This window comes from Silene latifolia, chromosome 11 (genome assembly GCF_048544455.1).
Source record: "Silene latifolia isolate original U9 population chromosome 11, ASM4854445v1, whole genome shotgun sequence".
Lineage (NCBI taxonomy): Eukaryota > Viridiplantae > Streptophyta > Magnoliopsida > Caryophyllales > Caryophyllaceae > Silene > Silene latifolia.
This window is the reverse complement of record NC_133536.1, coordinates 53482137-53554225: the sequence shown is the minus strand read 5'-3', so window position 1 is coordinate 53554225 and position 72089 is coordinate 53482137. Positions and strand designations below refer to the sequence as shown.

Genomic DNA, 72089 nt, shown 5'->3' with positions numbered 1-72089 from the left:
ATATAAATATAAATATGAATTAAGGTTCATGACTTTTGAGTTTTGAGCATCATTTTTTTCATTATTATGAAATTTAATATAAACATAAATAAGGACTAAGGAGAAATGGAATGTATAAGGTTTGCTTGATTACTAATAATTATAATTTTTATTTTCTTTACAAAATCTACTTTATACAAGAGTGGTTTAAGATATTATCGTATGTAATTAAATATGACATATAGATTATGGTAGATAGTTTGGCTTGCCTTTTAATTAGATTTATAGATTATAGATTTTTTATTTATATTATAGAGTTATAGATTATTCTCAGTATTATGAAGTCTAATATAGACATAAATATGGTGTAAGGATAAATGGAATATGAAAGGTTTGCTTTATTATTATTATTATTATTATTATTATTATTATTATTATTATTATTATTATTATTATTATTATTATTATTATTATTATTATTATTATTATTATTATTATTATTATTATTATTATTATTATTATTTATTTATTTATTTATTTGTTTTTATTTATTTATTTTATTAATATTATTATGCGCACAGCTTTCATTAACATAAAAAATAAAAGATTACATGAAATTGGTGGGGAGCCGAGAGACAATCTGGGCTCCCACACCCTTAGCAATAGTAAAGCTAAGACGAGTAAAAATGTAAGCGGCTACCCGAGCCCCAGCATCCTGAGATACCGAGAATTTCTGGATCCGCTTGAGCAAGGCAACAACATCCGAACTCAGCTCCCCAAGTGAAGAGAAAGAGAAAGGTAGGAAACCATAATCTACTTTGCATAATCTACTTTGCATGAGAATGGTTTAGAAATTATCTTCCGAAATTAAAATATGACATGCAGAATAATAATGGTAGATAGTATTGCTTGCTTTTTAATTATCTTATGGAATTAAAGTTAAATAAATAGGTAGATTAATAACCAAATTTATGAGACGAAAATAAAGAGTTTATATTAGTTTTTTAGTGATTGCAACTACTATTTTCTTTAATTTTTTTGGTATTTAAAAGCATGTGACAATTTTGGAGATAATTAACTTTTTAATACATAGTTTTGCCTTTTTATAATATCGTATAAAAATAAATAATTAAGTAATTAGTATAGATGAATTAGTATTAACCTCTATAAAAATGCCATGTGAATTAAAATTAAATGTTTTAAGTATCCTTTTAATTATATTGTATAGATCATGAAATGACATATGAGTATAAAGGGCTTTTAGAATACAGCAAAATAATTCGAGGAAGGAGCTAACTTCTAGAATACAGCAAGAATTCACAAATTCTTGTTTCAGACGCAACTATCCGTGATCCGTCTTAAACCTTCAGACAGGCCAAGTTGGTGACCCATATTGCTAATAAATGAGTTGATTGCTACTAAGTGGTTCTAACATGCATTAAATTTTTGGAAATACCTTGTGAATAGATTTTATTTATGGAAATACCACATTGCTAATAAATGAGTCTTAAACCTCCATTGTTTCTTCATTTATTTTATTTAAATCAACATTTTAAAAATCATACTCTAATAATGGCATCAGAGAACGAAAAAATAGTTGAGATCATGAACATAGAGATTTAAGCTGAGGATGTTGTTGAAGAGAACACTCATAGTGGAAGAAATAGTGACGATACCCTCCATATATGTAACGATGAAGGTGAGTAACATGGTTAAACTCTATCGATGTACATTTAATGTGGGTTTACAAACGAAGTTGTTTGTTATGTTTAAGTTTAGTTTCATGAATGATGAATTTGAAATGATTAACTTTTTGGAAATACCTTGTGAATATAAGTTTTTTATTAATTGTCAAGAAAATACTCATTTAATTCATCTTCGTATATAGATGTTGATGAGTCATAATTATATACATATTTATGTCTCCCCTTAATTACTTTTGATACGGTTTTCGTGCTAGTTTATATCATTTACATGCCTTTTATGTTAGAATGTTGATACTTCCGCCTTTTGATGTTTAATGCAGGAATGATGCATTTGAGGAGCAAATGAATGAAATGGGCATCGCGGAGTGAGCATGAAGGGATACACGAAGCATAGAACAAGAATCCATAAGAATGGAGGAAGAGAAGTTAAGAAGAAAACACGAAAAAAAGAGCTTCTTATTACAAGTGCCTACTTTGAAGAGTCATATCTCGAGTTCTACAACAGATTTTTAAGTGATTCCAATTGGAAGTGAAATCTTATCTTCTTAGCTTTCCAACGCCGCAAAAATCTCTTGTTTCTGACAAGTAACGAAGAAATAGCGGCCGTTTGAAATTCAGTGCGCGAAGCAGGAAATTGGTGCCTCGATCGAGTCAACCTTGGCTCGACCGAGGAACTTCATGCTCGATCGAGTCACCTCTCGACTCGATCGAGGAACCAACCTAATCAATAAACTTTGCAATGTCGAGAGTTGGGGTATCTGGGAATTGGTGCCTCGATCGAGTGCACCTTGGCTCGATCGAGGAACCACTAGTTTCCGCAATATTCCGCAAATTTCCTTAAGTCGGTTATGGCTACTATAAATACCAAAACTCGTACTCTAGGTTAGAGGATGCCTTATTTTACATAGGTTTAGTATAGTTACCTTAGAAAACTCTCTCAAATACTTAGTTTAGTTTAATTATTGTTCGGATCTATTGCCTTTAATTACGGTATTGTTCTAATCTTTCTTCAATTATTATTTCAATTACTTGTTTATCTTTATTATTGTTCATCATGTTTTCCATTACTATTATTGTTATTCTTTCTATTATGCGTAGCTAATTTCCTCATCTAGGATGAAGGGGATCTAGGTTAATTAAAAGGGGAAAATTGATTAATTGCTAGGGAAATCATATAAGTTGTCGTTTGATTATTGTTCTTATTCTAGTTAATTAACTTAGGCCTGAGTTGTTAATTAGTGTAGCGAATTAATCCTTTCTCCGACCGGGTTAGAATTAATACAGGCTGCGATAATCAAATAGATTGTATCTAATTATAACGACCGCATGTTAGAATCGATCTAAAGGGCATAATAGAGTCGACCGATCTTATGGTCTTAGACAGCTTGACAGATCTAGCAATTGATTAATAGACCCCATATAATTGATCTAGTGAACCGGAAATCCTAGACCTTTAATATTATTGTTATTTGCCCTTTAAATTACTTGCAAATTGCAATTAGTTGGTTAGAATACAAACAAAACAAACCCCCCAATTGGTTACTTTAAGACAGATTTAAATATAAACAAACTAGATAATCACCGCCTCCCTGTGGATTCGACCCTGACTTACCGCTAGCTATTTTGTTAGTAGTAGTTTAGGTTTACTTTGATTAAGGTGATACGACTTTAGCCTTATCAAATTTGGCGCCGTTGCCGGGGAGGCAACAATTGTTCTGTTTGTTTCTGTCTTTTTTTTGTCTTTTGTTTCAGGGAACTTCAGTTCCTTGAGACAGTTTTATCTTTTCTTGTTGTTTTCGTGTATGCCCAGGTCTAACAGGTTAGAGATCCTACCGTTTGATCCCGAGCCAGAAAAGACTTTTCGCTACAGACGAAAATTTCAAAGAGAGGTAAGTCAAGTGGAAGACTTGAGTACACTTGACTACGAGCGGTATACTTTCGCAGAAGACTCGTCCTTAGAAGAGGACACACTTATTTCTGTAGCTGTGACTTCTACAACACCAAAGATGCCTACATTAACAAGTCACTCCGAACCCACGGTTCATTCTTGGAGTTTACCTGACGCCCCTGCTGCTGCGTCATATCCATGGAGTAAGGAAGTGGATGAGATAGAGAAGCTGATTTATGGAGATGATCCTCCTCCTGAGATGGTTTACAGCTGTGATAAGAATGTTGACATAGAAGCTGAATTGGATGTTTTGGATGCTGAAATTTTCAGAGAAGAGCGAGTTAGAGTTTTTGATGCAGCTTCTATGACGGACGAAGTGCCTTATCTCCTTCCTCAAGAGGATGACCTGAAGAACAATGACCATTGCTCTTATTTTATATTAGATTTTGAGTTTGATGAGCAAGAATTTTATTTGTCATCTATTTTCTCTTGGACTTTTTATTGGTGCTACTTATGTTTGTGTGTAGCACATGCGCTACTTTTTGATTTACTGTTACGAGCTTTAACTTGTATTGATTATGACTTGTATGCGCATTTATTTTAAATGCGGAAATCGCTGACAGGGAAGGTTCCTCGATCGAGTGTCATGGGGCTCGATCGAGTCACCTCGTCTTTTGGGTCAATAACGTAGCCAGACGATGATAGGATTTGCGAGGATGATTATTTACCCCTGTTTTGCAGCTGGTTTAGGGGAATCATAAGCTCTTACCTTGTATTCTCTTCCCTTGTACCTTCTTTTATTGTATTATCTAGTTATTTCCCATTCTTTTTGTTAGTTGTGTCCTTTAGGTTGCTGGATTTGTGTGTGATTGCTATGTTGTAGGCGTCACAATGAGGACACTGTGACATTTAGGTTTGGGGGAGGGTCTTTTATTATGTTGTGTGCTTTTTATTTATGTTGTGTGCATTTATATAAAAAATCCATAAAAATTAAAATTTTTATAAAATACAAAAACATGTTTTTCCTTTGTTTTAGGACGAGTCTTGGTGAATTGAATAACAATGATGTTAAATTGCATTGTTTTTGCATTTGAATCTCAAATAGTTGTCCATGCGTACATTGTTTTGACTCGTTAGCCATGAAAATAAAGCTCATAATTCAAGTCTTTGCCATATTGACATGCCTTATATTGATTATATTTGACATAATTACGTTGGTAAACTACTTCAATTCTGAGGTCTATAGAGCTTCCAAGGCCAGAAACATCAATAAACTGGTCTCATTGTCAATTAGGCTTGAGTGTGGTTTCTCCTTGTCAAATGTGTAATATCAAATTGCATAAGTGTGACATTGATTTCTTGATACATTTATTGCTTTCATTTGACTAAGTACATGTCACTACTACAGATACAGGCTATAACAACGGTCAAAAACCGTTGTTATATAAAAAAGCGGACGTTGTTAAAGCGTCCGTTGTAAAAGATTTTAACAACGGTTGGTTTTCTTAAGGAAACCGTTGTTAAAAATATTAACAGCGGTTTTAAGTATAAAAACCCGTTGTGGAAAGTGTGACTCAATTTTGGGGGAAAAGTTATAACAACGGGTTTTAATATACAAAACCGTTGTTATAACTAAAGACAACGGGTTGTTTGTAAATAACCGTTGTTGTTTGTTCTTAAAAAATAAAAAAAAAAATTAAATTAAATATTATTAGATGCATGCATAATTACGGCTCGTTAGAATTCTGATGCATGCATTATTACTGACATCACTGTGCATATGAACGGACAATATGGAATGAGAAGGGTTAGTAATAAGATTTGAAGCAGCATTGAGAGAAATGATGATGATTATGGCACAACTTCCTAACATATATATTAATTAAAAAACAACCCAACCCACACATTGCTTAGTATAAATACATTGCATTATCTCAACTAACATTTCCATTATCTCAATATATACATCTCCAAACCCTAACTGCTAAAACAAACTCTACTTAATCTTTCAAAACAAACTCCAAAAAACTCCAACAAAATGAATGATTTCATCATTAAGACTCTTACCATGATCGAGAACAACAACAGCTTCATCCGCCGGTTCCTCCATATTGAGGAAAGTTTCAGGAGCTACCTTGCGGATGCTCGATCCGCATCAAGCACGCCAAAGAAGATGGCTTGACGGAGCGGCGGCGATTGCGGCTATATGACGATATAGCAATCTGAACGAACGGAACCTCCAAATAGCCAAGGAGGAGAGGACGGATACGATAGAGCAGAATAAGATCCTCTATGAAAATATAAGAATTGCATTTTTATATATGTATTTTTTTTTAATTTATGTATTTATAAATATATATATATATATATATATATATATATATATATATATTAATTATGTTTATCTTGCTTCTTCATCTTGCTTCTTCATTGTTTTACTAACTAATTATGCGAACAATACTTAAACAAATAACATAATGGTCGATAAAAACACATACATGCAAAAGAAATAAATAGAAAAAGAAAATAATGACGATGAAACTAACAGTGACGGCGAGATTTACCTGATAAATACAGAACGTAAGAGACGATGAAATCAACAGTGACGGCGAGAAGATAAAGCGACGATGAGAAAGAGAGAAAGAGAAAGTGTGTGTTTTGTGTTTGTTTGTCTGCTGTGTTTGTGTTTGTGTATTAAGGGTTGTGTTTTGTGGCTGCAACAGACTTCTGTTTGTGTGGTTTATAGTATGGAAGGTATTGACAACGGTTATTAAATAACAACCGTTGTGAAATATGTTTTAACAACGGTTGTAAAAAACACCCGTTGTGAAATATGTTTTAACGACGGGTTAAAAAAGTAACCGTTGTGATTACTTTTCACTAACTTTGCGCCAATTTTGCGCCAAATTATTAACAACGGTTGTGCATGTGTGACCCGTTGTTAAAACTAATAACAACAGTTTTTATAACCATACCCATTGTAATTGATTTTAGTAAAATTCGCGCCATACATTCTACAACGTCTATTGTGATTTTCGTGAATAATCGTTGTTAAAGGGGCGTTGTAGTTGCCTGGATTTGTAGTAGTGTGTGGATAGGCGATTCTTATCGTTCAAATAAGCCTTACATTACCTTTTGTTAGCCCGTTTGAACCCTTGTATCCAATATTAATTACATCCTATGAGCTACAATCCAAGAATTTGCCTACCTTTTTGGGACAGTCGCAGTTGCTTGTTTATCATGTTTATTTTGCTATTATGGTTGGGTTGGAACTTATTGTTGTCATGTGGGTATAGCAAAATACTTTTAGCGATTGTGTTGTATCCTTGTGTTGGAAAAGGAAAAATATGAAAAAAAAAAAAATCGAAAAAGAGGAAAAGAGGAAAGAAAAGAAAAGAGATTGCTTCATTTGGTTTTGTCAAGGATAAAAAAGATGGTTGTTAGAGTCTAATGTATAATTGGAGAGTAGTTTGTTAGCTCTCATATGTTGTAAAGTTGAGATCATTTCTCTAAGTTGGGTTCATTTGTTATTTTAAGATTTAGAATTGGTTTGGGTTAGCGCTGTGACTACCGTCTTAGCTCCACATATCCATAACGTGCTTTGGCACAAACCACTTCTATTCCTTTAACCCATTTGCCACCCTTATTGTCCTTGATACATGTACTTTTGTCTACATATGATGATTGCATATTAGTTGGGGAAATCCTTATCACATTAGACTGCATGCATGTTTCATAATTTGAGTGAGTGTTTCTACTTCTTTCTATCTTCACATATAACTCACCCTATATACTTATGAGTGCATGAGTGAATCCGCGAGAATCCGACTAATTTGTCTTGCAAGATCGAAAGGTATTTGGCATTTGTATCTAGTATGGTGACTTGAGACTTGAGCTACGTTTTCTATTTCCCGTACCTTTGAATTTGTTTTATTGGTACACTTTAGTCATTACTTTGTTACAAATATGGATAGCTTGGGATTTGTATGTGCATTAAACATTAGCTCTGAGTCGTTTATTCACCATTTGTATGATTGCCTTTTGTATTGTGTGTTGCTTTACTTGAGGACAAGCAAAGAGATGGTTTGGGGGAGTTTGATGAGTCATAATTATATACATATTTATGCCTCCCCTTAATTACTTTTGATACGGTTTTCGTGCTAGTTTATATCATTTACATGTCTTTTATGTTAAAATGTTGATACTTCCGCCTTTTGATGTTTAATACAGGAATGATACATTTGAGGAGCAAAGGAATGAAATGGGCATCGCGGAGTGAGCATGAAGGGATACACGAAGCATGGCACGAGAATCCATAAGAATGAAAGAAGAGAAGTTAAGAAGAAAAAAAGAAAAAAAGAGCTTCTTATTACAAGTGCCTACTTTGAAGAGCCATATCTCGAGTTCTACAATAGATTTTTAAGTGATTCCAATTGGAAGTGAAATATTATCTTCTTAGCTTTCCAACGCCGCAAAAATCTCTTGTTTATGACAAGTAACGAAGAAATGGAGGCCGTTTGAAGTTCAGTGCGCGAAGTAGGAAATTGGTGCCTCGATCGAGTCAACCTTGACTCGATCGAGGAACTTCATGCTCGATCGAGTCACCTCTCGACTCGATCGAGGAACCAACCTAATCAATAAACCTTGCAATGTCGAGAGTTGGGGTATCTGGGAATTGGTACCTCGATCGAGTGCACCTTGGCTCGATCGAGGAACCACTAGTTTCCGCAATATTTCGCAAATTTCCTTAAGTCGGTTATGGCTACTATAAATACCAAAACTCGTACTCTAGGTTAGAGGATGCCTTATTTTACATAAGTTTAGTATAGCTACCTTAGAAAACTCTCTCAAATACTTAGTTTAGTTTAATTATTGTTCAGATCTATTGCCTTTAATTACGGTATTGTTCTAATCTTTCTTCAATTATTATTTCAATTACTTGTTTATCTTTATTATTGTTCATCATGTTTTCCATTACTATTATTGTTATTCTTTCTATTATGCGTAGCTAATTTCCTCATCTAGGATGAAGGGGATCTAGGTTAATTAAAAGGGGAAAATTGATTAATTGCTAGGGAAATCATATAAGTTGTCGTTTGATTATTGTTCTTATTCTAGTTAATTAACTTAGGCCTGAGTTGTTAATTAGTGTAGTGAATTAATCCTTTCACCGACCGGGTTAGAATTAATATAGGCTGCGATAATCAAATAGATTATATCTAATTATAGCGACCACATGTTAGAATCGATCTAAAGGGCATAATATAGTCGACCGATCTTATGACCTTAGACAGCTTGACAGATCTAGCAATTGATTAATAGACCCCATATAATTGTGAACCGGAAATCCTAGACCTTTAATATTATTGTTATTTGCCCTTTAAATTACTTGCGATTAGTTGGTTAGCATACAAACAAAACAAACCCCCACAATTGGTTACTTTAAGACAGATTTAAATATAAACAAACTAGATAATCACCGCCTCCCTGTGGATTCGACCCTGACTTACCGCTAGCTATTTTGTTAGTAGTAGTTTAGGTTTACTTTGATTAAGGTGATACGACTTTTGCCTTATCAGATGTTACCAATTTTGTTGTTTTTGTATACACTTGTAGTTAGTGGTTATTCAATGGTTTATATTTGATGTTCTTCATTAATTGCATTTAATGGTTGTGGACGACCTTTTTCTATGATGCTCTCTTGATTGGAGCATTAATTTCTTTTCTTCCATTTTAAATGTTTTTCTTTCACGTGTTAAATGTCATTTAATACATCGTTATAGACATGTCACCACATTTGGATTTATTGTCTACACTTATATGCAATATGTTACCATACATATTTCTGTTGATATGTGATGTTTTTCAATGTTAGGTGCTGTAAAAAATTGAGTGTTAAGAATAGCAAAAAATAATTAATTGATAAGGGAATGTTCAAGATGTATGTGAAAATGTATATTGTTTAATTATATATAAATGTCTATATTTTTTCATTATATCGTGACCATTACAATTTACACAGGTATTGAAGCTTCAAAGTCTATAGTTAAGAGCAAGACTCGTAAATAAGAGCTCTTCTACGATATGTATATATACAATCTCAAGCACATATATTCTTTTAAGTTCTTCAAAGTGAACTTTGAAGACTTTGTAACCAGAATAATATAATTTGTGGCTAGTTTTTGTTTTCAATTCTATTATAATTTCACCTACAAAATAAGAATCTTGTGTGGTAATTAAGTAAATTACAATGGTCACATTTTTATACTGCATAGTGACAGAATATAGTTCTCATGATCACATAAATGTTAATGATAACATTTTTATGTAAAATTGATAACATAATTGAAGAGTCTATCGATCCGAAATATTCAAAGGAGGGGGGGGGGGGGGGATGAATTGAGGATTAAAACTTTTTCGATTGTAGATGTATAATTAATTATTTAAAGCTTATTGATTAAACTTTAACTAATTAATGAAGAAGAACGAAATAAACAAACGAACAAAAGAGAGAGACGCACGGTTTTTGAAGTGGTTCAGTTTCACAAATCGAAACCTACGTCCCACTATTCTCGATTAATAAATTTAGTACCTTTCTACGGATTACAAATTTATTAACCCAACTCGTATAACTAACCCTAGTTGTAGCTCAAGTGAGTACCGTTAAATACTCGAGTGACTAACTTACGCTAATAAGAAAGCACTTAATGATTCTACTAAAAGTTCACGTTAATGAACGAGTAAGAAATCGATTGAGCACTATTATCTTATAACGATAACCAATGAATGTATACGAGTTTATAAACACACGACCTTTTTCGAAAATAGCAAAACGGTTTTCTTGTTTTGAAACACACGGTTTTTTGCTCTTAAAAATTAAAATCAATTTATGCTTAAAGGTCTTACCTTCAAATGTTGCAAAAGCAAAGTATTTATAGGAACGGAAAGAACATGGCTCACGGTTTTCTCGAAACCCTAATAGCCGAAATATAGATATGTAAACAAATCATATCTCTTATTATTTCTTTCCTTAAAACTCTTAGAGATAATAGAGAATATTCCAAAAGATAAAATATAAATTATTCTTCTATTATCTTTTCCATAAATCTAAAGATATGATAAGATTTTCCATAACAAAAATATCCTTATCATAAATAACCATATCAAGTTAAATATAAAAGATATGCTAAGATTGTTCTAGAGAATAAAATCTTTACAATAACAATCTTTTATTCCTTAAGGCAACACGAGATAACACGGCACATATGCCTCGTGATCCGTGAAAATCCTAGCTTGATATTTAGGTTAGATTTAGGGTTTAGGAGTATGCCATGTTAAAACCCTAATTAGTAATATGACTCAACTCATAAGTTGATCCAACATGATTACTAATTACAAGTTTAAAATAAGTCCAAACTCCATATTAAAACGGGCTTCCTTAATAAATACTTTTGCTAGAACATTTAAAAGAAACAAAAATATTTTTCAAAAATAATTTTGAAAACATTTTAAGTCGTGTAGTATAAACTCAGCATCTCAATGTTATAGTAGAAGAGCTATAACATTGAGCCCTTTCACAAGTAATGTTATAGCTGTCAAGCTATAACTTTACCTGTATAAGAAATTCATTTTTATGTTATCATTACGAGATAATCACCTACACTATTCTAATCTTCTTAGGAGATCTTCGAGTGTAGATTACTTCATCATCCAAGCTTGAATAATCTTCAGACGAGCTTCGTCTTCTCATGATGCTTGAATAATTCTTTTACAATCTTGATTCATAATTGAGAGCTTGATCATAACATAGTCTTGTATACGTTTATCACAACTTTCTAAGCTTGACAAATAGTAAGTCTAATCTGAAGAGACTAAACAAACAATTACGCACAACGAGTATATAAAATATAAAGCACTCTTGACATCATCAAAACATAAACATATATACTATATGGTTCAACAAATTCCCCCTTTTTGATGATGGCAAGTCTCCTAAAGTTGTGACTAAGTATATAGTTCCCCCTCAATATAATATCGTCATCTTGATAATAACGATCAACGTAAGATCAAGACTGTAGATACCCGTATCCGTCGATATTGGAATTTATAGAGAACCCGACAAACACCCGATGATGATAGGACACATGTATTCTTTAGTTGTCACTGTCATTATTTGGAGCTCGTTTTACGATGTAGAATGGGCGTCGTCGATGAAGTATTTTATTAATTTAAATGATATTTAAATTAATGTTTTTGTTAAATGAATTCATTCTATTATTTAAATTATATTTAAATTAATGTTTTTTTAGTGAGTTCATTTTGTTAATTTAAATGATATTTAAATTATGTTTTTTTTTAGGTAAATTCAATTTATTTTATTTTATTTTGAATTTATTTTCCCAAGTTTATTTTATTGAAAATAAAATAAATAATTGATTTGAAAGATCATTTTATGAGTATATTTGATTTGAAAAGTCATTTATTTTAATGGGTTAATTGATTTGAAAAATCGTTTTGAAAATCGAAAAGAACTCGTTTTGAACACTTGTTTTGAGCTCGATTTTAGCTCGGTTTTTGAGCCCGTTTCCTTTACGAATTGGCACGAATCTCGAGTACACTAACCCACCTAAGCCTCTACCCATCCACCCTTGTTCGAACCCCCCAAACCATGGCCCAAATTCTCGTCCCAAACAACCCCAACCAGCCCACGCATAAACCGAAACGGCCCTGTTTTGGCAGCTCAATCCCGAGCCCAAAACCCGCTCCAAACACTACCAAGACCCGTACCCATTAACCCTAACCCATACCCTAGTATCCTACCCATATTATCCTAGCTTAATCACCAAGAAAACCCCCCTCAAACCCTCACAAAAACCGATGGACAGCAGCCATACGGGATTGAGCCCGATTGCCTCTCCCTCTCTTTTAACCTACTTTAACTCCTTATAAATACCACCCCTTCACCATACATTCATTCCTCTAAGTTCTCCATACATCCAAGCATCACACACAAGCTTTAAACCTCAGAAACAAACCCTAAACATCCTTCAAAAACCCTAAACCAAACCGACACACAAACTGAAACTGTTTGTGTGTCCTCTTCGAAAACTCATTCGTTCCTCCATCAAACCTCCATCAAAACTCGAGTTTCTTGTTCCTAATTAACCACATAACATCCATCCACACATTAGACAAATATTTACGAGCCAAATTGCCCTTGAGAGTACACGAAATCCCTCGAAAAACAGAGTGAAATAACACTCTGTTTTCACGGTTTATTCTTGTCTGTCCAGTTCTGTTTGTGCTCGTTTTTCGTGCCCAATAACCCAAAACGAGCAGGGGTTGCTTTAAGATCCCTGTTCTACTCTCTTTCTAGTTTTCAAAACATCTTTTAAATCGAATTTTCGTCGTGAAACGAGGGAGATATCGTCGTTTGAAAATCGCTGTCCAGAAAGTTTCCAAAACGCGTGTTTGCTTTATTCTTCGTCGATGACGGCCTCTCGAGATAAAATCTACCATCGATTACGACCCAAGACGGTGTCAACGATACATGTAGGTTGATGGTGCATCAAATCCTCCTCTTTTCCCTTTTATTTCGTTTGTTTTATGTTTGTTTTTATTGTTTGTTTTTGTTTGTTTTTTCGTTTTGTTTATCGTTTGTTTTAAATTAACTATGAAACTAGTTAGTCTGAGTATGAGTTAAAGTACCGCCATGAACACCCGCGTTGACTTGAGATGGGAAAATAAACCGCTACTTCAGTCGGTCGTACACCCCCGTCTCATTTACATATCCTCGTGTTCAAGGTAGGGCATAAATAAAACGAGTTTCTAACTTCGCTCTTCGCTTTTGACCCCTTTGTTATTTCGGCCAATTCGACATACCTAGGACCCGTTGTATGTTAGTTTAACCTCTGATTGTTAATCTATGGCGTATTTAGATGACTTTAAATTAATTTAATAACCTAATTAGACACATTAGGGTACATCGACATAGCTTTAAAAACCGATCTAACAATTCTGTAAATAATTGAACGCATCTTTCTTATCACTTGATTTCTCGCTAGCATAGGAGTGCGTGATTAGCACCTTCCTATTAACACTCGACGAGTAAGCGTTAATCTTATGATATCTGACCTAATTGGACCCTTAGTCCGTGTAGAATAACACACTTTGCGCGACAATCAATCAACTTTGTTTCTAACTCGTTTTCTAACTTGTTTCCTATCCCTTTTCGCAAACATTCGATCTAACCAATGAATTTAACTTAGGAACTAGGTTGACCTTATCTTGGCCGTTGGTTTGGGCCGTGGCTTTAGGCCGTGGGGTTGGCCACGTCTTTCTTTGTCTCGTTTGCTTCTTACCTTTTGTTCTTTGTCGTTTGTTAGCTTGTAATTTATCGTTTGTTTATCAAGTTGTAATTTTCGAGTTTGTTTTACTTCTTTTGAGTCAAAACCTTTTCAAAAACCTTGGTCTTGTTTGGTTAGACGATTATTCCCCAATGCTTGTAGGAGCGTAGTAAACCGCATGTTGTCTAAAGCAACATGGCCCGGTTTATGCTAATGCATGCTTTGGTGCGTAGCCCTATGTCTAATTCGATGAGATTAAGCGCGAGCACGCATTACGAGGAGTGACCCAAGGCCGTGGGTCATGTGAGCCGTGGGCCACCCCTCATGTGCACGGTTTTCTAGGCCAAACGGCCGTGTGTGTTGTCGTGTATTGTTTTGTATGAAGAAATTGTATTTAGATCGAGTTGTATCTTTAATTCGTTGTTGTGTCGGCATGAAATGCCCGGTTTGTAATAGGTAGATCCCAACGGCTCCCCCATTCCCCTTTAAGCCTTGTTTGCTTTGTTTTGTATGTTGTTAGATCAATCAACCCACATGCTAAATTACAACTTTGACAAAGTTAGTTTAGTTGCATCTAAATCGACATAGAAACTTCACATGATAGGGTTAAAACAACGTTTGCATATCATACATCGTAGTAGCTATGACCTTGTTTGAAATCCAACACTTGACTTAGTAGAGGCCGTTATCGACGGGCGGGGTTGGGTGTCCTTATGGGCTTCCCAACACGTACCCTCACCCCTTACTCAAGATCTATGGTTTGTGGATCCGTCTAAATACCATTGGATTACGAGAGTCATTCAAATCGAGTGATATAGGGTACAAGTCTTTATCTTTAATCACTCGTAGTCGATTGGCTTTATGCTTTTCGATGAAAGGTGTAAAGTTGACTTGAACGGTTCCAAGTTCCCAAAAAACTTGGTGGCGACTCTAATTTGTCTTAATTCGATTCGAAAGAACCTCGAGTCGATTATGCGGGTGTGGATCCCTCGGACGCAGTCCCGAGGGCCTTGTCCACGATTTGGCGACTCATGGGAAAAGAGGACTAGTTACACTTTGTTTCTAGGGTCTTTTCCTCCGAGGTGAAACTTGAAAAGAAAGTGTTGGAAAGTAAAACATTACTCATAGTGCTGCGATTCATGCATAAACCCTTAAGGACTTGCCCGGGCCGTCCCAGCGTTTCTTCGTGATGCGTGGGGGGCGACGTCCCACTATGCCAGGAAGCTGCACATTGCTCGCTTCCACTCCGCCTCGCGTGGTTCTTGATGGTGGGGACGATCTTCTAGGTACTTTACCTTAAGACACCTTGCTCTATAAGACCGCAAAAGGATGGAGGGCATAGACCTTCTTGTAGAAGACTTGCCGAGACTTAGAGATGTCTAGGAGCATACATCCTTATAACATGAGAATGACAATGTGCAATTTGTTTTCCCAAGTCTTTTTTTCGAAAATTCCCATGTCCTTTTCAAAACCGAACTTTTGAACAACTTACTTTCAAACTAGCATGGTTTTAAAAACGCGGAATGCTGCCCAAATAGGACTAGAATTTTCGGCCCAAAAATGAGCTTTTATAGCCGGCATGCTGCCCATTTCAAATCTCATTTTCAAATCAATCCTTCGTTTTTTTCAAATCCGATCCAAAATGTTTCTCGAACCTCAACCAAGCATGAAATGCGTCAAGTCGTGTCCGGGTCATGGCCGTGTTAGGCCGGGTGTGTTTCGTTCTAAGAGTCTAGAACACGACCTTGTTGGGTCGCCCAAGCTCACCTCTTGGGCTTCGAGTCATGTTGGTCGACCTTTTGGTCTAGGATAGTCCACAAAACACGTCCAAGCTAGGCCCTTATGGACGTTTCACACGAACCCATGGGCTGTGTTAGCCTAATCACGGGTTTAGTCACACCAAGTCCAGTTTAGAATCGAGTTATGACAGTTTGAGTCATGTCGTTTTGTCGAGTCTAAAATGAACCGATGTCCAAATCAAACCGTGAGTCGAACCCTTGTTTAATCAATCTCAAGTCGAGTCTTCGTTCGAGTCAAGTTGGCGTCGTGTCCTTAAGTGTGCAGGGGCTCTTACTTTAAATATTGACTCAGTACGGGGTTTTCTTGTAGAAAGGCCGCCAAAAACCCGACGTCAAGCAATGGAAGATGCTGTTAACAAGCTTACCGAGGCCGTGAACCTCATGATGACCCGAATGGATGCAATCGAATCTAAGCTGGGTGAAGATTCCCCTCCATCTACCCCACCACTGACTGATCTGGAAAAATGGTTCAAGTTCATTGAGGACCGTTTGAAGCTCTCTCAGGGGAAGAACATTCACTATGAGAATGCTAGGGCCTATGCCCCGGTTCAGGACAAGCTGCCCACGAACATGGTACTCACTGACATCCCCAAGTTCAAGGGCACAGAAGATCCAGTCCACCATGTTAAGGCCTATAAAGGGTACTTAGCACTGAAGGGAGTACCTGCTGATATGCTCTCTGAAATTTTCGCCCAATCTCTGGGTGAACACCCAAAGGCGTGGTTCTATAATCTAGACCTCAAGAACTTCCCCACTTTCGAAGATATTACGGTGGAGTTCTGTAAGCACTATGCTGACAATGTTGAGATTCAAACCAACATAAGAACTTTGGAGGTTATGACACAAAAGGAGAAAGAGGGCTTTACCGAATTCCTCGCAAGATGGCGCGCTGAAAGCGTGAAACTAGCTAAGAAGCCTGATGAAGTCGAGATGGTAGATAAGTTCGTGAAGAATTTACGACCTGTCTACCGTAATGCCCTGAAATACCAAAATTTTGGTTCTTTCAAAGAATTGATAAGGATCGGGATAAAGGTAGAGGACGATGTCCGAATTGCTGAAGCTGAGAAGCCAAAGGGATACCAAGGGGCTTCGTCATCTAAAGCAAAAGCACCCGCCGCGGCCCACTTTGTTGAAACTGTCAATCTCTTAGATGGACAGTCAAAAAGGCCTCCACGCCAAGCCCCAAGGGTATTCACCGATATCGGGTGCACTTACGCCTATGCTCTCCAAAGGCTCATGGCCCAAGGAAAGTTGAAGCCCATTGGTCCAACTCCGGATCCACCTGCTGAACAACAAGGCAAATGGTACAAACCCAATGCCCACTGTGCCTTTCATCAAGGGAAGGGACACGATACTGAAAGGTGCTTTAGACTAAAGCACGAAATTCAAGATATGATTGAGAACGGAACGCTCCCAATCCCGGCCATAAAGCCCAACAACGTCACCAATCCGTTTGGCGACCACACTAACTTTGTCTCTACCGAAGATAGTGTCGATTACTCTCACTTGATCCGCCCATGTCGTCTAAAAGGGGTTTTCGTCGGAAGAATGTTTGTAGATTGCTCCGAATTCCTACCAAGCTCGAGAAACGAGATTACATTCGGGGATTTTGTTGTCGATTGTACTCCTTACATACTCCGAAGCGGCAATGAAATCAATGGCATTTGGGCTGATGACGAGGATGATGTTTACCTCGTCAAAGGCGCGACAATCCGTCACACCCAAGAAGAAATCTTAAAGGTGAGGCAAGATGCCCTGGAGTCAAACCATTTGACTAGATCCGGACGCCCGTATCGTGTGGAGAAAGCTAAAGATACCCCGAACAAGCCGCCTCTCAAAGAACCGGTAGTGGTCGAAGTTCTTGGTGAAGGGTCGACCTCCGAGGCTTCCCTCATCAAGCAACTCCAAAAGACTAAGGCCGACGTGTCTATCTGGCAACTTATCTTGAGCTCTTTCGAACACCGTCAAGCTTTGTTACAAGCTTTGATGAACATGACCGTATCGTCGAATGCTACTCCTGCGGACATGGTCACTCACATCGCCCAGAATCGGCCTCAGATTACCAACGCTGTGACATTCTCCGACGAAGATTTGCCACCGTTCGGGCCTCGACATAACCTGGCCCTCTATATTGCTACCGTGTGTCTCAACAAGCACATCCCTATGACCTTGGTTGACGACGGATCGGCCGTCAACGTACTCCCTCTGAAAACGGCGCATATTCTGGGCTTGGAGAAGAATGACTTCATCCCCACTACACAGACAGTCCGGGCATTCGATGGCACTGTGCGTCGAGTGAGTGGACTTGTCGATCTAGTAGTACAGACTGGGCAAGTGGAAAAGAAAATAAATTGCCAAGTAATTGACATTTGCTCATCCTTCAACTTATTGTTGGGGAGACCTTGGATCCACGCTACAAGGGCCGTAACATCAACGTTGCATCGAAAAATCAAGGTCCCACTCAATGGCAAAACCGTCACCATTGACGCCACGCCAATGCGTGGGGAGGAGACATTACTTCTGAAGTAAGGGTCGAAGCTGCCAATGACGCATGTGGTTTCGAGATTGTCAACATGATCGAGTTGAACTCCGAAGCAGAAAATATGGATCTATACACGGGAAGTCATGTCTGCGAGGTGATTCTCAAGACCGGGAAGTACTTCGGTTTCTCTTTATATCCTAGAAAGGAGGAGTCTTTCAAGTTGAAACCACCCGTAGCCAAAGGAGTAACTTTCGGGCTCGGATATGAGCCCACTGAGAAAGATCTACGGGAAAAGAAGGGAAGAACGATCGAAGATCGAGATATTAAAATGGGACCGTATCACCTAACTCTCAATGGTCACTTCGTGAAAGCTGGGGAAGAACTCCCTTGCATGGACTTCCCCGAACCTATCTTTGACCCAAAGAAGAACCTTATGGTCCCAGGAATCGAAGTATTCCAAGATTGCTACTACATCCCTGAAGACATTCTGACCGTGATGCCAGTAGAAACCAAACCGGATCCAATAAATGACGAGAAAAGCTATGGGTCTCCTTTTCGGTGAAGAGAAGAAATCACCAATACCAAACGAAGATTTGGTAAGTATGATCCTGAGAAGCGAGCGATTTGACCCATCTACCCTCATCACCGATGTGGATCCTCTTAGGACCAACACGGGATGGCGGAAAACAATCAAGTGGACTGATAACAAAGGACTCCTTTTCAAGTTGACAACGGGAGAAGGAGAGATGTTCAAGCCAGATGATGTTACCGATTCTGAGTCTGAGTCGGAGTCTGAGTCTGAGTCTGAGTTAGGTCCTAAGATTGAGTCTAAGGAGTCAGGTGTTGAAAATACCCCTCCCCTAGCTTTCCCTTCCTATGCACCTTTTCCTAATGGCGGTATTCCGGGGCCTGTCCCGAATACCCCTATCTCGCCACGAGCTCGACCGGTTGGCTCAAATGTTAGCGCATTTCGCGCAATTTCAAATCAATAATAATATGAACCAGTTTGCTTACGACTTGTCTTACTTACATTGCAATTCAAACTTTGAAAATGATTGTTTTAATAATGACATTGAGACTGGGGTCGAGGATGAACAGTTGGTCGAAGAAGAAGAAGAAGAAGAAATGGAACCACCTCTACAGTTGATAAAAGGGTTGGAAGAGTACGAACAGAAAACCTCGGTCATCGAAGATACCGAAACTATCAATGTAGGTACAACCTTAGAACCACAAGAGCTTAAAATAGGAACTACTTTAAGTCCCACCGAAAGACAGGGGTTCATTGATTTGTTGCATGAGTTCAAAGATGTTTTCGCATGGTCCTACAAAGACATGCCAGGCATTGATAGGGAAATTACAGAGCACAGGATCCCAATCAAGCCGGGATATAAGCCGGTCAAGCAGAAACTACGCAAAATGCATACAGATTGGTCTCTAAAGGTCAAAGAAGAAATCGACAAGCAACTCAAAGCTGGGTTCATCAAGGTGTCAGAATACTCGGACTGGGTGGCTAACGTCGTACCAGTGCCTAAGAAAGATGGTAAAGTTCGGGTTTGTGTTGATTTCCGGGATTTAAACAAGGCAAGTCCGAAGGACGATTTCCCGTTACCTCACATCGACATCCTGGTGGACAACACGGCAAAACACGCGTTACTGTCCTTTATGGATGGATACGCCGGTTATAATCAGATCAAGATGGCGAAAGAAGATATGCATAAGACTGCGTTCAGAACGCAATGGGGAACCTATTGCTAGACAGTAATGCCTTTTGGGTTGATAAACGCATGGGCTACATACCAGAGGACCGCGACAACATTGTTACATGATTTGATGCACAAGGAAGTCGAGGTTTATGTCGACGACATGATTGTCAAGTCAAAGGAGCGTGATGGCCACCTTGGTACGTTACGCAAATTCTTCGAGCGACTGCGCAAGTATAACATGAGGTTGAATCCACAAAAATGCGCATTCGGAGTCACATCCGGCAAACTGTTGGGTCACATCGTTAGCCACCGTGGCATCGAGGTGGACCCATCAAAAATAAAGGCCATAATGGAAATGCCTCACCCGAAAACCGAGAAGGAAATTTGAGGTTTCCTTGGAAGAATCCAATATATAAGTCGGTTCGTGGCAAGGCTAACTATGATATGCGAGCCAATTTTCAAGAAATTGAAGGTCGGGGAACACGTCGTATGGGATGATCACTGTCAAGCTGCGTTCGATAAGATCAAAGAAATACTATCTTTCCCTCCCGTGCTCAGCCCACCAACGGCTGGGTTACCACTTTTATTGTATCTTACGATCACGGATCTTTGCAATGGGGGGGGCTTTGGCGCAGACAGTCGATAAAGAGGAAAGAGCGATTTACTACATTAGTAAAAAGTTCTTGGAGTATGAAATCAAGTATACTCAGCTCGAGAAGACATGTTTGGCTTTAGTATGGGCGACAAAGAAGTTACGACACTACATGCTCAGTCATAGTGTCTGCATCCACTCGAAGATGGACCCAATCAAATACTTGTTTGAAAAACCAATTCTAAACGGCAGGGTGTCAAGATGGACTTTAATGCTTTCCGAGTTCGACCTGAAATATGTACCGCTAAAAGTTATAAAGGGAAGGGCGGTTGCAGACTTCCTGGCGGATAACCCGATAGAAGAAACTGAGGTTGTGGATACGTAGTCGTTTCCCGACGAAGATATCGTTCACATAGACAATGATACGTGGGACCTCTATTTCGATGGAGCATCGAACTATAGGGGATACGGGATAGGAGTTCTACTCATTTCACCAGAAGGTGAACATGTTCCCATCTCGATCAAGTTGGACTTTAACGTCACTAATAACGCGGCCGAATATGAAGCATGCCTACTCGGTTTGCACAGTGCTCTCGAGTTAGGCATCAAAAAGCTTGTAGTACATGGGGACTCGTCACTAGTGATCAATCAAGTGGCCGGGACGTGGAAAACCCGTAGTGATAGCTTGGCTCCGTACCAAGCGAAAATCGAAGAACTAGAAAAGTTGTTCGCCGAGGTCAAGTACGTGCACCTCCCCAGAGACGAAAACCAGTTTGCTGATGCACTATCAAAACTAGCTGCTCTGATCAACATACCGGATCATATGGATACTATGCCAATATGTGTCGAACGAAGATCATCACCTGCTTATGTTAATGTAATCGGAGACACAGAAGAAACCGAGGCCGAACCCTGGTATCATGCTATTCTGAAATTTAAAGAATCAGGAGAGTATCCACCCGACATGGATAACCGCGGAAAGCGCGCTATTCGAATGCTAGCCGCTCAGTTCGTTAGAACCAATGACGGACAATTGTACAAAAAGACCGCGCAAAATATCCTTCTGCGATGCATAGACTCACCAACTGCGAAAAGAGTCATGGAAGAAGTCCATGACGGAGAGTGTGGCCCACACATGAATGCCCATATCTTTGGTTCGTAAAATCATGAGATTAGGGTATTATTGGACCACGATGGAGACAGATTATCGCCAATATGTCAAACATTGCCATAATTGCCAAATCTTCGCAAACATACAAAGACGTGCCGCCATCATTGTTATATACTTTGACATCACCATGGCCTTTCTCAACATGGGGAATCGACATTATTGGAAAGGTCAACCCATCCGGAACAATTGGGCATTGTTTCATGCTAGTCGCCATCGATTACTTCACGAAGTGGGTAGAAGTGAAATCATACAAGGTTCTACAAGCAAAGCAGGTAGCAAAGTTCATTCAGAATGAAATCATTTGCAGATATGGGGTGCCGCATGAGCTCATTAGCGACCATGGCACTCACTTCCAGTGCCGAAATCGCTAGTAATACTTGAAAAGTATAAAATCAAACACCACAAGTCGTCACCTTATCGACCTCAAACAAATGGGGCGGTGGAAGCCGCCAACAAGACAATCACCGTGATTCTCAGAAAGATGACCGACAATTATCGCGAGTGGCCGGAAAAGATACCGTTCGCCTTTGTGGGGATACGAACGTCTATTCGCACAAACACACGGAGCAACTCCGTTCTATTTAAGATATGGGATGGAAGCGAGTTCACCTATCGAATTAGAGGTACCTTCTTTAAGGATCCTGTTAGAAAGTCGTCCCCACGGCCGATCGGGCGCAAGCCGTATGATTCCTTGGTCATGCTCGACGAGCGACGGTTAAATGCATTACACCATGTTCAACTCTATCAGAAGAGGATACAAAGGGCATTTAACAAGAAGGTGAAACCTCGAGGAATAAAAGATGGGGATTTAGTCCTAAAGTCCGTTCGCGCTTTACTACCAATTGACCCGAGGGGAAAATTCAAGCCGAACTGGGCCGGTCCTTACATGGTAAAGAAGATATTATCGGGAGGCGCGGTCAGACTGACAGATCTAGATGGAAATGACTTCGCGAATCCGACGAATTTGGATCAACTGAAGAAATACTATCCTTAGAACTCACTCTCAATGTCATAAAATAAAATTTTGAATTGCAGTGCTCGTGAGCGAGTCTAGGCCGCGGCACTTTTGCTTCGCTGCTTTTTGTGCGTTATAAACTGATAGTTGTAACGCAATTGTTTTGTGGAACTACGAGCTCGGTTTGATTCTGTTGATAACAGATACGTAGGCAGCTCTTTAAAGGAGTACAACCGACCCTTCTTTGAATAAAATGAAATTTTATGCAGAAACTGGGAATTTTAATAGATAGTAAGTCTTATTAAAGATCGGGCGATGCCCATTACATCCTTCAAAAAGAAAAAAAAAACAGCTAGCAACAAATAATAAGTAGTAGTATTAAATAATATATTTGGAGTCGAAGGCTCCTACATCTTCTTCTTCCCTTTGCCTTTTGGGTCACGTGACCGAGGCTCCTGTGGAGGAGGGGTAGTTGTGTTCTGTCTAGCGCGCTTCTTAGGAGGGATCATCATTTCCTCCCGAGGGCCCAGCCTATCTTTTACACTCAAGCGAGGACCAAGCCTCCCTTCTAAGGCTGAGCCCGAGTGTGCCTTTGAACCCAACCGTTTCCACACACCTGTCGCCTGTGAGTCAGTCTTAGGAGTCTTCTCAGTCCTAGCTTCAGGTCCAGATGTAGACGAAAGATCGTTAACAAATGAAGCCACCTTTGTTTGAGTCGGTCTTAGCACTCGGTGTAGGCTAGGATAAGGATATAGGTTCAGATGAATAGTATCAAGTCTCAGAATGAGCTTTATCTAACGGTGTAGGCAAAGATGCTGAGTCAGATAGATGTAGGTTTGTGTTGGGAACAGAAAATATGAAAAACCCGCTGAAAAGAAAGAAGGCGTGGAAGAAAAATAGTAAAAGCCCGCTGAAAAGAAAGAAGGCGGTGGCAAGAAATGATGAATACTCGCTGAAAAGAAAGGAGGCGAGGAGAAGAGTGACAGAATGTTCCCAACAAGAGTGATATGTGATGTCTAGGTGTTCTCATAAAATCAGTCTGTGTTTAGTATCTGGGCGAAGCCAACGTTGTTGCTCTGTGATTTTAATCCACCTTGTCAATGCCAAGTGATCTTGATCCCCATGTGCCCTTGGGAGCACGCCCATGCCATACGATATCTCTGTCTCAAGTCCGATGGCCTTGTGATTCCCATTTGCCATCTTTTGGCGCCAGAATGGCCAATTTACATTTCTACCCTCAACAAGTCAATATTTGGACTAAAACCCATGCACACTTACGGTTTTATTTTCCTTTTTTGTTTTACGGTAGCGGGCTATGCCCACGTTGTTTATGAGTCATACAGAGTGTCTGTGTCGTATTTCATGCTCACCCGTCAAGGTTCGATTTCAAAAATTTTAAAATTTCAAAATTTCAAAAACTTTTTGCGAATTGTGGATAGATGATCCAAGTAGTAGAATCTTTTTTGGGTCGATAGCCCAATTATTCAAAATTTTCAACATGTTCAAATTTCGGGTCGATGACCCAGTATTTCAAACTCAAATTTCGGGTTGATGACCCAACATTCCAAGTGATGTCAAATTCAAAATTCGGGTCGATGGCCCAATCATTCAAATTTTTCAAATTCAATTTTCGGGTCGATGACCTAGTATTTCAAATGATCCAATTTCAAGATCGATGATCCAAATGTGCTTATGTGATAATTATTGCTAGTGCGTTCTTGTGTTTCAAATATAGCAGGATATGCTTCAACTGGGGGCTCTAAAGTCTTCGACTTTAGAGCCATTGCAAACTGGGGGCTCTGAAGCCGTTGGCTTCAGAGACCATTATCAAGATGTAAAGGATGACATCCACCAAGAATTCAATTCAATACAAGAGTATGAAATGGAAGAATTCCGTAGCTGAAAGCAAATGAGGAAAGCGGCGGCAACCTCCATGGAAAGTCCCGTCCCGTTCGGACAAGTGCCAGCAGATGATAAATTTTGGGCAAATGTCAGCAGACGATGAATTTTGGACAAACGCCAGCAGATGATAAACTTTGGGCAAGTGTCGGCGATTCTTAAACTACGACGCGGGTTTGATTCCGTCAGGAACGGATACGTAGGCGCCTAAGGATAAGGCTCAATCCACCATATATGCAATTTGTGGGTCGACGACCAACGAGGACAACTTGACACAACAGAAGCAAGAGGCAATCCCCGACGAAGTTTCAGGTATGATCTCTTCTTATGGCTGGCGAGCTTATATACGCAAGTCTAATGGACTATAAACGACCCGAAGAATCCTCAGGTCGAGAGGGACCTGGGGTATACTTTGACTTTCGCCTTGTCCAAGCCTCGGTCAAAGTGGGGGCTCAGAGATACCCGTATCCGTCGATATTGGAATTTATAGAGAACCCGACAAACACCCGATGATGATAGGACACATGTATTCTTTAGTTGTCACTGTCATTATTTGGAGCTCGTTTTACGATGTAGAATGGGCGTCGTCGATGAAGTATTTTATTAATTTAAATGATATTTAAATTAATGTTTTTGTTAAATGAATTCATTCTATTATTTAAATGATATTTAAATTAATGTTTTTTTAGTGAGTTCATTTTGTTAATTTAAATGATATTTAAATTATGTTTTTTTTTAGGTAAATTCAATTTATTTTATTTTATTTTGAATTTATTTTCCCAAGTTTATTTTATTGAAAATAAAATAAATAATTGATTTGAAAGATCATTTTATGAGTATATTTGATTTGAAAAGTCATTTATTTTAATGGGTTAATTGATTTGAAAAATCGTTTTGAAAATCGAAAAGAACTCGTTTTGAACACTTGTTTTGAACTCGATTTTAGCTCGGTTTTTGAGCCCGTTTCCTTTACGAATTGGCACGAATCTCGAGTAAACTAACCCATCTAAGCCTCTACCCATCCACCCTTGTTCGAACCCCCCAAACCATGGTCCAAATTCTCGTCCTAAACAACCCCAACCAGCCCACGCATAAACCGAGCAGCCCCTGTTTTGGCAGCTCAATCCCGAGCCCAAAACCCGCTCCAAACACTACCAATACCCGTACCCATTAACCCTAACCCATACCCAGTATCCTACCCATATTATCCTAGCTTAATCACCAAGAAAACCCCCCTCAAACCCTCACAAAAACCGATGGACAGCAGCCATACGGGATTGAGCCCGATTGCCTCTCCCTCTCTTTTAACCTACTTTAACTCCTTATAAATACCACCCCTTCACCATACATTCATTCCTATAAGTTCTCCATACATCCAAGCATCACACACAAGCTTTAAACCTCAGAAACAAACCCTAAACATCCTTCAAAAACCCTAAACCAAACCGACACACAAACTGAAACTGTTTGTGTGTCCTCTTCGAAAACTCATTCGTTCCTCCATCAAACCTCCATCAAAACTCGAGTTTCTTGTTCCTAATTAACCACATAACATCCATCCACACATTAGACAAAGATTTACGAGCCAAATTGCCCTTGAGAGTACACGAAATCCCTCGAAAAACAGAGTGAAATAACACTCTGTTTTCGCGGTTTATTCTTGTCTGTCCAGTTCTGTTTGTGCTCGTTTTTCGTGCCCAATAACCCAAAACGAGCAGGGGTTGCTTTAAGATCCCTGTTCTCCTCTCTTTCTAGTTTTCAAAACATCTTTTAAATCGAATTTTCGTCGTGAAACGAGGGAGATATCGTCGTTTGAAAATCGCGTCCGAAAGTTTCCAAAACGCGTGTTTGCTTTATTCTTCGTCGACGACGGCCTCTCGAGATAAAATCTACCATCGATTACGACCCAAGACGGTGTCAACGATACATGTAGGTTGAGGGTGCATCAAATCCTCCTCTTTTCCCTTTTATTTCGTTTGTTTTATGTTTGTTTTTATTGTTTGTTTTTGTTTGTTTTTTCGTTTTGTTTATCGTTTGTTTTAAATTAACTATGAAACTAGTTAGTCCGAGTATGAGTTAAAGTACCGCCATGAACACCCGCGTTGACTTGAGATGGGAAAATAAACCGCTACTTCAGTCGGTCGTACACCCCCGTCTCATTTACATATCCTCGTGTTCAAGGTAGGGCATAAATAAAACGAGTTTCTAACTTCGCTCTTCGCTTTTGACCCCTTTGTTATTTCGGCCAATTCGACATACCCTAGGACCCGTTGTATGTTAGTTTAACCTCTGATTGTTAATCTATGGCGTATTTAGATGACTTTAAATTAATTTAATAACCTAATTAGACACATTAGGGTACATCGACATAGCTTTAAAAACCGATCTAACAATTCTGTAAATAATTGAACGCATCTTTCTTATCACTTGATTTCTCGCTAGCATAGGAGTGCGTGATTAGCACCTTCCTATTAACACTCGACGAGTAAGCGTTAATCTTATGATATCTGACCTAATTGGACCCTTAGGCCGTGTAGAATAACACACTTTGCGCGACAATCAATCAACTTTGTTTCTAACTCGTTTTCTAACTTGTTTCCTATCCCTTTTCGCAAACATTCGATCTAACCAATGAATTTAACTTAGGAACTAGGTTGACCTTATCTTGGCCGTTGGTTTGGGCCGTGGCTTTAGGCCGTGGGGTTGGCCACGTCTTTCTTTGTCTCGTTTGCTTCTTACCTTTTGTTCTTTGTCGTTTGTTAGCTTGTAATTTATCGTTTGTTTATCGAGTTGTAATTTTCGAGTTTGTTTTACTTCTTTTGAGTCAAAACCTTTTCAAAAACCTTGGTCTTGTTTGGTTAGACGATTATTCCCCAATGCTTGTAGGAGCGTAGTAAACCGCATGTTGTCTAAAGCAACATGGCCCGGTTTATGCTAATGCATGCTTTGGTGCGTAGCCCTATGTCTAATTCGATGAGATTAAGCGCGAGCACGCATTACGAGGAGTGACCCAAGGCCGTGGGTCATGTGAGCCGTGGGCCACCCCTCATGTGCACGGTTTTCTAGGCCAAACGGCCGTGTGTGTTGTCGTGTATTGTTTTGTATGAAGAAATTGTATTTAGATCGAGTTGTATCTTTAATTCGTTGTTGTGTCGGCATGAAATGCCCGGTTTGTAATAGGTAGATCCCAACGGCTCCCCCATTCCCATTTAAGCCTTGTTTGCTTTGTTTTGCATGTTGTTAGATCAATCAACCCACATGCTAAATTACAACTTTGACAAAGTTAGTTTAGTTGCATCTAAATCGACATAGAAACTTCACATGATAGGGTTAAAACAACGTTTGCATATCATACATCGTAGTAGCTATGACCTTGTTTGAAATCCGACACTTGACTTAGTAGAGGCCGTTATCGACGGGCGGGGTTGGGTGTCCTTATGGGCTTCCCAACACGTACCCTCACCCCTTACTCAAGATCTATGGTTTGTGGATCCGTCTAAATACCATTGGATTACAAGAGTCATTCAAATCGAGTGATATAGGGTACAAGTCTTTATCTTTAATCACTCGTAGTCGATTGGCTTTATGCTTTTCGATGAAAGGTGTAAAGTTGACTTGAACGGTTCCAAGTTCCCAAAAAACTTGGTGGCGACTCTAATTTGTCTTAATTCGATTCGAAAGAACCTCGAGTCGATTATGCCGGGTGTGGATCCCTCGGACGCAGTTCCCGAGGGCCTTGTCCACAAAGACGATTAACACAAAGCCGAAAATTAAAAGAACTTTAAGAGACAATCGGTCTTGACAAGGAACAAGCTTAGGTAGATGCTTACCATAGATGTTCTTTCCCCCTCTTGACATCATCGAAAAGATAAGAACAAACTTAAAATGACTAGAATAATATAAGACGAGACAAGAGATAAAAACGATATAAGAAACTAATAGATCATATATAAACATAAGCATCTAGAAATTAAAGCACACACAAACTTAAGAAAAAACATGTTTAAAGTCAAATGGGCCGAATAACAACATGTTTTAGAATTACTTGGGTCATAACCACAAGTAATGTGCCAAAATGGGCCGAATGGGATAGTTGTGCAAAATACACCATTAGAAAGCAAAATAAGATAAAGCTAAAAAAGGAAAGTGCTAAATCGGGCAATAGGCAAGGCAAAGCTAAATTGGACGAGTCCTATACAAGTTAACATAGTCGGGACGCGTGCAATGTTCCAAGGCATCAAGACGATCAAATGAGCTCCTCACGAGCGTAGCTTGAGCTTGAAGGCTCCTTTCAAAGTTAAGAACTTTCAATGACAAGGCCTTTGTCGCCTCCAAGGTAAGAGATTGATCGGCCGCCATGGCTTTCCACCCCTTCTCGGCATAACCGTGTTCCACAAGAAATTTAATAGAAACTTGATTTTTGCCGAGAGTGGACAGACTATAATGTTACCATTATCCGACCCAACCTCCTCAAAATACTTTTTAATGGCTAATTGTTAACTATAATGTTAACATAGTCTTGTATACTTTCATCACAATTTTCTAAGCTTGACAAATAGTAAGTCTAAACTGAAAGGACTAAACAAACGATTACGCGCAACGAGTATATAAAAAGTAAACCACTCTTGACATCATCAAAACATAAACATATACTCCGTATTCTATATGGTTCAACAAATTCCCCCTTTTTGATGATGGAAAGTCTCATAAAATTGTGACTAAGTATGTAGTTCCCCCTCAATATAATACTGTCATCTTGATAATAAAGATCAACGCAAGATCAAGACGATTAATACAAAACCGAAACTTAAAAGGACTTTAAGAGACAATCGGTCTTAACAAGGAGCAAGCTTAGGTAGATGCTTACCATAGACTTTCTTTCCCCCTCTTGACATCATCGAAAAGATAAGAACAAACATAAAATAACTAGAATAATATAAGACGAGACAAGAGATAAGAACGATATAAGAAATAAATAGACCATAGATAAACATAAGTACCTAGAAATTAAAATAGCATACAAACTTAAAAGAAAACATGTCTAAAGCCAAAAGGGCCGAATAACAACATGTTTTAGAACTACTTGGGCCATAACCACAAGTAGATTGCCAAAATGGGCCGAATGGTAAAGTTGTGCAAAATTCACCATTAGAAAAGTAAAAGAGCTAAGAGCTAATAAAGGAAAGTGCTAAAATAGGCTATAGGTAAGTGTCACGGTCCGGTACTTTTGCCGGATCGTGGCGCGCACCCTTGCCCGGCTCAAGGCAAGATGCAAGCGACAAAGATCTTCGTACCAGTGAAGGATCGCTCACTAGCACGATACTCGGGTCTCGGCAACACTCGACAGGATTGCAACGAGAGCGTTAAGCACTAGTGCTTGTCAAGCACTAAGCATTCGTAATCGGTCTCGGGTGTGAGTCGGGATCCTAGTGTCGATCCCACAAACACGGCTTGTTAGAAAAATGAAGGCTAAGAGTCATTCACAACAAAGCAACAACAAGCAACACGAAGGCACAAGGTAGGAAGCAGATTTTCATTCACTAGTACTCCCTAAAGAGGGAAATTTGATATTTACATCCTGGTAGCAAAAAACATTGAAAGTGTAGAATAGCGATATACCTATTTTTGGAAAGAAAAGCTATACTAACTATGCTAAACTAGGAAAGTATTTACTAAAAATATACAAGGGAAATGAAATTACATAAGCATCAATAATTCTAAGGGTTCGAAGTGTGCGGATCGTCACAGTAAGGCAAAGCTAGATTTGACGGGTCTTATACGGTTAACGTAATCGGGACGAGTGCAATGTTCCAAGGCATCAAGACGATCAAAAGAGCTCCTCACAAGCGTAGTTTGAGCTTGAAGGCTCCTTTCAAAGTTAAGAACTTTCAACGACAAAGCTTTTGTCGCCTCCAAAGTATTTTTTTTTTTTTAAAAAAACTTCATATGATGATGTGGACGCATGAGGATGCTTGAAATGTTCTTGTATTTATGTAGATAAGATTTCACCAAGTGTCCGATTGCTCTCTTCCGTTGAGAGCTCATTAATCATTACTTCATTAATGACTTCCTTATTTACTGATGAGACGGTAAAAGAGATGAAAACGGAAATGCCGCTTCTACGAAATTGCCAAGATTCTGAAATTAACTTGTCCGATAACAAACTTTCAAAGGCAATTTTATCATTTTCTTGTTTTTAAGCTTTTGTAAGGATATTGTTACAATTACTTCATACGTAATTGGATTTCGGAGTAGAAGAAATAGAACTCGGTAGAGGATGCAACATTGACGTGTAGTTTATTGTCGGGGACTGAGGATTCGATCCACTTGACCTAGTTCACAATAGGCCATCGTATTTGGTTAAAGAAGAATCTAACAAACTATGCTCCCAAACATATAAATGCGACTTGGAGGAGAATAGTTATATGGAACTATGAAAACAATAAAATGATTATATGGACAAGTACATTGCACCAAAAGGATGCCAGTCAGCCAGTGTGGTGGCGAACATGCTGTGATTCAGTTATCTTACCGTAGAAATATTAGGCATCCTCTTACAACTCGTCTTTCAGAACTTCGGTCGTTTTGAGTTCTGGCTTAGAGGCGAAAGCTTTGATGATAGATGCGTAAATGTTGACTCCTTTAAGGTATTCCCTTTGATTTAGGAACTGCAGCATTAAACGACCATTACAAAGTTTTTCCTACCGGATTTCAAATACACTCTCCGTCTCAATCATTTGTTTACCCTTCAAATATAATTCTCACAAAAAAAGGGTAAAATAAACGAATGTGTATGGGATTGGAGATAGGAAAATTGTAATGAGCTAAATAAGATGAACACCTTAGGGTGTGTTTGGATGACAGGATTTGGAGGAAAATGGAGGGATGTATTTCCCTTTATTTGGTTAACAAAATGAGGTGGAGTGATTTTGAAGGGAGGAAATGGGGTTCGTCCTCCAAGGCAAATTAAAATCCCGCCAATGAAGGAGAGATTGGAGGCAAACCTCCTTTCCTCCATTCCCCCTCCCCTTCTCTTCCATCCCTTTACCTCCCCTACATTCCCCTTCCTTCTCTTCCCCTCCACTTTTTCTATCCAATCACGCCCTTGGAGTTTAAAACCTAAGGCAGTAAGAAAAAATAGGAAGTTGCAGAATGCCACATCATTGAAAGAGACTAGTCAGTAACGGATAAACAGAGAAATCAGAATCTGTACCTCATTGTGGCCATGAGCCAGGCTTGGGGTATTGGCTATTGGAGAAAATCCTATAGCCGGAATTCCTTGTTGCCTAAAGAAGTTAGCATCCGTTCCACCGGGAAAAATATCTGGCTTTTCAAGTTTTCCGCCACCATCATGGATAGCTTCTTCTAACAGCATCCACCAGGGATTTGAACTGTTTGCAACCGTCATAGCTGGCTTTCCAAATTTGTCAAGCACTGAGAACTTCTCCTCAAACTGATATGTCACGAAGGTTGAAAAGCACAAGCAATGCACTTAGAGAATTAGAAGACAACAATGTCCACAAAACTAACCAATATGTGAAAACAATAGCAAGGAAAATACTCATTTTAAGTAGTAAGCGCTTCTACCTTAAATGTCATGTTGCGCAAAGCTGGAGCCCATTCGTCAGCAATGCGTTTCTCAAATGCGACTTGATCAATAGTTGGTGGAACCCGAATGTCAATACCAGCTTCAGCTTCAGATGGTTGTATATTCCTAACAAAGCCCTATTAGACAACATGTAGAGACAGTAACACAAGAGCACATTAGAGCATACATAAAATATTATATAAAACAGTCTTTCATAGTTTCATCACATGTGAGTGAGACAGTTTCATACAAGACCGACTACCATCATAAGCCGCAACCATTGTAACAAAAATCACAAGGTACAGATAATTTGAACGAGACTCACAGCAGGAGTTTGTATGCCAGCTTTTAAAAACACCACATTAACTGAAACCACTTCCCCAGCAGTTTTCAAGCCAGCCTTCAACAACTCAAACTGTGATGCTCGGTATTGCTGTATACTCTCAATGCTCTTCAACAAATTTTCCGTAGCTGTATTGTCATACAGTTTTGCCCCGTGTCCAGGTGCTCCAATAGCCTTAATTACCAACCACATTGGGGACCTCTCCGCATAAAATATATGATAGTTTTCATCAGGGGATGGCCTTCCCTCGTCCAACACAAACCCCACATTCATCTGTTTAAAAACATGAGATTTAGCAAAATTTTCAGCCCCATCACGTCCTCCAATCTCTTCATCCGGCACATATGACAAATATATGGTGCGTATTGGCTCAAAACCTGTACTCTTCAGGTTCCGGATAGCTTCCAAGTACTGCATACCCACACATTTCATGTCCTACAAGAATACCATTTCACCCTTGAATTAGCCTGTCCATTATGTATTAGAGTGAAAAATAGCCATGGAAGCCACTGCACAAACACCTACAGGAGCCACCATACATTCTAACTGCATCCTATGGAAGGAAATGAAGGGACACATTTTATTTCCTCCTCGGTTGGTCTCTCTTAAGACGGACATTTCTGTCTAAAGCTTAAAACATGTCAATTAATACCCATTTAGTTATATGGGACAATTTTTTTTTGCTAGTTTCTTCTAGGCATTATGATTTTGTCTTATATATCTAGGTGACCCATTTTAAATTTACGAGGGATATTCCGTCTTAAACAAGAATTTATGAATTAACTGAGTTCTTTTCAGTATCTGTATTGTGACATATTATGATTTGGATGAGCCCCTATTCAATACTTCGTATCATTTGAATCAAACGTATGGAATTCATTAAAAGGAGGGAGTAGGGAGTAGTAAATAGCTTGCCTGAGAACCTCTAGCAAAAATATTGCCATGAGAATCGATGTGGGCCTGAAAGGGAGGGTAGGACCACTTATGTGATTCAACCGGAACGACGTCGGTGTGAGAGTTGAGGAGGACGGAGGGTAAATTAGGGAATAGACCAGGCCATTTGAGCAAGATAAGAGGTTTATCCTTGACAAATTCAATAACTTGGGATTCAAGGGACAGTGATTTAGCTTGAGATAGGATAAAGTCAACAGCTTTGGAGTAATCAGGGTTTGGTTGTGAAGTGTTGATTCTGAGGTATTCTTGGAATCTTGAGATTATTTCAGAGGGTAATGATGGTAGTGTTGCAGTTCTTCTTGTTGTTGTTGTTGTTGGGATTTGTTTAGTTAATGCTGTAGTGAAGAAAAGTGACAGAAAGAAGATGAAGTTGGTGTTGGTGTTGGTGTTGCGTGGCAATGGTATCAGTCGCATCGTAGATTACTCGAGTAGTAGAGGAATCTGGAGAAATAAATCTGTGTCGGAATATAAAGGGGTATATCGAGTCCCTCGGCTTTAATGGGTTTGGTTGAACCAGACTTCGCTCCACTTCTTTTGGATTGGATCGTTTTTAACCAAATTTCACCATTTTCGCACCATTCTCCTCTATCTATTAGTGTGGTGACACAAGTGACCTACAGATGGATTAGGTAACTCATATTACATCCTTTTTATGTGTTCTCTATTGGTAATAGCATCTACATCCATGGATCTCCCCATATATTTTTTTTCTCTTTTTCTCATTCCCCCATAACATTTTCCACTAACTTTATAAATTACCCTTCTCATTTCATTAATAACTCCTGTACTAATGGGGTTTCCCAACAAAAAAACTATTTACTAATATTCCATGTCTCACCTGCCACATGGTTGTTTTTTATTGGGCTTTCAATTTAAGAAGGTTCCCTAAAACTAGGGGAGCCCCAAATGATTGAAAACCTTTCACATTGATGGAGCACCCCAACTAAGGAGAGAGAGAATATTTGGGAGGTAAAAATCAACCAATGTGGAGGCTCTAAGATAGGTAACTTTGAATTGAAAGTTGATAACTTTGTGTGTAGTTCCTTGTTTTAAGTAAATTTGAGAATTTTATGACAATCTTTCATCTTGAATCCATGTTGGTGTTGTGATGTAATTGTTGTGAAACGTCGTTTTATAACGAATTATCGACGTTTTTAAAAAAAAAAAAACCAACATACCCTTACCCTCTTTCTTTCACTCTTACTCTCTGACTCACCCTTAGCACGCCGCACCACCACCGCCACTTCAGCACCTACACCACCACCGCGGCACCTGCACCACTACCGCAACAACACCACGGACCACCGCAACACGAACCTTTCTCGTTTCTCTTCTCAATTTCCTTCTTTATTCTCAAGTAAGTCGGTTTTTTTTAATTAGTTTAAATTTAGTTTGTATAATTTGATTTTAATTAGATTAGTAATGTTTCTATTGTCTTGATTCTTGTTAATTCTATTCATTCTCAATTCGCTTCTTGAATCTTGTTTAATTTGATTTGTAAATTACAAACCATTTGTTTTGTATTTGTTTAATTTTAATTATATAATGTTATTGTCTTATGCAATTCTTGTTGTTGTTGTTGTTGTTGTTGTCGTGTTATTGTCGTTTTGTCGATGAGTTTCTTGTTGTTGTTGTCGTGTTTGTTGGTGGTGGTTGTTGTGAGGGAGGGTGTCGGACGTTGAAATTCAACGTGGTTGATATATGATTTATTTGTACCATTTTCCCTCTTTATTTTCATGCATTTTAACTCTGTTTGAGACGGTTTTGCTTGTCTTACCCTGCATTTTGTATCCCGATTCCCTAGTCTATGAGATCATGTTCGTCTTGCAGGAATTGGGGCGAAAATAGAGGAATTGGAGCAAGGGATACGATTCGAGAAGATAGCATGGAGAAGAGAGGAGGAAAAGCTGAGAAGAGGTTCCCAGCCGGTAGGCCGGCAGCCGATAGGCCGGCAGACCGGCTGAGACCCCTCCTTACTTGGCCAAAGTGAAGTTTTTGAAGGAAGTTACAGGAACTTCCCAGCCGGGCAGCCTGCCGGTAGCCGGTCAACCGGCTGGGAGGGCATGAAGAAGGAAGAAAGTGAAGAATTGGGGAAGAAGTCACAGAGAGCTCCCAGCCGGCACCCCACTGGCGGCCGGTCCCCCAGCCGTGCACACCTGATGACTTGTTTTTAATTCACAATTAACAGAGAACTCACAGTCGGGCAAGCCATCGGCGGCTGGCCCACCGGCTGGGACACGCCTTCAGCATTTTAACTTTCTTTGTAACTAGATTTTGTGCCCGTGCGTTGCACGGGTACTAAAATTTGTTATGACTAAGAAAAATATTAAAATGATGATAAATCATAATAATCCCTGAGTTCCCTGTATGGCTGTATGTATCCAACTAACAACCATCAATTACACACCTTCGATGAAAAATTAACCCCATCACTTACCTTTTTTTCTCAAAATCCAACACCTGGAAATCTCAACAAATCCACCGTCCTCTACATCATTATGTGCACCCGCATCCCTATAAAAAATGCTACGGGCTTATCACCGGTGGATCCAGCGGCAGAGGGCTGGCTCTAGCCCACCACCGAGGGGCACATGTCACCTTCCTACCGTGCGACCGCGCTAAGCTCGAGGATGCGAAGCACGAGGTCATCGCCCCATTCGCCGACGTCAGAGACTTTTGAGGCCCTTAATAAGGCATTGGATTCTGTTCGGTGTCGATGTGTTGGTGTATAATCAGGCCCATCAGGGATTTTTGCTCCTAAGGAGCTTGAACCTCGGCCGTTTGATGAGATTAGATTTATGATTGATCGTTGTTAATTTGATGGGATGTTTTTAATTTGATAAAGGTTGCTTTGCCTGTGTGTTGGTGGTCATGGAAAGGGTATAACGGAAATTGCGGTGAAGATGTGTGTTGGGCGTTGGGTATAATTGAGGTCCTTCCAATATTGTTTACTCATACGAACTCCAATCCCAAAATAGGTTTCTCCAGCCTCATAAGTGGCATTTTAAGACTTGAATTTGGGATGTTGGGGACTGGAATACTCCCGCTTGTTGGGACCACACCCTCCTAAGTCCTAACTGTACCAGTTTCACCGAGTCCAATTTCATGCACCTGGAAATACGAAGGAAAATAATTAGCGATAATTAATATGCAAGAAATTATACAAGAGCAATAGAATAAAAATAAACACACATAATAATAATAATAATAGACATAAAATAGAATGGGGAAGGAAAGCCGTATTTGTTGTTGCTTTTTATATGCATGTTAAAGGGTGTTTGTTACGAATGTAACTCTATCATATTAATTAGATAGAGTTTGTTTTTTAAATAATATCTGATAAATAAATATAAAATTTTGGGGGATAATTTACATATTAATATATCTGTTTTAATCTCTATCTTATTTAAATTTTATCATTAATATTTTTTTAATTTCTCTATTATTTATCTATTTAACGTGTTTCATTAAAGTTGGAGTCTCTAGAATTGTCTGAAAAAAGCCTCTTATATATATATATATATCTATATATATATAGAGAGAAGAGATCATGTAAGGCCAAGATATATAATGAGTCCATAAGTCTTATTGTGAGCCATTGGATGGAGGGAGATGGATGACCAAGATCAACCTCCAAAAGTGTGTTTATGTACTAATATCACTCATTCTCTCCTCCTTCACTAATCTTTCTAATTAATCACTAATTCACTATAACTTCTTTTTCTCTCATCCACTTTTCTCACATATCACACAACTCATCTTCTCTCTAAAACCCAAAAAAATAAAAACCCAAAAAATCCAAATAAATAAAAAACCCAAAACCCAAATAAATAAATAAAACCCAAAAAATCCAATTAAATAAAAAAACCCAAAAAATCCAATTAAATCAAAAAACCCAAATAAATCATTCATTCTTCTCTTCCTCATTCACCACCACCCACCACTATCCCACCCGACACCAACTCACCACCCACCACCGGCGCCACCTTTTTTTTTTTTTTTTTTTTTTTTTTTTTTTTTTTTTTTTCGTTTGGTGTTTATTTTCATGTTTTGAGTTGTTCTTTCCATTCATTTTTTGTTGTTGTTTTTTATTTTCTTTTATTTTGTTACTTCTCGTTTTTTATTCATTTTCTCAAATCTCTTCTTGTTATACTTTTTTTTTTAAGATTTCGGGTTTTAAATCTCGTTTTTTTTTATGAGATACTTTTTTTTCATCTAAGATCTACTATATTTTTCATAAAATTTGTTGTTTTAATCTTAGCCATATAAAAATTCTCATAATTTGTTGTTTTAATCTTAGCCATATAAAAATTCTTATAATTTTTTGGACTAAAGTTATACAAAAATGAACCAAAGTTATACAAAAATGAACCAAAGTTATACAAAAATGAACCAAAGATATACAAAAATGGACTAAAGTTATACAAATATGGATTAAAGTTATACAAATATGGGCTAAAGTTATACAAATAAGGACGAAAGTTATACAAAAATGAACCAAAGTTATACAAAAATGGACTAAAGTTATACAAAAATTTGGACAAAAGTTATACAAAAATGAACCAAAGTTATACAAAAATGAACCAAAGTTATACAAAAATCGACCAGAGTTATACAAAAATGCACCAAAGTTATACAAAAATTGGACTAAAGTTATACAAAAAATTGGACCAAAGTTATACAAAAATGAACCAAAGTTATACAAAAATGAACCAAAGTTATACAAAAATGGACTAACACTTTAGTCCATTTTTGTATAACTTTGGTTCATTTTTGTATAACTTTGGTTCATTTTTGTATAACTTTGGTTCATTTTTGTATAACTTTAGTCCAATTTTTTGTATAACTTTAGTCCAATTTTTGTATAACTTTGGTGCATTTTTGTATAACTCTGGTCGATTTTTGTATAACTTTGGTTCATTTTTGTATAACTTTTGTCCAAATTTTTGTATAACTTTAGTCTATTTTTGTATAACTTTGGTTCATTTTTGTATAACTTTGGTTCATTTTTGTATAACTCTGGTCGATTTTTGTATAACTTTGGTCCATATTTGTATAACTTTGGTTCATTTTTGTATAACTTTAGTCCAATTTTTTGTATAACTTTAGTCCATTTTTGTATAACTTTGGTTCATTTTTGTATAACTTTGGTTCATTTTTGTATAACTTTAGCACAAATTCTTACTTAAGACGGGCACTATCCGTCTTAAGTTGTAGACGGATACCGTTTTGTGAGACAAAATGCCCAAATAGAGATAGTGGGAGGCACATGGGGGTGTCCCCACCTTGTCCCCCATATTCATTTTGTGAGTGTAACTACCCGTTTTAAAATTCGACCCGTCTTAAGCAAGACTTACTCTAACTTTAGTCCATTGTTGTATCACTTTAGTCCAATTTTTGTATAACTTTAGTCTTTTTTTGTATAACTTTGGTCTATTTTTGTACAACTTCAGTCCTTTTTTGTATAACTTTAGTCCATATTTGTATAACTTTAGTCCATTTTTGTATAACTTTGGTCCATTTTTGTATAACTTTGGTTCATTTTTGTATAATTTTAGTCCAATTTTTTGTATAACTTTAGTCCAATTTTTGTATAACTTTAGTCTTTTTTTGTATAACTTTGGTCATAAAATGTATAACTTTAGTCATAAAATGTATAACTTTAGTCATAAAATGTATAACTTTAGTCGTAAATAGTAAAAAAATCAAACAATAAATATGAAAAATATGAAAAAAAAAAAAAATAACAAAAACCAAAAAAACTCATAATAACAAAAACAAAAAACCAAATAACAATAATAAAACCAAAAAACCAACAACCCAACCAAACCCGAAATCTGAAATAAACCAAATAACAATAAAAAAAAACCAAATTTAAATATCGTGTGTATAACTCTAATGCACGCAGTGTATAACTTTAATAACCAACAAAAAATTAAAAACCAAATAACAATAACCAACAAAAATTAAAAACCAAATAACAATAACAAAAAAGTATAACTTTAATGTTTTAAGTGTATAACTTTAGCCATAAATAGTATAACTTTAATGTTTTAAGTGTATAACCAACAAAAAATTAATAACCAACAAAAATTAAAAACCAAATAACAATTACAAAATAAAGTAAATACGACAAAAACACAAAAAAACCAATAGATCTAAAAAAAACAACACCACACAAAATTAATACCAAATCTCAAATAATAATAAAAATAACTAAACTAAAAAAAATAAAAACCAAATAACAATAATAACAATAACAAAACAAAAAACCAAATAACAATAAAAAAAAATACCCACAGAAAAATAACATAAAACCAAACGAAAAAAAAAAAAAAAAAAAAAAAAAAAAACAAGAACGAAAAAAAGGAGAAAGGAAGAGCAGGGAGGGAGAAAGGAAAAAAGCAAAAACAAAAAACAAGGACAACACCAACGACCCACCAACACACCAGCCACACCACCAACACCTCCTCCAACCACCAACACCACTGCCAAAAACACTAGCCGCCGACAACATAACCACTGCAAACATCACCAACCGCCGAGCAATGGAGGAAAGGCGGGATTTTCAAAATTTGAATTTTGAAAATAGGGGTGGCGGTCGTGGAGTTGTTGCGGTCGTGGAGGGAGGAGGAAGGCGGGTCGTGGAGTTGTTGCGGTGGTGGAGGGAGGAGGAAGTCGTGGAGTTGTTGCGGTGGTGGAGGGAGTTGTTGCGGTCGTGGAGTTGTTGCGGTGGTGGAGGGAGGAGGGAGGCGGGTGGTTGTTGTCGTGGAGTTGTTGCGGTGGAGGGAGGAAGGAGGCGGGTGGTGGAGAGGAGGGTGGTCGGGGAGGTGGAGCCGCGACATGGCAGAGGAAGGAGGACGGAGGAAATGGAGATTTGGTTTTTGGGTTTTGGTTTTTGGGTTTTTGGCTTTTTTTTATGAGAGAAAAAATGAGAGAGAATGAGAGATAATGAGTAAAATGAATGAATGATATGAGGGAGTGAGGAGAGGGAGATTAGAATTAGGAGGATTGATTAGGGGGAGGGATTAGTGAGGATCATTTGTGGCCCTTCAATGAGATGAAATCCCCTCCCTTCATCTCCTACATCCAAAGGTCCATAATAGGACTTAGGGACTCAATGGATGTAGTGGCCTTACTAGAACCACTCTCTCTCTCTCTCTCTCTCTCTCTCTATATATATATATATAGATTTAATGTCCGTGCGATGCACGTGCCTAGAATTAATATCGTCCTATATAATTTTTTTTTAAAAGTCGAAAAAAGATTATATCATAAGAAAATGTACGTAAATATTTAGTCTGTCAAAGATTGTTGTGTACTACCTCCCCCGTGTTATGTCAATTATAGGACTATATGTCTAATACTCATCTATTTACTCCTTTAAAGATAAGTATATTTTCCTATGTGATGTATTTGTGAGATCTTGGAAAGATCCAATTTAAAATGTATGGCTATGAAAAGGAGGCGTTTAAGATATTCTAGTTCTTCCTTTTTACTGTATTGGTAAGAATGTTTATGTGTTATAAGGCCTTTTATATATAGAGTAGCTCGTAGGTATAGTTAAGGGTGAGTGTCGTGAATCGTGACAATAGGTCACCGATTCAACCCCTTCTTATACACGTCTATATACTTGGCTTGCACCTCATTTGACACACCAAAAAAAAAGCTTTGATTAAGTTCGGTTTTATTCGTTTATCGATAAAATTGCCCGAACTCGTAATGAGGCACGTTACCCTGAATAAAAGAAGAAAGCACTACCCCGATAAATCGTTCGAGTTGCTACAATTTACTTGTAGAGTTGTAATTATCACTAAAAAAGATTGTGCAGAAACTCTTCTACTATCAAGAAGCACCACAATTGCCATGCAAAGCCCAAACGCATGCAAAATACTTGCAACTAATGCTCCTAAGAGCCCAGATTTTAATATTGTTATTCCTTTATTTATTTTTCTTTTTGTTAATCCCACTATCCCGATCATTTGTTGTCTTGTTTCATTTTTAGTGTCTCAGTCAATTATTATCCTTTCTATTTTAGTAATATTTTGTAGAGTAGTGAAGTGTTTGTTATGTTGACACTAATCAGGTGTGAGACGTTGTCTCAAGAGACTAACTCAATTAACAAACACGAAAAAAATACGTCATGTGTATATCTCTCTTCTCCTCGAGTATGCCAATTCGTGTAGAGTACTTGACTTTAATGCATTACAAAAAAAAAAAAATAATCATAATCATAATCTTAAATTAGCAAGTAAAATCATAAAACAACACGGAATTGATAGATTTTATAAGGGAATAGTATTTCATAAACGTACTTTGTATTATTGATAATATTGTGTTCCTAATAGGAATAAATTAGATCATATAGCTTACTTAAATCATAAGGGAAGGGGAAACCTTAAAAAATTTCATGTTAAGCATAGCGACTACTAAAAAGCTTATATATGACGGGCAACCTCAAGTCTTTAGTTTGGCCTTATATATCGTCAAAAGTAATGTTTCATCTTTCACAACCTTCGATGAATGTCGAATAATTCGCCTTGTATTCTATGTTCAAAAAGACATGCTATCACCGTATACACATCTGTAATAACCGTTTTTACTTTACGAACATCCATCACCAAGGCACAAACAATGGCACCAAAATGACTATTCAAGAGGATGAATATTCTCCAGCAACATAATAGTTGTGTATGTTTGTTCATCCTTGATCCTCATACCTACCAAAAGAACAAAACTTATAAAGATTAATTACGTAAACAATGGAAAAACAACAATGCGACATTAAATTACAAACCATACGAAAGAAGTGAAGAATAAAACTACAAACTACATAAAAAAACTAAAATTTCAAGAAGGGGTTGAATAGCCGCATTATATTTATATTCAATCATGTATAGGTGTTCCTTTAGTTGTGTTCCTCGGATAAATTGTTTATAATCCTAAAATATAGTCATACCTTTTATATTAATATATATTCTCTATCCATTACCCGTTGCAGCCCGCACAACAACCTGTCCACAAGGAGAAATTAATCAGTGTGATTGACATGCATGCATAATAATCCACTTAAACAAATAGCTAAAAAAACAATAAACAACTAATATATAAAACACAAATTATTCTAGTTCTAGCTAAAAATCAAAACTAAAACGTGTATCAAAATTTATGGATGTGAGGGAGGAGTTTAGAAAGACTATTTATACTTAATTTGGAAGAGGTAGCAATTGTTTTGGTTTAGGATTTGTGGAAGCATTTAATATTATAGTCAATTGAGTACTCTAATTCATATAGAGTTGTGCAGTTTATAGAAGTGTTGTACGGTTATTTTTTTTATTCAATTTTTTTTATCCAGTTTAACTTATTTAGCATTATTTATAAATATGACGTATTTTACTAATGTTGGAGACTCTATAATCGCTCGAAAAAAGCTTCATTTATTAATATACTAGTTTGAATGCCCGTGCGTTGCAACGGGATAATTAACTTATTTATAATGCAAAAAAAAAAAGAACGTTATAAGGGTTTAATGTTTACATTCTGTGTCTTATGATTTGTTTACATATTATTAAAATATCTCTTTAAAAAAAAAAGATTAATATATACGTGAGTTAATAACATACTCATAATTACACCATTTTTTTTGCACGTAGTTCGATATCAAACCAGATCTCGAATACCGAATACAGACAATTGTTACTCATTATATCTAATAGTTATATTTAAATTTAATAATACGATCAAGTAGTCTCCATTAATATTTGTACGTTGTTTTTCTTCAAAAAAAATTTAACATAATTGAGATACGGAAATTTCCGGTGGTACCCCTTAATTTTGTCAGATTTTTCAAGTTGCCCCTACTTTTAAGAATCTGCCTATGGTGCCCCCTAATGTAGAGGCTGTTAAATGGACGCTAAGTTTGATGGCGTGGCAATAAAATAACAATTAAAAAATAATATCCCCTTTATTATTTTATTGGTACGGATATCTCTCTCTTTTAAATGAAGATTTAATTAACTATATCATTATAATATTGAAAATTTCTCATGGTAACCTTGAACTTTGATAGATTACACATGCTACCATGGACGTTTGTTTTCTATTTTTTTTTTATCATAATTAAAATATGTCCAAATGATAGGAACTTATACTCTAATGATAGAATATTTTTTTAACACAATTCTAATTATATTATTTAAACGTAGTATATTTACCACACCTACATTATTTTTCAATATGAGAAATAAAAAATCTATATGTAGAAAATATAATGATATAATCTTTTAAGAGCTCTCAAAGACAATACTTAAGAGACTCAAAAGATTTTGGGTTGATTTCTAAGTTCCAAGGATGCCTCCTATTTATAATCATAACACCCACCTTATGCTATATTTCGATGTGGGAAAATTCTATTTTTTATATGTAGTATATTTATCACACCTATATTATTTTTCAATGTGAGACATATAACATACTATGAAATACACCATCTTTAATATGTGCAAATTATATGAAATCTATACATATTCTAATAATAGCATTTCTTACCATGAATCTAATAATATTATTTTCATAATTTTTTTACGAACATTATTTTGCCAAATGAAATGTAAAAGTTTTTATATAAAAATTAGAAACATCACTTGAATATAAATAAGAAAGACAGAGTATATATTATAATAACTAAAAGATTTTCCAAAGATTAACTTAGGTTAGAAATCATTATTGTAGAGACAATAATAAAAACTCTTTTAAGAGCTCTCTCTGACAATACTAAAGAGAATCAAAATATTTTGGGTTATGACTTCTATTTATAATCATAAGATTACCCTGCCTTATGGTAATCTTCCGATGTGGGACAATTCTAATATTTATACATTGTATATTCACCACACTTACATTACTTTTCAATGTAGGACAAATAACATACTAAGTACACCATTTTTTTTTGCACCTACTTTGACATCAACCCGATTTAATAATGAGAAAATACAATACAATATAATCTACACTCTAATGATAGCATTTTTTTGTCACAATCTAATTATATAATTTTCATACGATACATTTTTTGTCAAATGAAATATAAAGTTTTTATATCAAAATTATAAACATCACTTTAATATAATATATAAAAAATGTATATATATCGGTCAGTTCTATTATTTATACATAATATATTCACCACACCTATATTATTTTTCAATGTGGGACATATAACATACTAAAAAGTACATATCTTTTATATCAAAATTTTTTTGGTTAATACCTAAGTTTCAAGGATGCCTCCTTTTTATATTTATAGAATCACTCTATCGTATAGTACTATTATTCCAATGTGAGATTCATAATTTAATTATTTAGACGTAGTATGTTCATCATGCCTACATTATTTTTCAATGTGAAAGATATAACATACAAAAAAAATACATGTCTCTTCTTAAAAAAACCACTAATGTATACATATTATTTTTCTTTGAAGGTAAAACCACTTAGTCTCGATCATTAGATATAGATCTCTACATCGTACATATAACGACTCATTAACGCTCTATTACTGCATTCAGAAGACAACCATTAGTAAAATCTTTAGTTTTGTACTGTGTCGGTGTCAGGAGACTACCATTAGTAAAACCTTTAGTTTTGTATTTTTTGATTTTCTTATTCATGTTATTAACTCTTTCCCGGGTAGTTCCCAGCAATTCCACTTTATTTTTTATATCATATCGTAGAGAATGATAGAAAATCTTAAGAGCTCTTTAAAACAATATTTATGAGACTCAAAAAATTATGGGTGGATACATAAGTTCCAAATATGCCTCCTATTTATAATCATAGGATCACATCACATTATACTAATCTTTCGATGTGGGACAATTCTACTATTTATATGTAGTATATTCACCACACCTACTTATTTTTCAATGTGGACAAAACATACTAAAAAATACACAATTTTAAGTATTAAGAAGTACACCATCTTTAATATGTGCAAATAATATGAAATCTATACTCTAATGATAGCATTTTTTACCACAAAGCTAATTATATTATTTTCATAATTTTTTTAACGATATTTTTTTGCCAAATGAAATGTAAAAGTTTGATATAAAAATTGGAAATATCACTTGAATATAATTTAGGAAATATACATATTATAATAATTAAAAGATTTTCCACTTTATTTTTTACATCAAAAATTATATTTTCCTAAATTGATTTTTGATGATGTGGACGCTCTTAGATCGCTCGAAAAAACTCTCTTTTATATATATATATATATATATATATATATATATATATATATATATATATATATATATATATATATATATATATATAGAGGAAGGATCAACTAAGGTCCTTATATATAATAAGTCCATAAGTCCTAATGTGGACGGTTGGATGAATCAAACCAATGGCCAAGATTTCGCAGTCAAACCCCACTAAACCCCATTAAACTAATATTTTTGATTTACCTCTCTCCTCTTACCCACTAACCCATGCATGCTACACTCGTTTGTCCATCACCCATGATCATTTCCTCCTCATTTTCTAGACAATTCAAAACAACTTGCGGGTATTTGTGTTTTCCCTCTATTTCCTGTCACTTCGTCTTCCTTTTCTTTCTTCACAATTCTGATAACTCCATTTTCATCATTACCAATTAAGTCCATCCTAACAAACGCCATTTTCATCACAACAAATTAATACCAACTCGCGTGCAAACTCGGCTGTCTCAATTTTTTTATAAGGTATTTTCTCCATTCCTTATTTAGTGATTTGTAGTTTGTTTTTTTTTAATTACTGCCTTTGTTAAACTATCATAAAAAGAGTTCATTTGATTTTTCATTCTGCAATTATGGGTTTGCTTTGATGTTTATTTGTTTAATTGTTAATTATGGTTGTGCGAATCGAATTCGAGGTCATTTGATAATTAACAATGGTTTTTGCCAAGAAAAATGCCAAGAAATCTTCCAAGAAATCAATCGAAGGTAAAAATCTCGTCTTGTTGGTATAACTCTTATAGAATGATTTGTAACTTCAATTAAATATCTGTATAACTCTAATCCCAATTGTTTGTCATCTACGATGGATGTTGTAGAAAGTATTGACACGGGAGTTGATATCCAGGTTAAAAGTTTTGATTTTGATTTATACGTTACTAGATGTCTAACTCTGCTTAGTAGATGTATAACTTTAGTACTCAATATGTATAACTCTGGTAATTAATTTAAAACTCTGGTTAATAGATGTATAACTCTGTTCCTAGATGTATAACTCGGTTCCTAGATGTATAACTCGGGTTCTAGATGTATAGCTCTTCTGATTCTGTGACCAACTCCTTCTTCATAATGTCAAACTCTAATTGTTATATGTATGACTATACTTCTAATTAGTTTCCATACATAGAGTTATACAATATATGCCTACAGTTATACAATTTATACCTGGAGTTATTCATTATACTGTATATGCTTACAGTTATACATTGTATAGCCAGAGTTATACATTCACAGACTAGAGTTATACATTACATGGCCAGAGTTATACTTTATATTGCTAGAGTTATACATTTTATCGCAGTCATTTGTTGTATAACTCTGATTACATGTTGAATAACTTCTGCTGTCATAATGTATAACTGGAGTTATACAATGTATGGCCAGAGTTAGACATGCTATTACTAGAGTTATACATTACATGGCCAGAGTTATACTTTCTATTGCTAGAGTTATACATTTTATCGCAGTTATTTGTTGTATAACTCTGATTACATGTTGAATAACTTCTGCTGTCATAATGTATAACTGGAGTTATACAATGTATGGCCAGAGTTAGACATTCTATTACTAGAGTTATACATTACATGGCCAGAGTTATACTTTCTATTGCTAGAGTTATACATTTTAATAATAGAGTTATACATTAATGGCTCGAGTTACACATATAATTTTACACATTATATAATCTGAATCCCTTTTTATTTGTCACTATGATGGATGATGCACCAAGTACTGAGAAGGGAGCTGATTCCCAGTTCAAAGTTTGAGCTTTTTATAATCGTTGTCATTTGTTGTATAACTCGATTACATTTTGAATAACTTTTGTCTTTGTCGAAATGTATAACTCTTGATATTTTCTCGATTAACTCTATTATCGAATGTATAACTTTACTTATCTTTTGTATAACTCGACTATCTATTGTATTACTTTAATTCACAAGATGTGTCTATTTCTTTGTTCCAAATATCTATAATTGCAACTACATCAGTATAATTTTGTGTGTTGTCTTTGCTTTTCCCCAGATGGTTGAGGCCAAGCCAAGGGTAAAGAGGGTGCATGATATCACGGTTTCATGTCGACCTCAAAGACTTGTTTCTCTCATTGAAAAGCTTAATGAGGATCAGGTGTCCGCTGTTAAGAAAATTGGGTTTGGTGGCCTTTTGGAGCTCAAGATTAGCAACTTCCCACTTGCACACGTTCACTGTTCTTGGAATCCTTCTCGACAACTCATATGTGTTCGTGGGCTTCGCGGAAGAAGGAGTTTATGATCGATAAGCATGACGTGCATGACTGTTTCTTGTTACCTTTCGGACCCAACCCTCTCCCTTTGGTGCCTGTGAGCTCGCAGAAGGGGTCCACCGACCCCGAGAATAAGGAGTCAAGGACAAATGGCGGGAAGCGTACGGGGTGGCCAAAGGGAATAGTGCAATACCCTTAAGGAAAGTTCACAAGCAACTTCTGGAGTACGAGGAGGCGGACGATCAATTTTGCTGGCTATTTGTTTTGTTCTGTATGTCTTCATTCCTCGCACCCACCCCAAACAATGGGATAGATTGGAAGTCGTTAAGAGTCAGAGAAGATCCTAAAGCCATCCCGCATTTTGACTGGTGCTCTTATATTTTGGACATGACGGTGAAAGCGGGGTCAGACTTTAAAAAGGGGGTAACAATTTTGAATGGGTGTATCCCCTTCCTCATGATAAGCTACTTTCGATATGATTACGGGGTAAGCCTTGTAATCATGAACTTCCTTTGATTAAACATTGGGATGAAGCTTCGCTTGTAGAGAGGGTAAAATTTGAGGTGGGTCAAGGGGGATTGGGTACTTTAACCTTGTCTAAGACCCGGTGTATCCGAGGTGCCTTCAAGACCCCTCTTATGGAAGCGTGTGGACGCAGCGACCTCGGCGACCCGCGTGAACCCAAACTACATCACTAACAGCCCCCTAACCCCCTCAACCCCGCCCAACTTCCGAGAAGAAGTTCATTCGAGATAGAACTACCAAAGGGGGGTCGAGGATGACCAGGAATTGAAAGCTAGGGTCATCGATGTAAGTGCAAACTATTATATATTTCACGAGATGAATTCTTTTCAAATTTAACGTACCCATCTATTATAATATAACTAACTTACTGTACTTCTTGGATGCAGGGTACTCACGAGCTTTATCTGCAAATGCAAAGGAACGCTATTGTGTTCTATTCATGGTACGCAGATGCAACCGCACGGATCAAAGTCAGTAAATAGTGATCCGACGGGCCTAAATGCTAGTCATGCCTCTCAAGAATTCTTTGAGGGTGAAAAGATTCAAAAGTACGTCGGCTGAAGTGAACAGTTGCGAGAAAAGGTGAAGGTTTCGTGGGTAACGCCCCTGCATTTGGAGAGGTAGTTACCGAGCATCCAAAAAAATCTGTCGGAATCGATGCATCTACGCGTCAAAATCGGTGAAGTTCTTGAGAGTCTCGGCAATGATGGGGGTGGATGGGGTGGTAACCCCCGTGTTGAGCCGCGTCGAGAGTCCGTCAAAGGCGACACGCCAACGAAATCGGTTGCGCTTTCATGGTCAAAGATTATGGAGGAAGTGGGAGGTGATACGATCGTTTCTAAGCCGGTGTCACCCGCTAGCCCAGGGTTAGAGGATCGGGTTGTGTGCACCCCGTCCCATCCGTCGAGAACTGTTGTTGGAGGCGAGTTACTCCGAGGAGGAAATTGACCAATGTCTCGGACCGTCAAAGAACGATGAGGCTCGCCTGCGGGAAGGTGATGAGGGGCATGAGCACGTTCATGGGGACGGATTGAATGAAAATCCTGAAAATGTTGGAAGATTGGCGACACCGACCATGAAAGAGCAAAGCAGACATTGTAGGCCAAGCCGACGGACGGTCGAGAATCTTGAATCTCGGCCCGTGGTAGGTGATGAGGTGCATCGGCAAGTTCATGGGGAGGGATTGCCGAAAAATGTTGAAAGATTGTCGACAATCAACCGCCGATATGGTGATGGAAAAATCTACGGTCCCGAATGGGTTTTGGACACACAAGAATTGATGGAGTGTCTGTTTTCTCACTTTGAAATGAAGGAAGTTGCACGTGGACTTCCAGCGTACGGGAGTGGTCCTGGTGGCGAGGTAAGTTTGTTAATTTGCGATAAATACTTTTTATACAATCGTTTTTTTTTTGTTTATTGGTCGTGTATAACTCTAAGTTGATCAAGTATAACCTTGTTGAAACTTATGTTGAAGCCTTCTAACTGTAGTGCCACTGCAACGGCCGGTTGTTACAACTCTTTACCAAGATATGACTACAAAATTGTATCTTGTATATGACTAGAGTTATACAATATATGCTTTTGAGTTATACATTAGATAGCTGGAGGTATATCTAGAGTTATACAAAGATAGTTATACATTATAGTGTATACGATTATACATTTTATGGTCGAGTTATACATTCTATGCTCACGCTTATACATTTTATGGCCAGAGTTATACGTTTGGTGTTTAATTTTGTTATTTTTCATTCATGCCACTTTGTTAACCAAGATATGACTACGATTATACAAGATATGACTAGAGTTATAGAATATATGCTTTGGAGTTATACATTAGATAGCTGGAGGTATATCTAGAGTTATACAAGATAGTTATACATTCTATGCTTACGATTATACATTTTATGGCCAGAGTTATACGTTTGGTGTTTAATTTTGTTATTTCTCATTCAGGCCATCTTTGTTAAAAAGGATGTAATTGAGAATGTTGAACAACATTCTAACAATAGGGGTGTAAACGTAGATGTTGGCGTCGGTGTGGAGATCACCCCGGGAATCCTTCAACGGAATGTCTTTGGAAATGAAATCCCTTTGACTTTCATGAGCACGGCAGATGTGAATGAGGCATTTGCCGGGGTTGAGGAGCGAACGATTGGTGCTGCCAAAGAAGGTTTGGTAGTTGAAATTAGAGATGCTAGGGTTGAGCCTGTTGCGCCACTCCCACCCCCTATTTATGTGCCGCGATGTGACATGATCCACCATCCGTTCTTACTGCATTCAACTGCCCCCCTTCCGTGTATGGACATTGTACCTGAGAACCTAGGTTTCTCTCAGGATTGCGGGGCACCCGAACCTGACCAGCACGTATGCTCACAGTGGTTGCGATTTAACAAGGAACGTTTCAGGACGGTGTTCAGGGTGAGGAAGGATGTAATGGATTATGTCTTTGATGAATTCCACGACCATAAAGAATCGTAAGTAAAAGATAAGTTTGACCTATATTTCAATACGACAGCCAAACAGGGCATGAATGCATTCCCTTGCTGTGTGTCTCAATTTTGCTAATCCTTTGTAGGGAACAATTGGTCACATATCCCTATCCAAACTGCATAACGCGTATTGATCTCCAGTCGTTGATGCCCGGGAAACAGATTAAGGTAATGTCATCGATCACTTGGTCCTGACTACTCAATCAAACTTACGCACGCAAACACCGCAAACTGTTTCAAGTTCGCGCTGTTTCTTTGGCCTAGCTCACGCTGTAAGTGTGCTCGAACTCCGCAAGTTATTTTGTGACAAATCGTACGTAACTTATGATACAAGCCGCCAACCCCGTCTATCATTTTTATAGGACCTAGCAATTGAAATTTGGCAAGGCGGGAAGAAAAACTTGGTTGTTGATCATTACAAGGCTTTTGTTACTCGTGGGACATGTGGCAAGAGTCGTGTCCTAGTCCATTCCAACTGGACTCCGATATGGTGAGCTCAGATATCAATATAGAGTCATTTACATACTGGAATTATTCATTATTTTCGTAGAGTTTAACAAAGATATGCTTAGAGTTGTACAATATATGCTTTAGAGTTAGGCATGGAGTTTTACCTAGAGTAATACCTGAGTTATACACTACAATCGTATATGCTTACGATTATAGAGTTTATGGCTAGAGTTATACATCCTATGGCAAGAGTTATACAATATATAACTTTAGTTTTCAGAATTACTAGAGTTATACGTTCTAGGGCTGAAGTTATACATTATTTGTCTAGAGTTATACAGTATATGCTTAGAGTTTTGATGAGTGGCTAATTTCACTCCATAACTCTAGGCATATAATGTATAACTTTAACCATAGGATGTATAACTCACTCGCACATAAAGTACAACTGTAAGCATATACGAGATAATGTATAATCACAGTATCTGCTTAGTGCACATAATGTACAAATCGCAAGAATATACTTGTATAACTCGAAATTGAATGTACAACTCTACACATATAATGTATAACTCAGGCACAGATCGTATAACTCCAACTACGCACAATATGTATGCCTCTAATCTGCTATTTATGTTTCAAAACTCTTAGATTTTTGGTGCATGTTTGTAGGTATTCGTCCCGTGCAAAGCGATGGTGATAAAGATCATTACTCTTGCATTTGCATAAATTTTCTGTCCGAGCAGATCGAGTACCTTGATAATCGTTCTTACGAGGACGATCTTCCGACATTACCATACGGAGGGATTGCGCGTATTCATCGTAAGACTTATAAAACTGGTGACTAGATTAATTATCAGCTCCATTTGTTTTGTTATTACGTCTTCCCCTTTTAAACGCCTTGCCTAACTTCCGCCAGGCTGATGCAATGGGAAAGTATATGGCCTACAAAGGGCTCGACAAAGGCAAGAAAGTTGAAGGGTTCCCTTTTGTCAACGTTAAATTCAACTGGCAGGGAGCCGGACATACCGCCAATGACGTGGTCATACGTCATGGTCCATATGTTGCTGTACCGTGGAGAGCCATTCGATTGTACCCTAGGGACTGAGGAAAGCAATGACCTCATGCGAGCGGAAATTGCTGCAACCCTTGTCCTCAGTGACATTAACTTGGACAGGGAAGAAGTGTTATCCAGGGTATCAGCTTTTAAGGAGCTTAAAGACCGTGAATTGGAGGAGGTGCGTGATAAACAGAGGACAGCCGGCAACACAAGTGGAAGGAAGAGAGGTGTTGGAGACGCCGGATTGAATAGTTCTGCTAAACGACCTTGCTCTAAGGTCGGTTCAACCTTCCGACTCCACCTTCCAAAGTAGCCTGGGCGGCCGACGCCGTCCAGTCGGGCCCTCTCAGCTGTTAATAGCCGCTCCCGGGGTAAGGGCGATGACCTTGGTTGCACCAAATATTGCGGAGAACTAGACGCCAACCTTACCGTGGTCGCCAAGATTCTGAATATGAACAAGGCATTAACTAGGGATATCCCGTGTATCGCAAACAAGTGGCTGATTACGTTTTCCTTGATGACTACAAATTTCCACTTACGTAAGCTGTGCTAAAATCCTAATGTTTTATCATATTAAGTTTTATCAATATAGAGACAATTCCATACTGGAATTCTACCCTTTGTTGCGTAGAGTTATACATAATATGCTCAGAGTTGTTCAATTTATAGTTTGGAGTTATACATTAGAGGACTGGAGTTATACCTAGAGTAATACATGGAGTTATATGTATCATCACTGAAGTTATATATATCGTTAATGGAGTTACTCATTCCTAAACTATGATTATACGTTTCATCGTGAAGTTATGCAGTCATTTTAATAGCGATTACCTTCCCATTTAGTATACGTCATAGCACGATTAACACTGCCTTCTTTATGCGAACTACAGTGAACCACTTGTGAGTTACGGCCGGCACGAAACACTTAATAGGTTGGAAATGTTGTCTATGCTCCCTGAGACGCCAATGGATGAAAAAGTTATTGAGTGTTGGTCCTTGTTGCTTAATCGATTGGAGGCAGAGGATTGCGCGATGTTTCGTTCGTCTTTCTTCGGTATACGTCATATGGTATGGTCCTAATCAATCCTTTAATATGTTATAAGAGTTGCACATACCCTCTTTAAAATCATCACGAGTGGAAAGTAAGTATAAAGTTATACATACCCTCCCTGGAGTTAATCATTTTGTCTTGAGAAGTTATTAACAACCAAAGATATACTTAGCCATTCTTCATTATTCTGTAAGAGTTACTTTGTGAAATTCCAATGCACAACCCCTATAACTCCACCGGTATCCTCATTCATATACTCGCTACTTGAACAGAAATAATCTTGAGCCTTGTACGAAATCCTGTCCAACAAACACCGGACACCGAGATCTTTGTACCATACGTGGGACGTCTTCCGAACCGATTGTGGCAAAGATTTCAGCTTGAAGGCTGATTTAATCTTTGTACCCATTAAGATTGAAGCGCATTATGCATGTGTGTGTATCAACTTTAATTCTAGGACGATTGATCTCCTGGACAGTAAGTACTATTCAAGTCCGCGGCAATCGGAGATATGCGGAGCATGTCACGTTATTATAAGTGGAATTAAATTGTAATTATGTTCAACTAAAAAGTGTTCTCACCGCTTTCACAAATCTCACTTTTTGACGTTCTTGTCTCGCAAAGCGAGCCTCATGAGCGACTACGTGGAGGCTAGGGACGATGCGAAGAGCGAGCGAAAGACATACCGTCGTTCAGCTTCCGTCGATCCGTTTGCCTGGCATCCGCAAACGATAAACGACACCGAGTCCGCTTGTTCGCATGATGCACATGTTAATGTACGAGGGTGAAATTTTTGGTCACGTTGATCTCGAGAGGAAGGTGAACCGTCGATATTTGGTGATCCATTAGCGGCGACGCTTCTCTAGCGACATGAACATCATCCGGGAAGGAGTTCTGACCAAGGTCAATGGTTTCATTGGCGAGAAATTACAGATCCTGAAGGTAGTAGAAAAAAGACGAGAGAGCAACGCGAGAGGAGATAAAAAAACCTGCGAAAAAATAGAATGGATCCCTTTGAATCTGTATTCTCTTTTTTTGCAACTCTAGAATGTGGTCAAGAAACTCCTTAACAAATTAGACAACTTGTTGGAATAGATTGTTACTATATCATCTTGGTCATCATAAATAAAATCCAAGTTTTACGATAAGTGTTAGAGTTATACACTCGTGAAGTAAAGTTGTACAAATTATGTGCGGGGAGTTATACAACATTTATTAGACAAATAAGAGTTATACAAAAAACATCAAGAGTTATACAAACTGTGTACAAGAGTTATACAACATATGACTGCAGTTATTTAAAGGCAAATTTTATTAGACAGTTATGAGTTTTGCAAAAAATAACAAGAGTTATACAAATTTTGAACAAGAGTTATACACTCTGTGAAGTACATTTATCCATATATGGGTAAGAGTTGTACTTAAAGCCACTGAAATTATAATTCCTTCTTAAAGCCACTTTTAAATATTGAATATGTTGCCATGAACAGAAGTCATCAAAATAATGTAAAAGAGTTGTACAACATTAGTTCATAAATTTCACACACCATATTACTCAGTTATACATTCGAAGGTGCAATCCCCTTCAAAATAGACAAAAGCTAGCTATTAAATTCCCGCTCCGTCTCACCAGATTTTTTACCTTTTAAAGAGAAAAAGATTGTAAATAATTTGTTGAGACGGGGGTATTTTTCTACTGCCTACTACTACAACATGTTAAGTTTCTCTATTCTTCTTCTTCGTCGTCTTCGTCTTCTTCTTCTTCTTCTTCTTCTTCTTCTTCTTCTTCTTCTTCTTCTTCTTCTTCTTCTTCTTCTTCTTCTTCTTCTTCTTCTTCTTCTTCTTCTTCTTCTTCTTCTTCTTCTTCTTCTTCTTCTTCTTCTTCTACTCCTTCAGATGCTGGTGAAGACGGTGGATGCTCAGAGAATGGGTTAGGGCAGTTCCGTTTATCGTGGTGTGCCATTTGTTTACAGTTATTACACATGCGCTTTGGCTTAGAAGCCAAGGCAATGGCTTTAGCCTTAGCTGACACCATTCTTTTACCGCTGCCTTTGTTTTTCGATTGTTTTGGTGGAAGTATTGTTACCTCGTCACTGGCGGGGCAACCAAGGAGTTGCTCAAATTCCTGTTGCTTTGTTAAATCCTTCTTGTACGGTAAAAGTTTCTCCTTGAACTCTCTAATTAACGAGCTTAAGTTCACAACTTCAGTCTCACTCGCGCCACGAAGTAAACCAATGGTTGAATGAACTTCTGACCACAACTTCACCATCGCAACTTCTTTTGCATCGGCGCTACTATTTGTTTCCATTTGTACACCATCACATTCTGATAATCTGAATTGCAATGCATCCTTTTTCCATCTTGTAGAAACGTAATCAATCGGAATTGTCTTCATGCCGTTAGCCGACAAAATCCGACTATATGTCGGCACGTAAATCCCATCCTTTCAAACATCATACACCGCACTGTGTAGCCTGTGTGTCCCCGTAATCCAATAAAATTATGCTATTAGTAGTCTTATACATATAATAATAAGAGTTAAACATTATCACGCAGAGTTATACATATGGCAACAAGAGTTATACATTCTAAAGCTACATTATTCAAACTCTAATCGAGTTATACTACAAATAGTCATAGCGATTCGGTGAAAAAATGAATAAGTTGTAATGTTATTCTGAAAGTAGAGTTATACATATGGCAACAAGAGTTATACATTCTGAAAGCTAAAGTTATTCAAAATGTAATCAGAGTTATACTACAAATGACAACAGTTCATTGAAAAATTGAATTTCTAATGTTATTCTGAAGGTAGAGTTATACAAATGAGATAATCTGCTATTTATACAACAGATAATCTGCAGTTCACTCGAACAATTGTATAACTTCTATGTTCGAACAATGTAACTTTGGCACTATATCTAGCAACTTCAGCCAACTACTACATAAAGTTGATGCCAAAATGTTGTTACCTAGGTTGTACTCTACGTTGAAACTTTTCTGTCTGATTGAATCCTTTACGACAGTCACTTCAACTCCATCGACTTGACAAAGATAGCCGACACTCTTACATGTATCGATTGAGCAAATGACCTCTAGTTGGAATTCCTTGAAAACCTCACGGGTATAAACATCCGACGCATATTCCTCTATGGGTAAATGCGTCCCCATTGCCGGTGTTGAGTGTCGGTTTTCATGGTCAAGTCTCTTCTGCGTATGCCGTTGATGGTCCATAGCGCTTTCAAAACGCATCCAAAACTCCACTAATGTACCTGACTTCGCTCGAACTTCTTAAAAAAACTATTAGTGCTCTCGATCTCCGGGTTGTCCTCATTACACCACCCATGCTCAAGTCCCTGCAATGTGCCATCACCCATTGGCTCCTTTTATCATACGCTTCAGAAACCAGGTCTTCGTTCACAAGACCATGCGCTTCCATTATTTCTGCCCACCTAGTGTCAAAGTCGTGCCTTTCGATGTTGTCGTCCCATATAATGTTGTTCAATTTCTGAATGAACTCCTTATAATCCTCCCTTGTCACCCCGACCTTTGATGGCACCTTGTTTATTATATGCCACATGCAAAATCGGTGGCGTGCACTCTTGAAATCAAGGGGTACGGCCTTAATAATGCCCGGACACTGATCCGTGATAATGTACTTGGGTTCCTTTCCTCCCATAGCATTCGAAACTTGTTGAAAACCCACCGAAGGATTCATGGTCTTCAAGGGCAATCAATGCCCCACGAATATCACCGACCGCTTATGGTGATCTATGCCAGTGAATGGCGTGAAAATCATATCGTACTTGTTTGTTGAGTACGTTGGGTCGTACGACACGCATCTCCAAAAACGGAGTAGTTCCTTCTAGCGGTCTCATCGACCCATATTGCGCTTCAAGGTCATTATCCTTATCAACTTCATAATCAAATTAAAACCCCTGCCTATTTTGTGCCATACTCTTGAACCGGTCAATGAACAATTGACCGTCCCGTTTATGGATGAAGCACTTCACATCTCGGTGGAAGTTCTTAAAATCAATTAAGGATGCACCAATGTTCTCGAACCCGTTTACGAACTCCTTACACATGTTGTACGTCCTTGTTGCTCCTATCCTCAATCGCAGTGGACAACAAATCCTTATCGATCTTTGAATAATAACCAAGAATTCCTCAACTTTAACCCTTTCAGCTATTCTTCTAACTTCTTATTATTTATAACTTTTAGGTTTACATAACTTTATCATCTCGGTGAATAACTTTAGAAGTTTGCCATTTAATTAGTGGATGTTTGTTTAATAGTAAACTAACCCTGGAGTTGTACATTATCAAGTACTTGTGAAAATCTTCTATGTTCCGCGACATCTTCCGAACGACGATCCTCACTCGATACAAGCTCGTGATTATGCCCCATGTGGAATCGGTCAATTACTAGTAATCCATTCTTCATAAATAGCCTGGCATGTGCTTTACACCCTACCCTCTTGACTGTATATTTCTTCTGGTTCGCAGTTATTTTTCCCCATTGCATTCCTTCTTCCCTAATCCCGGTCTCATTTTTTTTAATTACTGCCTCTCCTTTTGGGACATATGTGAATCCCTCTCTGTTGCAAACCAGCAACTTTGACCTGATTTCACCGTCACGCCATTTTTTCGTCGAGTACTTCCGAACATCAAACCCGGTTGCCAATGCATAAACTTTATAGAATGTCACTGCCTCGTCGATTTCAAAAAATTGTTGCCCTACACACGGTGTAAACTCCACGCTAAATGCTTACAATACTCAGTTTCCGCTGCCTTGCGACCATCTGAGCAGAATCAATCATCCATGAAATGATTAAGAAATACATAACTCAACGCATATACTGAATAACTCTATGCACATACGGTATAACTCTGGGCACAGAATGTATAATTGTAGTCAGATAACGTATAACTCTACTCATACAATGTATAACTCTAGTCACAGTTTGTATAACTCTAGTCATACAATGTATAACTCTAGTCACAGTTTGTATAACTCTGGTCATTTAATGTATAACCCTAGTCACACTTTGTATAACTCAAGTTACGAATGTAAAACTCTAGTCAAAGTTTGTATAACTCTAGTCACAGTATTCATAATTATAGTCATCCAATGTAACTCTAGTCACAATGTATAACTCTAGTCATACGATGTATAACTCTAGCCACACAATGTATAACTCTAGGCAGAGACTGTAAGATGTATAACTCATTCTACACAACGTATAACTCTTAGCAAATAATGTATAACTCTAGTCACAGTTTGTATAACTCTAGTCATTTAATGTATAACCCTAGTCACAGTTTGTATAACTCTAGTCATTTAATGTATAACCCTAGTCACAGTTTGTATAACTCTGGTCACAGAATGCAAAACTCTAGTCAAATAATGTATAACTCTAGTCACAGTATTCATAATTCTAGTCATTCAATGTATAACTCTAGTCACAATGTATAACTCTAGTCATACGATGTATAACTCTAGCTACACAATGTATAACTCTAGTCATACGATGTATAACTCTAACTACACAATGTATAACTCTAGTCACAATGTATAACTCTAGTCACAATGTATAACTCATTCTACACAATGTATAACTCTTAGCAAATAATGTATAACTCTAGGTATATAATGCATAACTCTAGGCATACTTTGCATTCTAAGAGTTATACATTTAATGAAACAGCACAATATACGGAATGCGAAGGGTTATAAGATTTCAAGCAGGGATATGGCACAACTTCCTAAACAAAATTCGTATTAATTTAAGCATCAAACCCCAAACATATTAATTAAAAAACAACTCAAAGGACACATTACTAATTATAAATTCATTCTACTATCTAAAAAACCAGTTCATTATATCCCTATCTCCACCCTAAACTCAGAACCTTAAATCGTTAAAACCTAATAATAAACTCCAAACTTCCTTCAACAACAATGAATGATGCCATTCGTTATACATGCATTATGACGGAGTACAACAAGAGTTTCATACGCCGGTTGCTTGACATTGAGAGGAGGTACAGGACCTACCTTGAAGACGCTCAGATCGCACTCAAGGACGCCAAAGAAAATGGCTTGTCAGAGCAGCAGATAATGCATCTATTAGATGATATTGCATCTGCGGAACGAAACCTCCAAATAGCAAAGGAGGAGAGGATGAATATCATAGAAGAGAATTCATCCCTCTATGAACACCTAAGAACTGTATTTTCAGCAATGCATTAAGTTTATGTATCTATATCTATTAATTAAGTTCATGTATGTTAAATGTGGGTTTGTTTTACTATCCTCTCCATCATCTTCATTATTTTATTTTATTTAATTTGTTTTACTAACAAACACATAAAAACTAAGCGAATAATAATTACAGAAAAAACAATGACGGAGAAAAACACATGCAAATAACATGTATAACTCTGGGCACAGAATGTATAACCGCAGGCATTTAATGTATAACTCTAATCATACAATGTATAACTCCAGCCAAAATGTGTATAACTCTAATCATACAATGTACTCTAGACACAGCTCGTATAACTCTATGCATTTAATGTATACCTCTAATCATAAAATGTATAACTCTAGACACAGCTCGTATAACTCTATGCATTTAATGTATGACTCTATGAACAGTCTGTATAACTCTAGTCATACAATGTGTATCTAGAGTTATACATCGCATGACTAGAGTTATACATTATCTATATCTATTAATTTAAGTCACAATGACTGTTCATAGAGTTATACACAATGTATAACTCTACGTTTACAATGTATAACTCTAGTTATACGATGTATAACTCTACAAACACAATGTATAACTTTTCGCATAAAATGTATAACTGTACGCATATAATGTATAACTCTATGGATATAATGTATAACTCCAAACACAGTCTGTATATGCTAAGAGTTATACATTATATGCCTAGAGTTATACATTGTAGAGTGTATTACTGTAGTTCCAGAATGTATAACTCTAGTCATACAATGTATAATTCGTACATATATATGGATAACTCTATACACAATCTGTATAACTCTAATCATACAATGTATAACTCTTGACATAGCCTGTATAACTCTAGGCATATAATGTACAATTGTCCACATCCTATAACTTCACTTAATGAATGTATAAACTTCAGCTATAACATGAATAACTATATCAAAATTGGTTGTTTAGTAAGAGTTTTTACGCACAATTTAGGGTTTGAGTTACTCTGTTACTTGAATCTGCAGGAAATTGTCAAAGAGTTTTACAAAAACCCACGATGAATATAGAACTGCATGTTGACACTCAGATATTCGAAGTTATACATATTTGGTTCGAGTTATACTAAAACCCACCGGTTATAATTCGTACTTTATCAAGCTTTTAAATTCCCATCATTTTTTGCCATCAACAACAAGCTACCAAAATGAAATAAGAACCTGTCATTTTTTGCCATTAACATCAACCTACAATAATAACCTAGACACAAATAAGAAAGTAAACAACTCACCATTGACGGCAACTTCAATCTGCATATGATCCATTTCACAAACACTGACTGTCATTTCCTGCTTGTTTCTCTAATGAACACTGAGAATTTAATTTCTCTTCAACAAAGTTATTTGATGATGATCACTGATGTAGTTTTACATGTGCGCTGAAATTTCTCTTATTTTTTTGATGATTGATATTGTATTTTACAGTATTTACGATCGTTTTTTTGAGGATTTTTTAGGGTTTTTGCTTGTTCAGATGTTTTGAATGGTGAAAAGAGGAGGGAAGCATGCAAAATGATATAGGAGGCTTTGTTTATTGCTATTGTCTCATGGGATTTGATATGGACGCAGATACATAAACAAAGGAAAGTGGTCCCTCTCTCACACAATCACCATTTTCCTTTTTTTTTTTGCTCTAAAAACAACGCCCTCTCTCCTCATCTCATCCCTTCAATCCCTTCATCCAAGGGCTCTTATGAAGACTTAGGGCCTTATAAGGTATGAAGGCCTTATAAGAACCCTTCTCTCTCTCTCTCTCTATATATATATATATATATATATATATATATATATATATATAGAGAGAGAGAGAGAGATTGAATCATGTGAGGCACCCTTCTTAGGGTGAGGCGGCTGGACACCTTCTAAACCGTCAGATTAAAAAACTACAGATGGCTCAGATGATGACACGTGTTCCCATACAATACCCCAACTAAAACACATTTCCGTCTTCAATTTTGTTCATTTACTCAGACGCGCAATCACTCACATCTCTTCACTTTCTCTCTCTTCATCTATTGTTCTTCAACTCAAATTCGACGTTCACTTCGAATTCAATCACCATTTTATCACCCTGATTTTCATCGTCCACACCATAATCATGCTGCGATTCACCATTTTTCTTCGATCTTCACGTTTTGATCTGGACTCTTATTATGTGTTCATCATCAATGTCGGAGTAAGTATTATTCTCATTTTCTGTTATTCTTTTTTGTTTTTAATTTTCATTTATTTGAATGTTAAACTTGTAATCGCCATATCATGTGATTTTTGTCAGTTATTTGATAATATACTTGCTCTTTTATTGTTCAGATTTTATTATTGTTAGTAATTTCCGGTTTTCTAGGTTTTACTATTGAATTTGTTCATTTTACACAGCTATTATTTTGTTTATGTATTATTCTGGTGAAATTATTTGATTAATTCATTAGTTAATTGATCGATTGTGTGAAATTTAAGTATTTAGATATTTGATGATGATTATGATGAAAATGAGCTCGTGATTCACGGCCGCGATGATTTTCGACGATCTCATAGTTCTTTGATTGATTCTCCTGATTCTAGTTAATTGATCGATTGTGTGAAATTTTGTATGTAATTGAAAAATTAAGCTCGATCAGAGAATTTGACGAATGTGTTTGATTAATTTTGTAGGATAAAGACGAAGAATCTGAAGGTGACATAGAAAGTTCGCGCTTAAAAGGTACCGAATTATTCCTAATGTTCGTTTTTTTGTTGATATAATTTCGATTTAGTGTACTTGGATTCTTAAAACCTTAATTTTAGTGTTGCAACTTGCAACGACGATTCTTATGGATTTCGACGAATATCAGGTGGTACTGTGAGTAATGTAATTGCATTGGGAGGGATAACAGGTGCAAAACCTCAATGGAAACGCAAGTATGCTTGTTTTTTTGCTGTTTTTGATAATGGAGTTAGATTCGGAGTTGGTTTATCGACTGATATGGTGCTTTATACCTTCGCCATCACTAAAATAGGTCGTTGGTTACCTTTGCGCTGACTCTGCTTACAAGTTCACAAGCAATACTTATTGTCTGGTCTAAGAGAGCTGGGAAATATGAATACATTGTCACCACCGCCAATTTTATGGTGAGCAATGTTTATATTTGAATTGAATTATATGGTTTCCTTTTCTGTCTTTTATATGTTGTGATGCACTCTTCATTGGGTAAGAATTTCAAAAAACGGGATATGAAATCCGAAATATTGTTGAACGTTGCTTGCAGTCGTCAACCTGCCATTGGTGACTGTTGAAGTCACCTTTATATGTGATACTGTATTTGTTTTTATCTCAAATAATGTAGTTTATGGTACAATAGCTGATCTCCTCATCTTCACTTTTATTTGCATTGTCTCTTCACTTTCTTATCTTGTGTGATTTAGTATCAACAATCCGGTTTAATCTATTCACTTTATTTGATTGAAATTATTGTGTGCTTTTCTTTCATTTTAGCATTATTTCTTTGTCATTTTAGTATATCTACGGTGTATTTTAGGCGAAAGGCAGTGGTGTGTGAAAGGAATATGACGTATGTATGGCGAATTTGGAAACGTACTAGAACGACAAGAAATCATACTAGAACAACAAATAAATATGGCTCTCCTCAAGTTCTCAAGAAATGGATAAACAACCTCCAACATTGAGGTGCCGATTGATTATGTTCTTAACTAGCTTTTTCTACACAAATTATGAATTCTGTGGTCTCTGGATTTTTATTTATGAATTGAATTGGTTCCTGTTAGGACATTTTCCAACTAGATAGACGGAGGAAATCAACGCTCTTATTGATTGAGCTGATAATCTGAAGTTGAAGAAGCAATTGTATAAAAGTTTCTCTATGTGCACTTCTGTTCATGGTGAACCCTAATTGTTGACCATGCTTAATATTTCAACGGCTCCATAATATGGAAGAGATATAATGGGGGAATAGTATCATGCCATTTTACTAAAATCTTCATATCAGATATGGTTTTTAGTGCCCTGGGGATTTTACTTGTGCCACTCATCTTTCTGTACAAGTCATTGTTGCTTGTGAAGGTAGTGGTTTGACATAACAATTTTTACTTTGAAGAAGAATTTGAAACTTATCATTGAATTCATAGCAACAAAACACTATTATAAGAGTACACTTTAGTAATTCTGCTCATACATTGATAGATACTGAGAATAATTTTTATAAAAACCAGAAGGTGTTATCTGATAACATGATTGTTGCTGGCTTGCTGCCAGGGACAAGGTTGCTGCTTGTGCAAAGCGTTTCAATTCATCCGTAATTTTCATTCCGTCTTCTCTGATTCAAGTCCTTTTCGCCATTATCACAGTCCTTTCAATACTAATTACTTTGTTGTCATGCAGGTTGTAATCGTCATTGATCATAATCAAGCACAGTCGATTTAGGTACTTTTGATTCAATAGTATTCATTTCAATTCATCCGTTATTTTCATCTCGTCTTCTCCGATTCATCTCGTTTTCACCATTGTCACTGTACTTTCATTCCGTATTTTCACCTTAATGTTTTAAATTCATAATTCGTGAATGCTATCCTTTGTTTTGTGAAACTTGGACCTGATTCAGTGAAACTTAGACTTTAATTAGTGAAACTAGAAAGTGTTTTGGTGAAACTTGAACTTAATTTTGTGCAATTGTTTACTTACAAATTTTGTGAATCCTACAGCTTAATTTGTGAATCCTCTAGCTTAGTTTGTGAAACTGGATGGTGATTTATATCTAGTTTTGAGAGTGGCTAGGCTTGATTGTAATCTTGGGATGAATGTCACCTCCAATGCAGGTTAATGGTCGTTAGCATAGTTGTCAAGGGAAAGGGGAAGGATCCATAAAGTGATTCGATTGGCATTTTAGGAGTCTTTATCCAGTGTGATTGTGGTTTAGATCATGAGATATGATTGAGCTAGACTATTGTTATGGAATGTGTCAAATTTTAGGGTGGTTGAGGAGTTATACCATTGAGAATTTAGTATGTTTGGACCATGACAAAAGATAAGGTGGCGGGGACCGGAGGAGGTGAAGAACCTTACGTCTCAAAGACCGGTGTGTCTTTATATTTGACAGACATATTAGGCAGTCAAAAAATCAATATTCTAGCTTCGAAATATGATGAAATAACTCGAAAGGTCTTACTGAGTTCTTTGCGCTGCTTCTATTCTGAAGTAGCAATTGTTTTATGCGATCCTCAATGCAATTTTCATTTCGAGTCATTGAGAGAACTTATCTTTGTGTAGTTTTAGAACATGGGTAAGGCTGACCTACATCAGAAATGGATCCTCTCTGTTTTGTCAAAGGAAATGGAGGTCCATTTCTCATTTAACAGACCACGTGTATTTACAGGAGTGATATGAGGGTCCTAGAATTACCTGCAAAAAGGAGTGGAATCGAAAAAATGGATAGTGGAGAACAATTACTTTATTTTGTAAGTAATTTGATTATCCTTAGATAAGTCCAATAATTACTTCTGGAACATGAAATGAGAAATGGATCTACGACTCTTTTGAGAAAAAGAAAATGATCCATTGCCACCTATATTTCGACGCCTTACCCCACCCATAGGTTGGAGGTTTTGATGCACTAGGTAATATTGTCATTATTGTTCTTTACACATGGCAATTACTACTTGTATAAGATTGAAACATGCTCAGTCCAATCGTGTCCAATCTTGATTAATTGGACAATTTGTGACAGGTGCAATTCCTGTACTGAGTGAAGTTACGAGGGCTGCAAGTGGTGCAACACAGGCTTTCTCGGGTGTCGGAAGACATGTGAATCAATCTGTACGTAGATTATGTCTGCTATTTGTTTTCCTGTATTTAATAAATCCCTGAGCATATTTCACTTAATTCGGGTATTTTTCTTCTACTCTGATATGGGATTTTCTTTCCCCAGCTGAAAAAGATAGGTGCAAAAAATATTGAAGCATGCATTGGTTGTGGAGTTGGTTTTGGCCATGGATTTTCTAATCGTCATTGATTATAATCAAGCACAGTCGATTTAGGTACTTTTGATTCAATAGTACCCGAACTTGACAACAACAAAAATTAAAGGGGGTGAGGCTTGAATCCTTAAAACGGGGGCTGACTTGAATCTTATGTAGTAGAAACTTGATTTTGTTGATGCACTGCTTGTACTTATTATCTATTAGCTCAAAAGGTAGAGCATTGTGCTATTGCGCAAGGTGTGGGTTCGAGTCCCACATAGATAAACCAATATAAATATACGATTATAATATATTTATCAATGTTAATATATGTCCACTGTCACTTGTTTGTGTGTTAGATTCACAAAATCGGGTCTAGGATTCACAAAATCGGGTCTAGAATTCACAAAACTATGAAGTAAATTGGTGAGGTCGGCCGCTTCGCCATAAACAAGTCAAATTCCAAAATACAAGCAAACAACAACAAACTACTCAAAGACCCCAGGCGGGCCGATCTCGATCTCACTAGAAGTCGCGACTAAAGCAAACACGATCTCGCACTCTGGCCACCTCTGGGAGAGCTCTCTAGCGTCTCCTCCTCCATCACGATCTCGGCTCGTCGTGACACGAGAAGCCTCCGTTGTAGCTAGTCGGGCCCTAAGCGAGACGATCTCGGCCTCTCGACATCGCAGCTCCTCCTCTCAACGCAAAGAACTTCTGGTCACGATTGATGATTCCAAGCTCCTGTCCATGGATCGTCGCCCTCGACTCATCTAACTCAGCATGGACCCGAGTCAACTCCTCCGGATCCGCAATGCTCTAAAAAAACATGGATCGTCAAACTCGAAACCATTATAACAAAACACAAAAAACAACAACGAAATTACAAAAATAAGAAAAAGAGCAAAATAGGGTCTAGATTCACAAAATAAGGTATAAGATTCACAACATAAGGTCTAGATTCACAAAATAAGAAAAAGAGCAAAATAGGTGATTTCGACCATTTTATGACCCAATTTCACAATATTGCCTTTTAGTTTCACAAAACAAGCTCTAGGATTCACAAAATAAGACAAGGAGAAAAATAGGTGATTTTGATCATTTATAACCAAGTTTCAAAATATTGTCTTCTAGTTTCACAAAACAAGCTTTAGGATTCACAAAATAGGGTATAAGATTCACAAAATAAGAAAAGGAGGAAAATAGATGATTTCGACCATTTATGACCAAGTTTCACAACATTGTCTTCTAACATTCACAATATAAGCGCTAAGATTCATAAAATAAGGTCCAGGATTCACAAAATAAGAAAAAGAGCAAAATAGGTGATTTCGACCATTTTATGACCCAATTTCACAATATTGCCTTTTAGTTTCACAAAACAATATCTAGAATTCACAAAATAAGGTATAAGATTCACAAAATAAGACAAGGAAAAAAATAAGTGATTTTGATCATTTATAACCAAGTTTCAAAATATTGTCTTCTAGTTTCACAAAACATGCTTTAGGATTCACAAAATAGGGCATAAGATTCACAAAACAAAGTCTGAGATTCACCTAATAAAGAAAAGAGCAAAATAGGTGATTTTAACCCCTTATGATGATCAAGTTTCACAAAACAAGCCTTAAGATTCACTGAATAAGGTATGAGATTCACAAAATAAGGTTTGAGATTCACCAAATAAAGAAAAGAGCAAAAAACGTGATTTTAACCACTTATGATGACCAAGTTTCACAAAACAAGCTCTAAGATTCACTGAACAAGGTCTAAGATTCACAAAACAAAGTCTGAGATTCACCTAATAAAGAAAAGAGCAAAATAGGTGATTTTGACCACTTATGATGATCAAGTTTCACAAAACAAGCCTTAAGATTCACTAAATAAGGTATGAGATTCACAAAATAAGGTCTGAAATTCACCAAATAAGGAAAAGAGCAAAAAAGGTGATTTTAACCACTTATGATGACCAAGTTTCACAAAACAAGCTCTCAGATTCACTGTACAAGGTCTGAGATTCACAAAATAAGGTCTCGGATTCACCAAATAAGGAAAAAAGCTAAAAAGTAACAGCAAAAAATTCTACTATAAAGTTCTGAAATAGAAACTAAGTCAGAAAACATCAAAAGTGCAAGATAGGAGATTAACAAATAAAGTTCCACAATATTAGCATATAAGGTTCATAATCTCTGCCACAAACCAAGTTTCAGGATCTTATAGTCTATATTTCAATAAATAACCTACTAGATTCAAATAATTAGCTCTTATATTTACAAAATAAGCACTCTGATTCACAAAATAGACAATGTTAAACAATCTCTGCCACAAACCAAGCTTCATAATCTTATAGTCTATATTCACTAAATAACCTATCAAATTCACATAATTAGCTCTTATATTCACAAAATAAGCTATCTGATTCACAAAATAAGGAGAATAGCAAAACAATCTCAACAAAATAACATCTCAAATTCTTAAAAGATTGATGTTTCTTCGGTTCAATTAGTAAGTTTTGCCAAAAAGAGCAACATAGGAGATTCACAAATCAAGTTTCACAATATTAGCATCTAAGTTCCTCTGTCACAAACCAAGTTTCGGGATATTAGTCTATAGATCCAAAAAGAGCAACATAGAAGATCGCACAATCGCATCTCAATAAAACAGCGAAAAACAAAATCATTACGAAAATAACATATGAAAAAATAAAAATTAACATAATTTATTCGCAATACAACACAAATTTCAAGCTTAACAAGCCGACAATATATAAGATCGCATAACGAAAACAGCATATAAAATAGTAAAATACGAAAATGAGGAAAATAATGAACCTTAGCGCCGAAGTTAGCAGAGAAACGAGCAGCGCGAACGCCACCGCTACCGGCGCCAATAACGAACAAATCAAAATCGTAATGAACTGTGTTATTGTCGTCGACTGCGGAATTAGTTTCACCGTCACGAAGCATCTTCCTGGAGGTCATTTTGGAGGTTCAACAATGGCGGATGAAGGAAGAGAGAGAGAGAGAAAATGTTAGGGTTATGAATATGGACGATATTTGGGAAGGAAATTCGTTAAAAGGGAGAAGATAGAAGCAAAGTGCGACTGGTGTACTATGATTCAAGGAGTGATGTGATATTAATGAAGAAATGTACATTATCAAATAAAAGAGACGATAATCGCCGGATAAATTCGCCGGTAAATTGAGCAATATCGCCGGAATATACGACGAACTCCAGGGGGATACAGATAAAAGTTAACAAAATAGCGACGAAAAGTTCGAGAGATCGGAAAATGTTAGATTGGAGAGAATAAGGTATTTGGGCTTTTTTTTAGATTAGAGAGAGAAAGTGTTTTGGACCAAATGAAAAGTTTCTTGTTGACCCCTAATTTTCATCCTTGTTTTTTCAGTCCAACATTACAAAATCAGCCCATCCATGTATAATGCAAATCAGTCCAAGGTAGTAATTTGGTGAGACCGGCCGCCTCGCCATAATGAGGTGCCTCACCGGATCCGGCCTCTATATATATATATATATATATATATATATATATATATATATATATATAGAGGTGAGATCCGGTGAGAACGACTATTCGGTGAGAACGGTGAGAACGCACTAGATACATTAGAATATAAATAAAAGGTGCACTTTTTTTTTTTACCAAATCTCATATACACTTTTAACTAAAGTAGGTACACTTTTTTTACCAAAATTCTATATACGCATTTCAAGAATGTAGATACACTTTTTTTTTTTTTTTTTTTTTATCAAATCTCATATACACTTTTAACTAAAGTAGGTACACTTTTTTTTTTACCAAAATTCTATATACACATTTTAAAAATGTAGATACGTTTTTTTTTTTTTACAAAATCTCATATACACTTTTAACTAAACTATGTACACTTTTTACCAAAATTTTATACACACATTTTAAAAACGTAGATACACTTTTTTTTCCCCAAAATTCTATATACACATTTTAAGAATGTAAATACATTTTTTTTTCTTTTTTTTACAAAACCTCATATACACACTTTTAACTAAAGTTCGTACACTTTTTACCAAAATTCTATAGACACATCTTTTAACAATGTAGATACACTTTTTTTTTCGTCGTAGATAAACTTTTACATAATTGTAGATGCATTTTTTTGACATTGCAGGTACACTTTTTTTCGTGCTAGATACATTTTTCACCCACTTACGATTAATGTATCTGGTATTATAATTAATGTATCCAATAATATTTCTAATGTACCTAAAATCAAATACACCCCAAATTATATAATTAATCTCTCTCCAATCTTCACTTGCATTTACTCTTTTAATTGCAGTATTCCATCAAAGAATATAAGACCAATACATTGTTGAAATCCTATGAATTTTAGTGGTATGACAACACTCCAGCAAAAATTTTAGTAGCAAAGACCGTCAAACCGAGTCATTTAGGCAGATAAGTACCTTAATACACTAATCAAAGCTCTAGTAAGTATATATTGACTTTCGTTATCAAGAATTTGTAAAAAATCATCTCCAAATCAAATCAACGTAGAGGACACATTGAATTTGCAGCTAATTCATACCAGATTTCCGGCTGATAAACTTCCGTTAAACTCAACAAACTCTGACCCATATTTCAGTGGTAATTGATCCCAAACTCGATTGAATTTCAGACCTTAATTAGCCAAGTCAAATACCAGCGTAAAGTACGATGAGGATCGTCGACCGGAAAGCAAAGTTAAAAAATTACACTAGAAATTGAGATTATTCCCCAACTGAAACCTTCTTTAATCAACACTGATGTATCCACCCCCTTATCATTCGATTCATCATCACAACAAACACAATTGACACCAAAGCATCAGCAGCAGAAATAAAAAGATCGACCAATTTCGATGCATTTTAGACCGAATTTGCTCTGCATCAACTCGCAAAAGCTATAGTTCTGCAAATCAACGAACACAGAGAAATTGATCGGAAACCCTAGAAATCGATAGAAGGGAAAAAGATTGGGGAAATGGCGAAGACGATCGAGAGTGAAGGAGAGAAGCTCGGAGACAGAAGGTTGTTGAGATATGATTTTCGTCTGTGTTTAGTAAGGTCGACTGCATTAATATTCGACCAAGATGGCACCAGCGCACCATGAAACCACATAAACACCACGTACAATTCCTTTAAATTATGACCTAATCGCGAATTAACAAATCAATTAACTAATATTAATCGAAATTTAAACGTAAATTGCACAAAACAAGAACAATAATGCTTCAAATTCCACAAAACAAATACGAAAATCGGCGAAATGAAGATACGTCGGAAGGATTATAAGCACGCGAAGGGAAATCGCGTGAAAATGCAACATCTAGGAATCAATTTAAGTCTAGATTAAACAAAACAAGAACAAAAATACTGCAAATTCAACAAAATAAATCAAAAAAACGGCGAAATGAACATACATCGGAAGAATTACTGATGAGTTCACGAAGAAAAATCTCCTTGTTAGAATAGAAAGTATTGATAATAAGGCTAAGAAGCTGGTTAATCTCGGCTTGAAATGCGAAGGTTTCTTGTTCCGCCATTGTTGTTGTTGAATGAAGCTTTTTTGGAGAGTGATGAAAGAGAAATTGGTTGTAGTTGAACGTGTATATGATGCGAGGTTGGTGATGGTGAGGGAGGGTTTATATTGGAAAATAAAAGATAAGAGCAGGTGAGAGAAAAGGCAAGTTTTGGGGTTTGTTTTGAACAGTGACTTGCACGTGAATTGTTTATATGGTTCGTTCTCACCGTTCTCACTGAATAGTCGTTCTCACCGAATCCTAGATCTATATATATATATATATATATATATATATATAGAGGCAGGATCCGGTGAGTTTGCCACTTTTCGTGAGTTACCCCCGTATTTATATACCATTGGATCTAACAAGATCAAGAGCTGAGATTAACCCACAAAAAAATACACAACCTTAATTTTTCTTTCTCTCTTCCAGTTCATTCTTGTTCTACGTTACCCTGCTTACTATTTTTTCCCCTCCCTTTCTTCATTCTTCCCCTCTTTTTTCCTATTTTCTTCCAATTTATGGCATAATCCAATCAAAGTTTCTCAAAACTTGAGTAATTCAAGTTGAAAACACAAAATTAATTCATTATCTTCATTCAATTTGATTAATACACGCATCAATCGTCGCTTTTGCCCAAAATTTGCGAAAACCTAGCGCAAATTGACAAAACGAAGGTAAGTGTAGATTATATAAGTGAATATATGTTATTTGCGAGTTATTTCAATTGTTACTCCGTTAATATGCTTGTCTATCATACCGT

General features: G+C 36.9%; 1 protein-coding gene and 1 long non-coding RNA gene across 3 annotated transcripts; one reads left to right on the top strand and one right to left on the bottom strand.

Moving 5' to 3' along the window:
- Positions 1–30772: 30772 nt before the first annotated feature.
- On the bottom strand, positions 30773–33916 carry LOC141611638 (uncharacterized). Of its 2 annotated transcripts, none has more exons than XM_074430225.1 (5): positions 33367–33916; positions 32434–32886; positions 32108–32245; positions 31734–31973; positions 30773–31188 (listed from the first exon to the last, which is right to left on the bottom strand). In XM_074430225.1, exons 1-5 carry the CDS (start codon positions 33817–33819, stop codon positions 31075–31077), a joined length of 1398 nt encoding a protein of 465 aa, XP_074286326.1. In that variant the 5' UTR covers positions 33820–33916; the 3' UTR covers positions 30773–31074. The 2 variants fall into 2 exon arrangements, with proteins under 2 accessions (XP_074286326.1, XP_074286327.1); XM_074430226.1 differs by having other exon boundaries at positions 30855–31639.
- Positions 33917–62458: 28542 nt separating this feature from the next.
- LOC141614851 (uncharacterized) lies at positions 62459–62914 on the top strand. Its single transcript, XR_012529408.1, has 3 exons — positions 62459–62514; positions 62645–62711; positions 62810–62914. It is a non-coding gene; the product is annotated as an uncharacterized LOC141614851 (long non-coding RNA).
- The last annotated feature ends 9175 nt before the right edge of the window (positions 62915–72089 follow it).

Coding starts and splice junctions, on each gene's coding strand:
- LOC141611638 (XM_074430225.1), bottom strand. CDS start 33,819: ATGCGACTGATACCATTGCCACGCAACACCAACACCAACACCAACTTC. Junction 32,246..32,433: donor CTGGCATACAAACTCCTGCT/GTGAGTCTCGTT, acceptor GTTGTCTAATAG/GGCTTTGTTAGGAATATACA. Junction 31,974..32,107: donor TGCGCAACATGACATTTAAG/GTAGAAGCGCTT, acceptor GTGACATATCAG/TTTGAGGAGAAGTTCTCAGT.